Source organism: Mirounga angustirostris, unplaced genomic scaffold (genome assembly GCF_029215605.1).
Source record: "Mirounga angustirostris isolate CCGP_5_RB_7025 unplaced genomic scaffold, mMirAng1.0.hap1 SCAF_9, whole genome shotgun sequence".
NCBI classification, from domain to species: domain Eukaryota; kingdom Metazoa; phylum Chordata; class Mammalia; order Carnivora; family Phocidae; genus Mirounga; species Mirounga angustirostris.
This window is the reverse complement of record NW_026991717.1, coordinates 62,933,841-62,994,648: the sequence shown is the minus strand read 5'-3', so window position 1 is coordinate 62,994,648 and position 60,808 is coordinate 62,933,841. Positions and strand designations below refer to the sequence as shown.

The window sequence follows — 60,808 nt, the reverse complement described above, 5'->3', positions numbered from 1 at the left end:
GGGCTCTAGTCTGGACCCTCTCCGGGTCAGGCACAAGCCTTCTGCTCCCCCGCACTCACCTGTCCTTCCGGAAAGCCAGGCCCTGACCCAGCCTTAGACCAGGGACAACTGCGAGAGGCTCAGAAGAGAGGAAAGGACAGTGAAGGGTTTCCATTCAAGCAGCTTCCAGCTGTTAGTTCTGCCAGCAAAAATGCCAGCCAGAGAGCTAAACTACCAGCAACAGGCATTTGGATGGAACTTTGGAGCCCATTAAGAGCAAGGGATAGTGAGAAGATGTTAAGTGAATTCATCATGTCTCTAAAATGAGTGTCCTTGGCAGGTAGGTGGCCCTTTCTGTTTCCAGTCGTCCCCAGGGTAGCTCCTACCCCCATGAAACTGGGAAGGGCGCCAAAGCCGGCTCCATCCCTGCTTCGGCCCCTTGAGGCAGGTGGACAGTGACCCCTGAGTCTGAGAGCTTGGCCACATCACCAGGTCGGGCAAGCTCAGCCTCCAGGGTCAGTTTGCATTTGGGGAGGACAGGCCTCTGTATTCCCAGCAGCATCGAAAATCTAGTACAGATGCAGAACTTGAGAAAAAGGCAGGCAGAGAGAGGCTGGAGGCTTCTGGGTATGGTTCACCTCTGCTAAGGTTCAGGATGGCACAAGGACACATCTGTCCAGCAGCTGGGCAGGTGAGTCCCATAGGCTTTTCCCAAATACCTAACTGGGCCCAGGCAGGGCTGCCACCTGGGGCTAGGGTTCTCTCTCTGGGATCTGTAGTGGATAGAGCGATTGGGTTGACCTAGTAGCAAGTGTTCCTGGGCTCTATTGCTCCTTGTAGCAGCTGTGTGCATGCATGGCAAGGGGGAGGGGAGTTTCCGCCTGGCTTCAGCAGCTATAAGGGGTGAAGGTCAAGAACCTCTCACCCTGTCTGGGGGTGCAGGTCCTCGGGACTCCAGTACCTCAATGCTTTAGCCTTGTCATTCCATCCCCTTCCCAAGAGAAAGGGACGCTGTTTCCCCTGTTATACACATCAAGAAACTGAGACTGAGACATGTTGGAAGGCTAAAGAGACAGAGGGCTCCAATCCTGCAAGAACCATGGTCTCTGCAGCAAGACTCTCTACCTCTCTCCTGCCTAAGGGCCCCTCCATTCACACTCCCAGACCGTTAGAGGTTTGCACCTGCCTCTCGGCCCCATCAGCAGAAATAGACGGGCGGCCCCATCAGGTGAGGGACCCTGGCCCAGGCTGCCCCACGAGCAGGAAGGGACAGGTATTGGGCACCCCGGAGGAGAGGGAGAGGAAGCGGACTTTTCCCAAGTGTGCCTCTCTCTTGGGGCTGAGGGCTGCAGGGTGAGCGCGCAGCTACCCTTCCTCGGGCCCAGGCTCCAGGAGCTCCTCCAGCCAAGTAGCAAGCATGTACGCCAGTGCCCACTGGCCCAGCCAGGGCTGCATGCGGGCCCAGGAACACCAGGCCAAGTCTGGGTCTGTGAAGGACAGATGGCTTGATGCAGGGACTTCAAGCAGGGTGCTGGTTCATGACGGGAAATCTAGCACCTGGCTCCTAGCCAGTGACAGGGTAGAAGAAACTGAGGCCCCCTCTACCCCACATACCCACTGCCACGTGGAAGTCCTCATGCCCTTCTCAGAAATGGGGGGGGGGTAGCCCCCACATACACTCTGTGTCACGTGTCTCACCCATCCCGGGTGGTGGTCAGAGTTGGCAAGGAGGCCAATGTTCCCCCCAAAGTGTTCCCTGGGACTTGACCCCACATGGTCAAGTCATGTCCAACAGTCCTTGGAACCAGGGACCTCTGAGCAGCCTAAATAAGAGAACAAGCTGGGGGCAGATACACTTGGGTTGAAATTCTGGCTCCGCTGCTCAGTGACTACAAGACCTTGAGCTAGTTCCTTAACCACTCCGAGCCTGTTTCCTCGCCTGTGAAGTGAGAATATAATAGTATAGTGCTTCTGTGCTGGGGCTGTTGTGAAGACTTGAGTGAGACAGGTGTAAATCTTCACTACCTGGCAGGCATTGCTATTTCTATTACTAGAAGAGGGCAGAGTCACCCAGAGGAAGGAGCCTTGGAAGGAGTAAGTGAGCCTGTCAGTAGTTTTCTTGATCCCCAGGAAGCTTCTCGAGTCACGGAGCAGAAAGGTACAGGGAAAGGATAATGTGTTTTTGTTTCTAAACCACAAGCAGATCTGTATCTTTCTTCTTTGGCCCTAACCTGGGCTCTCAGCCCTGGCTGTAGGTGCTCAGATGTTCCAACAGGCCCCAAGAGCCAAAGGCTAAGAGAGAGCTTGCTGGGCAGCAGCCACCCTGCTCCCTGGGGCTGCCCCGCTGCCCTCTCACAGTTCTGCTGGCCAGTGCCCCGGAGCTGGAGAGGCTCCAACCGCATTGCCCATGGTGAAATGTCAGTTGTCAGTGTCCCTGTACAGAGCTCCTGTCTGCTCCGTAGAATGGCAGTGCACGGACAAGCAGGAAGCCTAGGCCAGCCACCAGGGCTCTTCAAATAAGGCTGTGCCTGGTCCATTTCCCCATGCTCAGCACTGCAACCTGGGAACAGGGCCAGAGGGAGGCACATGGCTGCTGGAGGAGACACTGTCCCCCAGACTATTCCTGCCACTGCCTGGGCAAGGCTGAGTCGGGCGTGGATCAGAGGAGGATGGGCATGCGGGGGGTGGGGGAGTTAATCACTCAGGACACATTCTGCACATCCCAGCTGTCCCATTTTGCAGAGGGTCATCCAACCCAGTGCAGCAGACCCACCTGTAGATGGGACTGGAAGTGCAGAAAGTTGAGGTTGGGATAGGCCCAAGAGGTCCCCTAGTCTTGTCTAGTATCCAGGATGGGAACTTTTTCTCTAGCATATCTACTGATAGTTATCTGGGTTCTTGAATACCTCCAGAGATGGGGGATTCATTACCTTTCAGGTCAGTTATATTGGGGAGTCTCTGCCTCTCTTGAGGCCCCAAACCCCATCTCTGCTCCCAAAGGACCCCAGGGTTTCCTAGACTCACTCCTACAGGGTGAGGATGGGACTTGACTAGTAGCCTTTCTGGGACACCCAAGCCTGGATTCAAACCAAATTAAATACCAGTTCAACTGTGATAATATTCTAATGATCAGTCATGCTTTATCAGAGTTCAACAGTTCAAAAGCACTGCTTGGAGCTCTGGTTTTGGTATATAAGTTATTTGTATTTTTTGTAAGTTATTTGTATTAAAAGAAAATAATTCATGTGTGCATTTGTTGAGTCAGTAAAAAATAATTTAGGGTGTTGATTCTAGGTTCAACAACGTCATGCCATTCATTCTAGCCTAGTTCCTGGTTCATCTCAAATCCTCAACAACCAGTTTCCCGAACCCTCCCACCCAACACAACCTGCTTCCAGTAGCTAGCATTCAGCCAGTGTTCCCACATGGCTAGGTACCTACTCTGTGGGGAAAGCTGCCCCCTCCCCAACACATGGCCCCCCTCAGCCTAGGCTCAGCAGGCAGCTTCCTGAGGGGCCACAGGAGGTCAGGGGTTGGGTCAAGGGGTCAGGCCTCAGTGTTGCCCTGTCAGAGGAAAGAGAAGGAATCTTCTTGGGAAAGACACAAAGAGGAGGAGGGGAGGAGAGGAGCAGAGACTAAATGTAAGTATGAGTGCATACTTCGTGGGCGGGCAGGGGTCCTGTAGTTAGCTGCCCAGCTTCCACACACTAACCCAGGGCTCACCAGGGACAGCATCTCCACCACATACCTTCCGTAGGTGGGGGGGGGGGGGGGGGGGGGTCTGTGGTGTAGCCAGACAGGCTGCAGGTGTTCTGGGCTGGCGAATTCCCGCTAGCCACCTTAGCTGGGTTTGGCAGGTCCCTATAGTAAATCATGCATAAGCAATAGAGTCCATATGCAAATGCTTTATCTAGAAATTGCATTGATAGATCTAAAGAATCAGTGAATAAAGATGAGACATGGCAATAGTGAACTCAATAAGGAAAGACTGAGGCACCCAACAATGACAAAAATCCCAGCATTGTCCTCAGTCCCCTCTGTGACATTGGCAGCCATCCAGCCACTGCTTGGGGCAGCCACTCGAGGTCTAGATATACTGAATTTCCAAGCCAGAATCCCCCTAGCACTCTGTAGGACACCGCCCTCTCTGGGGTCCCAAGCCCAGGACAGCAAGGGTCTGCTCACTTCCTTGTTTAGGGAAGAGACAGAGGGGTGGCCCTGCCTCTCCCCCACAACATAGCTACCCTCTAATTCAAAAGAAGCAGGGTAAAGGGCAGCCAGGAGGGAGCCACCACTCTGAATGGCCATCCTGCTCCTAGGCCAGGACACTGCTGGGGACAACCAGGAGATGCCAGCTCTGGAACCAGGCCCATTCCCTGGGAGTTCAGGGCGCCTGGAAGGTCTCCTTCCGGGGGGGGGGGGGGGGGGGGGAATCTTGAGGCCGGGTGTGACAAGGGAATTGGAATCTCTTTAAATCTGGGCTTTCCTGCCGGCGTATGGGAACTACCTCAAAACAGTCTTAGGGTCTTGTCCAGATGGGACAGACAGGCCAAGATGCCAGGTTTGGGGACTGCGGCTGAGACTCCGCAGTATGTGGGTGGGTGCACTCGCCCCGCTGCACCTCTGGTATCCGGGAGGAGTCGACCCGCGGCCTCCAGATGTGCATCTGCAATGCAAATTAGTTAATTACACCGCGAGGCGCTCAGCGGATAATCCAGGTCAGGCCCCTGCGCGGCCGTCCAGGGGCCACGGGGCCACCGGCAGGTCGCAGCGGGCCCGACCCGGATCAGGGCCCCAGAGCGAAGGGCCGACCGGAGCTGGAGCCGAGTGATTAGAAGGAAAGGGTTGAGCAGGAGGGGGGCGCCCCTCGGGCGAAGAGGCTCCTGGCCGCGGCGCCTGCTCTCCTCGGCGACTTTTCCCGGGCTTTGTGTTCGCCCTGTCCTACCTGAGGCCACACCCTGAAATCAAACTCGCGGCCAGGTGAAGCCTGCGCTGCACAAACAAGTATGCGCGCCCTCTCTTCGCCGTTCCCGGCGCCAAGGTCCCTCCCGCCGAGGGCGGGCCCGGCTCCCGCGGCCTCCCGAGCTCTCCAGGGACTTCCCGCTGGGCAGGTGGGTGCCCCGGCCACCCCGGGAGGCCGGCGACCCCTCCCCGGGCGGGGGCCAGGACGCGGGGCCATGTCTCCCGCCCGCGCGGCCCCCTTTCCCCGGGTTTTCCGTCCCCAGAGTTCGGGGCTGGCCGGCGCCCCGCGCACCCAGGAGCGGCCGTGGGGAGGGCGCGGGGCGGAGGGGCCCCCGAGCGCCGCCGGGACCGACAGCCGGCGCAGCCGGGAGCGGACCGACCTCCGCGTGTGCGCTGGGGCTGCTGAGGCGCGGGGCCTGCGCATTCGCGTCCCAGGGGGCGCCCCACTCGGGCCTGCGAGGCGGGGCCGGTGGCCGCGCTGAGTGGGACGGCCGGGGCTGCGCCCACCGCCCCTCCTCCCCGTGCGCCGTGCGGGGAGCCAGCCACCTCCCCATGTACCTGAGATGGTGGCTCTGTCGGGAGGCGGTTCCAAATGCTCTGGATTCCGGCCGGTCGCAAAATCCACAGAGACACATGCTCCATGTGTCACAACGACTTTCTGATCTGTTTCCACCCAGGCCTCCGAGGACGGGCCGGGGAAGGTCCCCAGTCTTCCCTCTCCTCGGTGCCTGAGAGCGCTGCCCACGGAAGGGTGAGGAGTCCGGAGGGAGAGGAGGCGAGAAAGGCGGCCAGGAAGTGAGTGAGGAACCTTCAGCCCGGTAAGGTATTCAGGAGCCTTCTCAAGACCTCCTTGAGGGACAAGCTGGAAGGGGCAGTGGGCAGGCAGGGGGCCCTCCTGGGATGTTCTTGGTACCGTTAGGCAGGGGCAGTGGTCCCTTCTAGGTGCCATTTCTCCAAACTTAGTGGGTGTGCCTTGTAACTTCCACCAGCCCAGCCCCAGGCAGATGCCCTGCCTGCCCCTGGCCCAGCCTCCGCTGTCCTGTGTGATGCCTGTGGGGGTCGAGACAGGGTCACCAAGGCTTGGGAAAGAAGCTCCCAAACAGGAAGGGCAGTAGCCGGCCCAGTGTCTGTGCTGAGCAGGCCAGGAGGCAGCCCCAGGCAGAGGTGCTGTTCGGCGCATCCCAGCCTGATAGCTCATTCCCCAGATCTCCAACCTGCTACAATGGATCCAGCTGTTCCCACACCCGTGGATGATGAGTGGCATCCCATCTGGAATATAGATGCTGCTAGGAACACCAAGGGCTAAGACATGAAGAGCTCCCGGGGTGTGGGCTGAGTTTTCTGTATCTTGTCCTATTCTGGTGTGTTTTAGGCTCCCCTGACTTGTTTTTCTAGGTTGGAAAAAGAGGAGGGTCAAGTCTATGTCTGTGCTCAGGTCTTTTGGAACTGTTGCAGCGTGTACTGTAATACTGCGAGTTCTCCTCGGGCCATGCATAGGACAGTAGCTGAGAACACATTTGGAATCAGAAAGAGCTGGGTTCAAATTCTGACTTTGCCTTCTATTCCTTAAGCAAGTTGTTTTACTTCTCTTCAAACTCGAATGTCTTCACCTATAAAACGGGGCAATCAAGCCTGCCTCAGAGGATAGTTGTGAGAAGTCCTGGTGATAAATAATAAATGTCGAACAGCCCCTGTCGTGAGCCTCCTCCCCAAGCCTCTAATTATTACTTAGGAAAGGTTAAACTACCCAAGCACTGAGTTCTCCTGGAGAATTTGAGAATGGTCTGGCTCTGTGGTAGGAGACTGTGGAGGGGTTAGAGCAAGCCATGGGAATAAAAGCAGAGGGTCTGTGGAGGGCAGGTAGTGAGGTGGCCCGGGGGAGGGGCTATTTCTAGAAGAGGGTCCAGCTTTGGAGACAGAGACAGCAGCATGTTCTGTATGTGTCACATGAACTCACGTGTCCATGGGAGACCCTGGACACACTGTGGCCACAGGGCTGCCTCGGGCAAAAGGAGCCTCTGGCTTGAGGCTTCTAGTCCTAGCTCGGCCCTCAGCAGCTGTGTGATCCGGGGCAGGTCGTTTGACTTCTCTGGGCGCCAGGCATTTTAGAAGCTTAGAGACACTGGGTTTGAATACCAACTCCACACTTACCATCTCAGACAGTCTTTCTCTTTGAGCCTCAGTTTCTTCACCTATAAAGCAGAGCTCATAATACCTAGCTTGTAGGGTTGTGGCTATTAAATGCACTCAAAAGAAGCACCTAGCACAGCGTCTGACACATGCTACACACTTTATACCCATATGTGTGTGTATTCCCTTTCTGGTCCCTTCTGTCCTCTCCCCAGCCACCTATCATCTTTAAGATGCACCCAGTAAAGCAGCTTTGACCCATCTCGCAGTATTGTAAGCATAAAGCGAAGAGGGGAACAACACAGAGACACAGAAAATTAAGAGCTGTTAAACATAATCTTTTTTTTTTAAGATTTATTTATTTATTTATTTATTTGATAGAGAGAGACACAGCAAGAGAGGGAACACAAGCAGGCGAGTGGGAGAGGGAGAAGCAGGCTCCCCGCTGAAAAAGGAGCCCCATGTGGGGCTCGATCCCACGACCCTGGGATCATGACCTGAGCCGAAGGCAGACGCTTAACGACTGAGCCACCCAGGTGCCCCTAAACATAATATTTTTGTGTGATTAGGGGCCTTAAGCCTGTGACTGGGGACTCTAGTGGTTCTTTCCGGCCAGCCTCTAAGTATTCTGTGACAGGGACTCAGACATCTGCTGCTGAAAATCGGGGAGAGTGAAGAGTGCTCGGCCTACAGCCCTTCCAGGAAGGCCATTCTTTACTCTTCCTTCGGAGATAACCCCGAGCCCGGGAAAGCCCAGTGCTGTGGCTTCTAAGCACAGTGCACAGAGGTCAGAGGGCTGCTCTGGCTCGCGCCGCTGCTGGACCATGGCACGGCATTAGTAGGCTGGAACGGGCCGCGAGGCGGGCCTGAGTCAATATTGACCTTCCTGGCTGGCCAGCCTGGCTCTTTGGCCTCTCATTCAGCTGGAGTGTTGACACAAGAGATTGAACGAGCTTTATTATCATATTCTTTTCAACAACAGCCCCATTATCTCTCCCCTGGGGATTTGCTGGGACCTGTAGTGTGGGAATGATGGCAAGTGCAGGGAACCCAGGCATTTTGGCTTATGTGCATAATACCCTCTGCCCTGCACACTCAGCTTCTCTCTGGGCCTCTCCAGTGCGACAGCAAAACCTCAAGGTCTTGCTCAGCATCCGGGGGACCCTGCACACTTCAGCATGGAGGCCCTGGGCAGGTCCTACGAGGCCCTCGAGCAATGGTGGGGAGGGGCACAGCCTGGCTCTAGGACCCAGCCACCCTGCAGGTGACCTTTGGGCAGAAAAGCCCATGAAATTCTCTTCAGGCCCTCCCCCCTGGTGAGACTTGGGGGCCAGGAAATGAGTCTCCTGACTCATGTCATGTGAAGAGAGGTAGGCGGCAGGCCCAGACCCCTGCTAGAGGCTGAGGGAGGACAGAGATCAGCTCCATACAAAGGATGAGCAGCAAGGGGATAGAAGGACAGAGGGCAGGGGCCTCAGGAAGGCGGGGGAGCTCCGCATCACTGAACGTATTCTAGCAGGCCACAGGAGCAGGCCACAGACACGTCCCTGTCAGGAATGCCACTGAATGACTGAAAGCTGGCCAGGGACAGAGGAGAGGCCAGACCCCATGAGCAAGTCCCCAAGCACGTGCACCACCATCTCTTCTGGCAGGTGGTGCAGATCAGGGTGGCGTCTAGCAGCATCTATTTGGAAAAGCAAGCCCAACTGCAAGAGACCAAGAATTTTGTTTTATTCACCACAGTCCCTAGAACGCAGAGCAGAGTTGATGTACAATAAATGAATTTATTGAATCAATGAATGAATAACATACTTTTATATTTAAACAAACTCCAGAACGTAACATTTGAGAAAAATATTCCTGGCCAGTAAGAATACTTCAGTGAAAAGCTAGCTTCTGTCCACGATGTTCTCAACCAGGGGCCAGTGAGGCCCATCCTTCTTCACAGCAGCCTGTGTTGGATGACAGTTCACAAAGTGGGTTACAAAGAGGTCGGGCAACCCAGCTACAGATCTCTGGATGGAAGGGCCCAGCCCTGGAGATGACATGGTCCTTTTTAGGCCACTCTGTGCCCGGATGGTGGCAGTCGTGGAGGTACCTTTCTAAGTGCTACAGAACTCTGGGGCTTGGCCGGGGTTGGGGGGGCACTGGGTGGCTCAGTCAGTTAAGTGTCCGACTCTTGTTCTCAGCTCAGGTCTTGATCTCAGGGTTGTAAGTTTAAGCCCCACATCGGGCTCCATACCATGGAGCCCACTTAAAAAAAAAGAAGGGGCGCTTACCTACCTCAGCATCATGAGTCTAGAATAGTTCCTTTCCCAAGGCATCATGAATGGGTCTGAGAATGAGACAAGGGGGCGGGGTGGCGGCGGGTGACATCTGCCGGCAGCCGCATTCACATCAGGTCAGATGGACGCAGGTCTTCCTCTTCTTTGCTGCTCTTCTTTGCTGCTTTACTTGGGCAAATGACTTGATTGCTGTGAGCTGGGGTTTCCTCGTCTGCATAATGGGTACAGTAGTAGCCCTGCCTTATAGGCTTGTGGGGAGGAGATCCTCTATGTGACATGATCAGCCCAGAGCACGGTGCTTACCCTAAGCACTCCCTGAGTGATGATTGACTGAGTGGGTATTTACTACAGATGCCTAAAATTGCCCCCTGTTCTAGCTCCTCGTGTATCTGGGGAAGCTGGCAGAAGTGAATGGGTCCATTCCCTCGTCGCCACTGGAAATGCTACAGCCTACAAAGGAGGAAAGTAGGCTGAGGTCACAAGCAGAAACTCAGGAACCCCATTCTCTGGGGCCACCCCAAGCCAGCGCTCAGTTGAGATAAGCGGGTGCCGAGCCTCCCTCAGAGGAAGCCCATGTGTCCCTCCACTCTCACTTACTAGCACTTGGAGTGGGGCCCATGGTGCCTCCTTCCCAGTCATCCAGACAGGAGGGGAATCCCACCGGGCTCATTCCTAAGAATTTAACAAGATCTCAGGACTGACACAACCAACCAAATCCTGCCCCCCTCAGATTAGCTGCAAACTCCTCTGGACTCACTTTCTGGAAGCCACCTCCCCAGCCTGCAGCCCCTTCTTGTGGATCCCTTCAGTGAGCTACACATCCTTCCTTTGAAAGGGATTTGGTGTGGGGCAATAGCCAAACCCCCCTCGAAGCTGGGCGTGGAAGGTAAGGTAGGTGACTCTGCTGGGGAAACAGCTTGGTGGCTCTGGCACTCCAGGCCCAGGCAGGTGGATGTCTCCTCCCCCCCAGGGGAGCAGTTTGAGGGTGATGCACCCACTGCGGTCTTCTGCTTATTCCCACTGTGGACCCTAGACCAGCCTCACCACAGAACCCTGCTCCGGGGGGCCCACCACCCAGACCCCTTGGAGTCGTGGAACAGTAGCGTCAGCCACGGAGCACTGCCCACCATTCCTTGAGCCAAGCCTGCAGGTTGCCTGGCTTCAGGCTGAGACCCCACCGAGGGGCCGTGGATCCGTGCTGGAGAGAATCTACTCCTGCTGTCCCGCAGCTTTTCTCATATATGCCAGGCCCTGATGCCACAGCAATTAACATGAGCACTTTGGAACATTTTACCCACCCCTTGCAGGGCAAAAACAAAACCTGATGCCAAACAAAGTAAGGGTCAGCCTACAAGTCAGGACAACCCCGATCTCCTCTGGCCTCTGACTCACAGGTGAGCCCAGGAAAAAAACCATGCAATCTTGATTGAGAGAGCTGGCCCTGGCCATCCCCTTCTCTTCACTCCCATGGGTCCACCCAGGCTGCTCAGCCCCACGGCTATTCATGGAGACCCCCCAGGAAAGAGATGAAGAACCGCCCAACTCCCTCAGAACAAGCATGGGGGACAGAGCAGGGGCTTAGAAACCACATGTAGGTTCAGACCCCCAACTCAGTCCTTTCCTGATTCTGTCCCTTTGGGCAAGTTTTTTAGGCTCTCTGAGCCTCATCTAGAATCGTGGGTAATGATAGTAATTCCTATTCTCCCGGGGTTGGTGAGAAAATGAAATGAATTGATCCTTGGAAAGAGCCGAGCACATTCCCTTTGTGGCTTCTGCTTCTCGGACATGACAGCCCTACCCATCAGTGACGCCAGGCCTGTGGCTCCCTGAACTCTCCCACCAGCTCCACCCTCGGGAGCTGGGCATGGCAGGATTTCCTCCAGAAAGCCTCTGCCAGGAACTGACAGGCTCCCCATCTGCCAGCCTCTGGCTCGAGGAAGCAGCCTCGGCAGGAGCTGTGCCTGGGGAGCTTCCTTCCCAAACTGGTTTGGGCAGGACTCTTCCCCTCCTGGTCCTCAGCATCCCCCTCTGGTCCAGTCTGGGGCCAGCCGGCCAGCCAGCAGGTGATGTCTACGGCCATTCAGAAGAGGGAAGTTCAAAGCATTCCTCAATCACAAGGATGGATCCCAGCCTAAGAAAGAACCGGCATCTCCCTCCCCTGTGTTGGGACAGGAGGGGCTAGGGCAGCGGAGGGCACCCTGAGCCTGAGCTGGTGCTCTGCTTCTGGCCGTTTCTACTTCAGAGTGTCAGGTCCAGGTGATTTCTGTCAGGCTAGGCAGGAGGAAAGGCATGGACTGGCTCTCGGAGGGAAGATCGTCTTCCTTCCTCCTTCCTCCTCCCTCCTCAGGGTATCTTCTTTGAGGAAATCTCTACTAGGTGAATTGAGTGTGCATGCAAAGAGATGGAGATACTGGGATGGCAACTTCAAGGGCTGGCACGGGCTGGTTTACCACTGCGGCCTCATGGCTGATGCAGCAACCACCTTCCCTCGGCCCCTGAGCCCTTGGGCTTGGGTCGGAAGGTAGAAAATCAGGCTGGAAGATGGAGACCTAGAGATGGCAAATGGAGGCCTCTGTCTGGGCGGGTGGTATGCTCCAAGGACACGGGCGCCATTGCTGGAGAGACGCAGGATGTCTGCATCTCAGGGGTTTCACGCCGAATGACTGGGCAACACTGGATACCGGAGCGGGTGAGTGTGTCTCTTAGAAACTCAGACCTCATGATCACTCTTTATTCTAAAATGTTTGGTATTCTTTATTAGTTTTTTTAATTTTTAAAAGGATTGATTGATTGATTGATTGATTGATTTGACACAGAGAGAGAGTGAGTGCAACCACAAGCCGGTAGAGTGGCAGGCAGAGGGAGAGGGAGAAGCAGGCTCCCGCTGAACAGAGAGTCTGACATGGGGCTCGATCCCAGGTCCCCAAGATCATGACCTGAGCTGAAGGCAGACACTTAGAAAGAAATTCTAGAGGGGCACCTGGGTGGCTTGGTCGGTTAAGCATCCAACTCTTGGTTTTAGCTCAGGTTATGATCTCAGGGTCCTGAGATCGAGCCCTGTGTTGAGCTCTACACTCAGTGCGGAGTCTGCTTGTCCCTCTCACTCTGCTCCCCATGCCCCCCACCTCTAAAATAAATAAAATCTTGGAAGAAAGGAAGGAAGGAATCCTAGAAAGAATCCCCTACTCCTAACCTTTGCCATCGAGCATTCTGCTTTGGACAAAGAAAACCTTAGTAGTTTAATTTATCCCTGGGACCCATGGGTGTGGTGGTTTGGGCCCCAGCATGTGAGGGGTTCCAGGAGAGCCCACCAAACTTGGGCCCCCACATAGTCACCCACACTGGACCTGGGGCAGGTGATGGCCAGACTGTGGGTTTCCCCCTCTCTCATCCCCCCATCACTGCCTCCAGCTTATTATTTTACCTTTCACATTTAGATCTGATTAATTAATTGGAGTATGACATGAATTCATTTTTCAGGATTCTTTTTTTTCCATATGGATATCTAATTGTTTCAGCTACATTTTTGGAAAAGATCATCTGTTCCCTACAGTATTGCAGTGTCACTTTGTCATAAATTAAGTGACCTTCTATGAATGGATCTATTTCTGGATTCTCTCTTCTGTTCCACTGGGCGATTTGTCAATCCTATGCCAGTTCCACCCTATATCAATTATTGTACTGTATTGTACTGTTCCCATAAATTTTGATATCTAGTAGTATAATCCTTCGACCTTGTTCTTCAAGATGGTCTCTACTATTCCTGATTCTTTATGCTTCTCTGTACATTTTGGAGTCAGTTTGTCAATTTCTACCAAAAGAAATATGCTGGGATTTTGACTGAGATTGAAACAAATCTGTAGGTTAATTTGGAAATAATTGATATCTTTGTATCATTGAGTCTTCCAATCTATGAACATTCTTTAATTTCTTTAATAATGTTTCCTACTTCTCAATGTAGGGACCTTGCACATCTTTGATTAGGTTTATTTCCAAGTATTTGACATTTTTATTTATTTTTTTAAGATATTTTATTTATTTATTTGAGAGAGAGAGTGAGAGGGGGGAGGGTCAGAGGGAGAAGCAGACTCTCTGCTGAGCAGGGAGCCCAATCCAGGGGCTCGATCCCAGGACCCTGGGATCATGACCTGAGCTGAAGGCAGGTGCTTGACCGACTGAGCAACCCAGGCATCCCTCCCTGGTAATACTTCTGACAGCAAATAAGAAGGGTTTCCTTCCTCCTGCCGCCCGTTCTCCAACTTTCAGACAGCAACTGGCTCTTCAACAATTCTGTTCAATTCTGGCACTACCTGGAGTCAGCACAGTCCCCCCAGGCTCAGTCCCACAAGCCACCCTCCACTGCAGATGCCAGTTGTGAGTCTTAGGCCACCCATACCTCTGACCAACTGGCTATAAGTTGGGGGTTCCCATGAGGGTTCCCATGAGCCCCTCCTCAGGTTCTATAATTTGCTAGAATGGCTCATGGCACTCATTCATTACAAAAGATGCAACCCAGGCACAGCCAGACGGGAGAGATGCATAGGGGAAGGGCTGGGGTAGGAGGCACAGAACTTCTTCCCCACCGTCCCCACCTGCTTCACCCTCCCAGCGCCTTGATGTGTGCACCAACCCAGAAGCTCCCTGAATCCTGTCGTTGAGGGGTTTCTATGGAGGCTTCATTGCATAGGCATGACTGATTAAGGCATTGGCCATTGAAGATCAACTCAATCTCCAGCCCCACTCCCTCCCCAGAGTGGGGGCAGGTCCAAAAGTTGGAACATTCTTTCCATCTGGGATCGCAAGGGTGTTAGGAGTTGTATGCCCAGGAACAGGAAACTAAGACCAGACATCTATTTCCCATTGTACCACAAAATCTTTAAAAAAAAATTTTTTTTCTATTTGTTTGTTGTTGGTATGAAGAAATACAACTGATTTTTTTCTTTATATTGACCTTGAATCAGGGACCTTCTAAATTCACTTACCTAATTCCAATAGTTTGTATGTAGATCTTTCTCGATTTCCTATGTACACAATCATGTTGTCCCAGGCAGTGTTAGTCTCACCACATTTTGGATGAGTCTTAGCAGCCTCTGTTTAGGTGGGGATTTCCCATTAGCTCTGATTTCTGGCCCTACTCCCCCCCTCCTCCAAAACCTGAGCTCAGTTCATTCCTTCCAGCAGCTCCCCACCCTCACTACCACAACCTTGGGTCCTAGGACTCTGTGGTGTCCTTCTTTTTCCTCAGACTTTTCCTACTGCCTCTGGGAAAAACTTGTTCTCAGGAGGGGACCGAGGAGGGGGAATCCCAGAGCCATTTACCATTTGCTAACGATGCTGTCCCCGCACATTCCTGCAGAAAAAGCTGGGCACTCAGTTAGGGCTGGGGGAGTCGGGGAGAGGGATGTTTGGGGATAAAAGTATTAGCCCACTCTTCTTCAGCTCTCAGATACGTCCCTACACCTGCAAAAAAGTTTGAGTTCACAGAACGAGGCAGGGAGGGTGAAACCATCAGTGAAGCTAATCTAGAGACAGAGGGGCTATCTGTGAGGCTATAAGCACAGGATTGCAGAATGAGGACTTTGGGAGCCAAAGGCTGAGAGGGAGGAGGGTGTTTTACCAAACCACAAAGCGTCTACATAATGGAGAGGTGGTGAGGTGCCCAGGTCCCCCAAATGAGGCATGGCCCCTTGAGCAGCAAATCTGCGAGGAACGGTATTGGGCATCTCTCCTGGATTTGTATTTGCTCACGTCCCAATGAGCTCGGGAACAGGTGCACAGAGAGGTAACATGAAAAGAGAATCAGCCCCCATTCACTGGGGCTCTACTCACTTAAACCTCCCTAAGCCTTGTGAGGCAGCCTTTACTAACGCTGTTTTATAAATGAAGAGCCCTGAGGCACAAAACATTTAGGTAGCTTGCACAGAGCCTCCCCAAAATAGTGGGAGACTGCCCACAATTTGCCTGCAACTCAGCAGGTGTATTTCATTCCAAAGGCCTTGGTCCCTGGGGCTCCTGCACATGTGGATTTGCCCACAGGGAGCATTTGGTAGACTGCCAGCGAAAAACCTCATAAGCGGCTGACATTCCAAGAGGTGTGATGTAGATTCAGATCGACTCACACGTGCTGAATTCCTCCTGGGAAAGCTGTGGCCGTTTGAGGACCCCTGCCTTTCTGAGTGGGCACCAGCTGCTGCCCACATCTGTGACCTACTCCAGAACCTGCTAAAGTGACCAGGAAAATGCTGTTTCCAGAACAGGAACCAAAGGAGAATGCCATGGCTCTGTCTGTATTCCAAATCTTTGTGGGGTTTTTTTTTGGTTTTTTTTTTTTTTGGTTGTTTGTTTTATGTATAAGAACTTGTATTTATTGCAAATGAGAACAAAACAACAAAAAAGAGAACAGTCAGAACCACACCACCAAATCTTTGGTTAGATGAATGATCCAAGCATTCAATTCAAGAAACAAAGATGTCTGTTTCTTGAAACCTAGAAGTGATCTTTCCAGGTGACATTAGAGCCCATTGAGTATATTTACCACGATAAAGAGAAAATTAAAAACAAAAAAACCATTGAGCTACTTTGAGCTGCTTCCAATACAAAAGCATTCAAGTGAGCACTCCCAACCAGTCTTCCTTCCACATGAGGTCCTGGCCCGGGACTCCCTGAAGGCAAGCTGGATTCCTCACTTTACCCTGGGTTTCCAGTCTCCCCATCTCAAATCTGCACACCCCTGCCACTAGTAGTTGTTGACGTTGCTCACAGGGCCTTAGGCAAAGCCCAGATTAGCAAGGGCTAGAGGTTTGGCTGCAAGTGATGTTTTGCACAGAGTTCTGAGACTCAAGGGAAAAGGGCCCAAAGTGGGGAGACTTAACCCTAGACAGCTGCCCTCCCCCACGCCAGATGTGCCCTTGACTCAGGACCCTTCTGGAACTAGCCAAGCACTTGGTGACCAAGAGGGCCCTTTTGGGGGTTCCTGGTCCTATGATATGTGGTCCCAGACCGGATAACATGTCGGCTTTTTATGAATGTGGCTTATCACATAAATAGGTTTTCTGTCGTTGAACCATCCTGGGACGAACCTGAGTTAAACAAAAAAACTGTAACATGCTGTTGGATTCAATTTATTAGTTTTGTTTAGGATCTTCACTTTTGTTCATAAGTGAGATTGGTTCAAATTTTCTTTTTCTTGTACTATTCTTACCTGGTTTAAGAATCAAAGTCATACTTGCTTCATAAAATGAATTTGCCTGCTTTCTTCCCTCTTTCCCCTTTTTCAATTATTTAACAGCAGAATGATATTTGTAATGGGCTTTGGATCTTATAAAAACACACCCCCAGAGTCTGCCTGCTCGGCAGGAGATTTGGCACAGACAAGAAGACAGACACCTCTTTTCCTTGTTTATAGTCTGTGTTGGCTTATTTCTGGCACTTTTATTGTTTCTGGGACTGCTTTGCTGGGAGCTAGCCATATCCCTGAGGAAGTAGGGATGAGAGGTGAGGGGAAGCCCTGGGCTGGGGGAAGGGAGCCCTGAATGGGGCAGGGGGGCAGCACCCACTGCAGCCGCCTATGCTTCCCGGGGCCAGGTGCCCATGAAGCCCCTCACTGGAGCTCAGCCCAACTCTCCCCATGCAGGCACCATGTTCCGAAAGAAAAAGAAGAAACGCCCTGAGATCTCGGCCCCACAGAACTTCCAGCACCGTGTCCACACCTCCTTCGACCCCAAAGAAGGCAAGTTTGTGGGCCTCCCACCACAATGGCAGAACATCCTGGACACACTGCGGCGACCCAAGCCCGTGGTGGACCCTTCTCGCATTACGAGGGTGCAGCTCCAGCCCATGAAGGTAAGGTGGGCGGCGAGGATGGTCGGGCTGAGTTTAGTCCTTCCCACTCCACAGATGACCGTGCCTGGCAAGACCACAAAGGCACCTCATTACCAGCTATCAATCAGCTGGCTGTTTTCATTGCCCACTCATGAGTCTCACCCAGGGTAAAGACTCCATTTCCAGGGAGGAGGAGCCTGGGGAGCCCCTCTCTGCAGGCTGGTAGGGTTGCCAGATTTAGCGAATAAAATTACAGGATGCCCAGTAAAATCTGAATTTCAGGTAACAACATGTAATCTTTTCGTATTAAGTGTGTCCCATGCAATATTTGGACCCGCAGCCCCCGTGGGGCTGGGGCTCCCAGACCAGGGGGATTTTGTTGTGTGGGTCAAGAAGGGCAAGAGGGGTTGGAGTCAGGGCCCTGTCAGAATATGCGGAGGAGAACCCTTCACTGGTTGCTACCTCCTCGGGGTGCTCTGTACATGTCCCATAAGGCCACAGATAGAGCTAGAGAATGACCCCACCCCCTGCCCCCAAGCTCAGCTGCCCATACCATTTGAGGGGCTTACCCCCTGTCTGCCCTGCCGGACTGCGAGCCCCATGACAATAGGCTTTCTCCTTGTATCTCTGCCCCCCGCGTGGGCCTGACCTGCTGTGGGCCCCAGTGAGTGGCTGAAAAATTAAGATGACACAGCAAGCGAGGTCCTTAGGGGTGCCTCCCCATGAGCCCCGTGGAGGCTCCCTGCGGTGAACAACAGGTTGCTCGCTCACACTCTTCTCCCTCCCCTACAGACCGTGGTGCGGGGCAGCTCGGTGCCCATGGATGGCTACATCTCAGGGCTGCTCAACGACATCCAGAAGTTGTCGGTCATCAGCTCCAACACCCTGCGTGGCCGCAGCCCCACCAGCCGGCGGCGGGCACAGTCCCTGGGGCTGCTGGGGGACGAGCACTGGGCCACGGACCCGGACATGTACCTGCAGAGCCCCCAGTCTGAGCGCACCGACCCCCATGGCCTCTACCTCACCTGCAACGGGGGCACACCAGCAGGCCGCAGGCAGATGCCGTGGCCAGAGCCACAGAGCCCAAGGGTCCTCCCCAATGGGCTGGCCACCAAGGCACAGTCGCTAGGCCCCACGGAGTTCCAGGGCGCCACGCAGCGCTGCCTGCAGCTGGGCACCTGCCTGCAGAGCTCCCTACCCGGCGCCTCGCCCCCCGCAGCCTCCAGTAGGCGCGGGACCAAGGCTGCCAGGCACGGTTCCGAGGAGGCCCGGCCACAGTCCTGCCTGGTGGGCTCGGCAACAGGCAGGCCGGGCGGGGAGGGCAGCCCCAGCCCTAAGACCCAGGAGAGCAGCCTCAAGCGCAGGCTGTTCCGAAGCATGTTCCTGTCTACTCCTGCCACGGCCCCTGCAAGTGGCAGCAAGCCGGGCCCTCCCTCCCAGAGCAAGGTAGGTGGGGCTGGGGCCACCCTTTGGGCCACTCTCAGCAGGGCAGGGAGCCTGGCCTTCCCCACTTACAGGGTCAGGCTAGGGAGAGCGTAAGGGAACAGAATGATCGAGAGCCTCTGCTGAGGATTCTACCCTGAACCAGATGAGCTCTGCTCTTCCAGAGGCTTAGCACGGGTGAGTCAGAGGTTGCCGGCCAGCTCATTTTCTGGGGGGCCTCAGAGGGGCTTTCGGTACACCCCAATTTACATTCCTGCCCTCTGCGGTGTGTCTAGGTGGACCACAACTGGGAGGCAATCACCTTTAGCCATAAGCCCAGACCTTCCCCTGCCCCCGGAGCCCAGCGGCCCCCAGCCGGGCCCCAGCAGAGATAGGTGTTCCAGCGCTGGGCAGGGTCAGGGGCTCGGCCTCCCTCTTCTAAGAGCTTCTTTCCACCTCCGCCCCTCGCTTGCCCCAGTGCTCTCCCGAAGTCGAGCAGAGGCTCCCTGGACTGCTTCTCCCTCAGGAGTCAGAGATGTTCATGTGAACCCCCTCCCCAGTGAGGAGGATTCTTCCCTTCCTACCCTGACCCCGCCTTTTTTTTTTTTTTTTAAGATTTATTTATTTATTTGAGAGAGAGAGTGCAAGTGCAGGGCGGGGCGGAGGGAGAGAGAAATTTTAGCAGACTCCTAGCTGAGCTTAGAGCCCGATGCAGGGCTCGATCCCACGACCCCGAGATCATGACCTGAGCCGAAACCAAGAGTCCGATGCTTAACCGATTGAGCCCCCCAGGCGCCCCCCATCCCCTTTTCTTGAGTGGTTGTTTGGTTTACCATTTCTGTAATGATTTGTTCTGCGGTTTGTGTGCCATGTGAAAAGCTGGAGGATTGAGTTAGCCTAGGCCTGGGAGCAGCAGGAAAGCCAACTTTTGGCATGCCTCGAATGCACAGATTTTTCTTGTGAAATAGGAAACAGCGAAGGGGCATTTCTTGGCAGGCAGAGGAGAATGTTCTTGCTTCTTCCATGCCCTATGATGTCCTGTCCATGGTGACAGCACCATCCTTTCTCATTTGGCAGATGAGAAGGTGGGCTCAGAGAGGGTCGGACGAGCCCCAGGTGGTGTCTCCCAGCCCCACACCGACGACCAGGTGTGGAGACTGAGTCAAGGAAGGCAGCAGTGAGGGGGCCCTCCGGGCTCGTGCCTCTTACTCCCCAAGGCTTTCTGATCATGGCATCTCTAGCTCCTTTGTGAGGGGCGGGCAGAAGTGAGCTTACCCGCTGCAGCGCAAGGGTGGGAAGTCAGACGTAAGAAACAACTGGTGACAGTGACCCGAGTGACAGAGCTCCCCTCCCCCGGAAGGCTTTCAGAGCAAGCCTGGCGTCTCCCTGGTGGTGGCAGTACATAAGCGTGCTCCAGCCAGCACTTGGGTGCAGAGTTTGGGGAGTGGCCTGGACCCTCAACCTTTCTAAGTCACTGCCAGCCCAAGGCACCCAGAGAAGGTCCTGGGCTTTGTACACTCGCTGGGATGAAGGATGCAGGCTGGGCTCCCCCGTGGAGTGGGGGGTAGAGGGCCGAACAAGTGAGATGTGGCATGGTGTGTCTGTGAGCTAGGAGGTCTCTGGAAGGCTGTGCTCCCAGAGAGACACTTCCTTGAAAAGGCAGGTGGGAGCAGGCCAGTGCACACTGCCCAGGAGGTGAGAACTGGAACTTGATTGCTTGCTGGCCTCCTGGGAGTCCTGTGGCGGGGCTTCAGGGGAGAAAGGGCGTGTCAACATGACCTGCATGTTTCTGAGCTCCTGACAGCTCCCCACAGTGGGGAACAGGCTGTCCAGCCAGCCTCGGTCGGCCTGCCCATCCTGCATGTTACCAAGGATCTACCATAGACCACTGCAGCAGGGTGTGTCGTGGAAGCAGGGGGTCGTCGTCTGGGGCTGGGAGACACCACAGTTCCAAACCCAGGGCAGTGGCTTTCTTCCCAGCACCTGGGGCATACGTTTCTAGAGAAATACTTCCAAGCCAGGCCTCTAAAAGGCAGGGCTGAGACTTCCTCCGAGCTGCTCTGGGCCAGGGCTCCTCAACCCCTGCCCTATTGACATTTGGATCTAATAATCCTTGGTCGTAGGGGCTGTCCTGTGCACTATAGGATATTTAAGAGCATCTCTGGCCTCTACCCACTAGATGCTGGTAGCCCCTCTCAGCTGGGACAACCAGAAGTCCCCCCAGACATTGCCAAATGTCCTTCGGGGGGATAAAATCAGCCCCAGCTGAGAACCACTGTGTCCAGCTTCCTACTCCTCACAGCCCCAGGAACCCACCAGACCAAAGCAGCAGTCCGCCTCTGCCCCTCGGCATGCCCCAGGGCCTGTCAGGACCCTCACAGCAGCAACTGCAGCAGCTGTCCATGCACTGGGGCCCTAGGAGGTCAAGCCACCAACCGCCACAGCGGGCCAGAAGAGGCTACAAAACAGTGTGCGACTCTGGGGCTTTGTACTCAGCCCCAGGAAGCTTGGCCTGTAGTCACTCACTTTGGCTAAACAGCAAAAGACTTCGAGCCCTGACTGGGGGCAGGGAGGCCAACGCACTGTAAGACCGGAACTGGGGGCGTTTAGAAGTGGTTCCACTTAGAGGCAGAAAGGCTAAATCAGAAGACCTCAACAATCAGCAAACCTTGGTTAAACACCTACTGTGTACCCGTACTCTGTTATATGCCAAGGACCTCCAATAGGACCACAGCTTAGGGGTGAGGGGTCAGGCTGACCAGGCCTGAAGTCAGCCTTCCTCCTTCTCTGGGCAAGTTACTTAACCTCTCTGAGCCCATTTCCTGATCGACAAATACAGATAATAATAGCACCCGTGGAATGATAAAACAACCCGAAGGTCATGAGAATTAGATGAGATTATGCATTTAAGGCCCTTGTTAGAGTGGTACACCCTCAATAAATGGCTTTATTATTTTTAAAATATTAGGACATGGCCTTTGCCTCTGAGGCACTTAGATTACAGCCCCCCAAGCCCACGGCTGGAGAGCCTGGCCCTGTCGCCATGGCCCAGGAAGGGGAGATGAGGCATCATTGTAACTGCATGCCCGGCTCTTCCGGTGGCTTCCCGCCCACGAAGACGTCTCAGTCACACAAGGAACTCCAGAGCCCGTAACAACTAATTCCATCTTTTGTCCCCCTTTCTCTTTCTTGGCATGGCTTAAGAGATTTCCTCTGGCCTTTTCTTGTGGTGACATTAAGTAAAAGCTCCCTTCTTGTGGAGACCGGCAACAAGGCCAACAAAGGGACGCTGGGGACCAGAACCTGCTGAGGTGAAGACGGGGCCCAGCCCGACTACCTCGCATCCCATGTCCTAGGCCACACTGGAGCTGGGCTCTCGGCTGGATCCCTGCCCTTTGCCGCTTCCATGCATCCACCCACCCACCCACCCATCGCACCCTTGGCCCCTGAGTTCAGCAACCACCTGTAGCAGTATCCCCACAGGGCCTCGACAGCGGAGGAGAAGTGAATCCCCTCCTTGGCCCCTCGGCGTGGCCTGTCCTCACCTGCCCCACCCCCGCCGCCCAAGCCAACTCAACCAGAGAGCAGAGACAGCCTGTGTAGGGGGCCGAGAGGCCAGCAGGTGAAGGGAATCATTTTACAGCCTGCCTTCGACATCCAGGTGGAGAGAGGTCAAGGGCTGATTAGAGCAACCTCAAGAGCAGCTCTAGATGCTTCTAGGTCCCCAAATTCTGTCCAGCCTGACCCAGATGCTCAGAGAGCATGTTTTCTGTGAGCTGCGCCTCGCAGGCCAGCAGGCAACCTTTTCTCAGGGCCTTGGGGGCTGCCTCGGTGACCGCGTGAGGAAGTGAGCTGTGTAGGGTGCTGTCCTGTGAAGCCTCTGCTCCCAGGACATGGCCTCCCAGCCTCAGGAGTGGCCATGCTCCCTGTACCCCCAGTCCCCAGTCCTCCCACAGCCTCCCTGAGGCCATGGAATCACAGAGCCCGTTTGTCCAAAGCTGCTCCCAGTGTGGTCCACGGTTCTCTGGCATCAGAGCCCAGGGGCCTCATTAAAATGCAGAGTCACTGCTCTAGGGACTTACTGAAGCAGGAATCTGCATGTTATCCAGCTCCCCAGATCACCGTGCACTGATAGATGAGACGGGCTCAGAGAGGGTGAGCGGCCTGAGCTTCATCACTGGTCAGAGCCTGAGCAGTACTGGAATCTAGGTCATGACCCCCACTCCAGAGGTCCCCCTGCTCCACTGCACAGAGTGGGGAAACGTGGGTGAGGGGCAGGTGCTGGTGAAGACGTGGGCGGGTCTCTTTACTGTCCAGATGTGCTCACCAGGCAGGATGGAGTCATCCCGGCAGTGCTAGGAGGCTCTCCTGGCTCCTTCACTGTGAAGGCTGAGCCCAAGCCAGGCATAGCCTGCCAGAAGCTGGTGCACACTTTGGGGTGTGCAGGCAGGGTGGGGGTGGCAGAGTCTGCCACAGCTCGGCTCTCTGCTGGCAGGCGCACTCACATACATGCTCCCCTCTAGGCAAGATCAGGCACTGCCTAAGGTGGGGTGGGCACCCTGAAGCCTGGGGAGAGGGTGCTGAAGAGGTTGACAAGGCTCTGGGGTGTCCCTGGGGTGTCCTCTGCTGAGCCTGGTAGGGTCCAAGGACCAGACTTGGGGTCCCTCAGCCCAAGCTGAGCACTTGAGGAGAGTTCTTGGAGGTCAATGCAGTTCTGGGGATCTGGACCAGGACCCACTGGGCAACTAGACAACTGCCATATGATGGGTTCCGAGATGTTCTGGAAAGTTCTCTGCAGCCCCTGAAGTGTCCCTCGTTAGGTTACTTATGGCCCTTTCCAGGTGCCCCTTTTAAAATCATATAATCCCTGGGAAGAGTCATGTTGCACATCGCCAGCTCTTGGAGAGAACCCAAGGAGGGGACCCTTTCCTGCCAGGCTGGCAGGAGGGCTTGGGCCCTGAAAGGCAAGGAGCCTCAGAGGCTTCAGGGCTGGGCCTTGGGCTCACTGAGGCCCAGTCTGCCACTCAGTTTCACCTTCCTTTCTTCTCCACCAGAGGCCATAAAGATAGCTCCCCTCCCCACCTTCCCTTCCGTGTGGGGGTCATCAGCCAGGAGTCATGCTCGGGAGCAAGTACAGAGGCTACTGAGGGGAGCCCCTAGGAAACCTCCCTACCCCTGGCCCCAGGGCTTCAGTTAGGCTGGACCTACCCTCCTAATTCCAGATCTCTCTGGCACCAGATCCCTAGCCCAGGAGACATACCTGCAAACCCCCCAGAGGGTAACACGGTCTCTGGTCCTCTGCTGGGAACATACTCTCACAGCATAGACACACAGACTCCCTGCTGTCAGGCACGAGTGGGGCTATCAGATAGGAGGATAGGTCCAGCCTAACCCAAGCCCTGTGCTGGGAAGCAGTCCCAGCTGCCCCGCTGTCCACCCCCGCCACCCCACTGCCCGGGGCCTCTTCTGCCCACGTGGGCCCTTGGGTGGGAGTGCCCCGGGAATGAAGAATGCCTCTGACCCAGATTCCCCGACCAAAGCCCGGCAGTACAGAGGGAAGACGGCCTCTCAGTGGCCTCCCGGGGGTCTGGCTGTCAATTACCCAGGAAGAAATACCCAGCAGAGGACACCCCAGGGACTCTGCTTTCTTCAGCTTTCCAGGAGCGGCAGAGCAGATGTAAAGAGCTGCTGTTCGGACTGCTCACCTGGGAAAACGCTGGGGGCTGGGTTCCCGAGCAGGAACTTTGGCTTCGGCTCCATTTGACAGTCCTTGCCCACAGCACCTCCCCTATCTGGTCCGATGCCCTGTCAGACCTGCCCCTGTCCAGAGGTCACCCCCTGCTGCTGGGAAGGTCGCTGTAAACGCTGCCACAGCCAAAGCCGCTTCTGTTTCTCTTTCCCTCCCTGCAGCCTAACTCCTCTTTCCGACCACCGCAGAAAGACCCCCCACCAAGCCTGGTGGCCAAGGCCCAGTCCTTGCCCTCGGACCAGCCCATGGGGACCTTCAGCCCTCTGACCACCTCGGATACCAGCAGCCCCCAGAGGTCCCTCCGCACAGCGCCCGCTGCCGGCCCACCCCCAGGCCGGTCCTCCCCCGCGGGCTCCCCACGCACCAGGCAAACCCAGATCAGCACCAGCAACCTGTACCTGCCCCAGGACTCCGCGGTGGCCAAGGGCGCCCTGGCTGGCGAGGACACAGGTGTTGTGACACATGAGCAATTCAAGGCTGCACTCAGGATGGTGGTGGACCAGGGTGACCCCCGGATGCTGCTGGACAGCTACGTGAAGATCGGCGAGGGCTCCACGGGCATCGTCTGTCTGGCCCGGGAGAAGCACTCAGGCCGCCAGGTGGCCGTCAAGATGATGGACCTCAGGAAGCAGCAGCGCAGGGAGCTGCTCTTTAATGAGGTGGGAAGAGAGGGTGGGACGTGGTGGGGCGCTTAGGATGAACATCTGGGAGCAGGGCCGTGGGGACTGGGCCTGGCACTCAGGCACCCCCGTCTGCCCCCCAGGTGGTGATCATGCGAGACTACCAGCACCTCAACGTGGTGGAGATGTACAAGAGCTACCTGGTGGGCGAGGAGCTGTGGGTGCTTATGGAGTTCCTGCAGGGCGGGGCCCTCACGGACATCGTCTCCCAAGTCAGGTGGGCAACTGGGGGCCTGGGCTCTGAGAGCTGGCTGCCCCCACCATTGTCCCGGCAGGGGGACTGGGCAGTCTCAGGCCAGGAAAACTTGGGGTGCCTGTCACATCACTGTGAGCCACCCCCTGTCCATTTGGGTTAACAGACCCAGGAGGGTTCAGGGCAGTGGGGTGGGGTCTCCAGCCTAGGTCCAGGCCCATTTCCACCAAGGCTCTGGCGTGACTGGACCCCCACACGTATTGCCCAGGAGCTGTGGGGCCCAGTCCCAGGGGCACCTAATCTGCCTAGCCCGGCTGCCCTGCAGTCCTGCCAAAGCTCACGTTTTCTTCTGTCTGCGGCCTGGCCTTCCCTGTCCAGGCTGAACGAGGAGCAGATCGCCACTGTGTGCGAGGCCGTGCTGCAGGCCCTGGCTTACCTGCATGCCCAGGGTGTCATCCACCGGGACATCAAGAGTGACTCCATCCTCCTGACCCTCGATGGCAGGGTAGGGCCCTCCCCAGCCTGGCGCACCTGTGCCCCTCCCCCTGTGTCTGTGCTCCCAGCTCAGCTCCTGCCCTAGTTCACCACTCCCTGTCCCCCCCACCCCCATCTCAACCACAGGTGAAACTCTCGGACTTCGGATTCTGTGCTCAGATCAGCAAAGATGTCCCTAAGAGGAAGTCCCTGGTAGGAACCCCCTACTGGATGGCTCCCGAAGTGATCTCTAGGTCTCTGTATGCGACTGAGGTAACCGGTCCTTCCATGCCCCCGTCCTCCCAGAAGTTCCTGTTGGGAACAAACAGCTCATGTGGCCCCTGTAGAGACACCCCTTCCCCAAATAGACCTGGTTTTCGGATTCCCACATAGTCAATACCCTACCCCACTTCCCATTGCGCCCCCCCACCGCCTGCTCCTACCCGCTCTTGGATGGGTCTGCCCTTGCTTGTGGCTTTGCTGCCACAAACTCTTCCCCGAAATGCTCCTCATGCAGCTTGTGGGCAGGGTGGGGTATGGCCAGGCTTCCCCACATCTGATGGCTATTCTCCGAGAATGGCTGACAGCTCTGTCCCTACAGTCAGTGGGCACTCCTGCAGGAAGTAACTGGCCACAGGGCAGGTGGCCAGGAAGGAGGCCAACTCACCAATGACAGCTGGGACTAGCTGCTCCTGTCCCCCTGCAACACCCTGCTACCAAGGGGCCCTACTCTGGCCAGTGGCGTCAAGGACATTCTCTTCCTACAGGTGGATATCTGGTCCCTGGGCATCATGGTGATTGAGATGGTGGACGGGGAGCCACCCTACTTCAGTGACTCCCCAGTGCAGGCCATGAAGAGGCTCCGGGACAGCCCCCCACCCAGGCTGAAAAACTCTCACAAGGTCAGTCAGTGCTCAGGGTGGACCCTGATGACCACATTCTTCCTGAGGCTGAGGGGACCAGAGCCTGGGCTTCCAGACCCACAATCTCCCTTCCACAGAAGCCAGAGGCTCCCAGAAAAGGCTCCGCCTTCTCCACACAAAACCTGCCGCAAACCCCTGTGGGCACTCAGACAAGTTTCCACCGGCAGGCAATTGACAGGAGCCTGAGAGAAGGGAAAGTAAGGCTGCCAGGAAACCCTGATGTCCTGGGGAGGAATCTAGAGAAACTAACTGAGCAGGAGCCCCTCCACTCCCTCTGTCAGGGGAGCCGTACCATGGCACGGTGTTCCAGTCTAGCTCAGCAAATTGGCTTGTCCTCCATCAGTGCACATCCTGACCACATCTGAGCCACAGGTTTTCCCTTAAAACCAGTGTGTGTGTGTGTGTGTGTGTGCGCGCGCGCGCGCGTGCACATTTAACCCTTTTCTGCCAAATCCACCCAAACCCACAGGTCTTACCAGTGGACAGCCCCTGCTGGTGGCCAGCTCAGCACAGGGTGGCAAATGGCACTGCCATCTGGTGGCCAGAGCGAGAAATGTCCCAGAGGGTTGAAACGCAGTCCCTAAATGATAAAATACTTCTGGGGCCCCAACACAGCTGGATAGGACAGTCAGGAAGCACCTTCCCAGACAACTGGTCCTTGGAGCCTGCACTGCCAGCCCCAGGACTAACACACAGGGGAGATTTCCAATTGGCTAATTCCCCAGAGGAGGTAGCCTTCTGCAACAGCCCAAGACTTAGCCTTATCCCAAGATACTGGCTCAAAATGAACCAAGACAAGCCCTTGACTTAAACTCCAAGGCTTAGAGCATTAAAGAAATATTCCTTGTCAGGTTTCACTTTGCTCTTTTCTATTTTTCAAGACACTTCATCCCTGGCCTCTTTTTTGATCTTCACTGAAGACAGGGCAAGCACATTTTATCATTAGCCCACTGGGCAGATAAGAAAACTGAGGTCTAGAGAAAATTGCAACTTGTCGAAGATCAGGGATAGACCTAGGACTGGATCACTAATACCAATCCCATGCCCCTTCCACAGAGCCACAGAGCCTGAAGGCTGAGAGCCTCCAGCAGCAGGGTGGGGAATGGGCTGTGTATTTGCAGCCGGGCTCCCCAGCAGCAGCCCCTAGAGGTGAGCTAGCCACTTCTCCTGGACTGATGCCAAGTTTCTTTACTTACCTGATAATCTGAAGAGTCCTGAGCCTGGGAGCTGCCAGGAAGTAAGAAACAAGAGAATTCAAGACCTTCAAAAGATGGTGGGGCCAGGCAGACGAGTCACCCCAAAGTGACTGCTTGCAGTGGCTTCCACTCAGTGCTGCCCTGTCTCCACAGGTCTCCCCAGTGCTTCAAGATTTCCTGGAACGGATGCTGGTGCGGGACCCCCAGGAGAGAGCCACGGCTCAGGAGCTCCTGGACCACCCTTTCCTGCTGCAGACGGGGCTGCCCGAGTGCCTGGTGCCCCTGATCCAGCTCTACCGCAAGCAGACCTCCACCTGCTGAGCCCACCCCAGAGCGCACCTGCCACCTCTGCCCACAGGCGGGGGACACTGGGCAGCCAGCCTGCCGGCAGGGCCTGCCTGCCTCGTTCTCTCAGTATTCTCTCCAAAGATTGAATGTGAAACCCCACCCACACCCTCCTGCCCTTCAGCCCACTGGGCCAGGCCGGACCTGCCCCTTGGTCTCTCTCCCTCCCAAGAGAGTCCCCAGTTGCCTTTGGGATGATGGAGACCCCTTCTACAGGATGACCCTTCGTTATTTGCACAGGGATATTTCTAAGAAACGTGGAGACCAGCACTCCTGGCCACTGTGGCCAACCCAGCAGAAAAAGCTGGTGTTTTTTAAAGGTAGTTGTGCAGTAGCATCCCAGGCCACCCAAGAGGGCAGACTGCCTGTCTTCACCAGGATACTTGCTGTTCTCAGCTCCAGCTCTAAACCCTGGGGTCTCAAGAGGGCCACAGGGAAGGTTTCTACTGCCTGAAGCTGTCTTCCTCCCTCGTGTCTGACTTCCCGAAGGTACAGTCCGACCTGCACCTGCTTCCCAACCCACCTGCACTGACATCACTCTCCCTGCACAGCCTCCCCTGAAGTGTGAACAGCCTGCTCGCAGGCCAGGGAAGGAGGAGGAGCGTTTTTTCTGGGAGAAAGAGAAAGAATGGAGTTAGTGGTAAACGTGGTCTCACTTTACAGGATGGAGAGAACATCGTGTGTGCGTGTGTGTGTGTGTGCGTGCGCGCGTGTGTGTGTGTAAGTGGCAGACGGTCACTCCGACAGCCTGGCTCCCTTCAGGTCACCCACAGCCAGCAATAAGGCTTCTCCATCCTTTCTGCCACTAAGTTCTACTCTGAAGGGACCTGCTTTCTTGGCCTGGCTTCCCACCTCCCAAGGCTCTTGTCTCTACCTGACCAGCAAAGAGATCTGCGTTGAGTCTAGTGCATCCTAGGGGTTTGGCAGATTTCTGAGTTTCGCCTATATTGTGGAGTCTCAGAGCCAGAGACAGGAATGGTGAGGGAACAGACTTTGTTTTACCTGTGAGCTTCATCTCAATAACCAGGTCATCAAGGACCCGTTCTTTCAAAATTTTGGTCTTGGGGGAAGGTGAACCATCTCCTGGGGTCCCATCCTGTCAAGAAAATGGGCACCCCCTTTGTGCAAACCTGTCGGCCCTAGCTGCCTCTCCAGACACCTGTCTCCTTGTCCCCCTTTTCTCCTCACCTTCAGGGATGTTGTGAGTCAGGGAATCCAGGGAAGAACTCCAGGTGTCAGGACCCTATCTAGATAATATTTTTAGATTCCTCTGCTCCCTAGTGGCCTGCTTTGGGGCCAAAAATAAATTGCAAGGACTTTTTTAAGGGTCAGAGTTTTAAAAACAAAAGCATCTTCCCTAGAAACTTTTGTGAATTGTTTGCACTTGTGCCTGTTTTAAATTAAACTAAGTGTTCAAAACCTCTGGGCTCTTGTCTCTGAGAATGGAGCCAGGCTGTCTTCAAGCCCGACACCCTGCAGTGGGTGTCTGGTGTGCCCTCCCCCTGAACATGAGCTCCCCAGCAGTCACTCAAGTCCACCGAAAACCCAGCTCCCTGGTGGCATGTGGGCCCGTGAGGGCAGATAAGGAGAGAAACAGGAAGTGAAAGGCCCTCGGGGCTGAAAGAGCTGAGAAAGAGACAGAGCTCTCCTTCCCAGGGGAGCAGAACCCAGCCAGGAAAGCCCGGGCCATGTGCTGTGCTTGCTGGCACACAGGGGCTCTGGTGGCAGCCACCGGGGCTGATGACCACTTTCTGCATCAGTGTCTCTCGTATCCCTTTTGCTTCTCACTCCAAGGCAAGTCAGAGGCGCCCTCCCCATGCTGTCCATAGGAAGTGGCCGGAGGCTGCTTCCAGGGAGAAAGCAGTCTCTGTTTCGGTTCTCAGAACTGAGGGGTTATGAAGGAGCAGTGCAGTGGCTGGAAAGCAAGAGACCTTGGTCCTAGTCCTGTGGGGAGGGGAGGTGGATGGAATTCTCTTTCAACTTCTAGCTCTGACTCTGATTCCAGCACTGCCTTCCCGAGAGCTCATCCTGCCCCCCAGCCCAGGGCTCACGGAAACCTCTCAACCAGCATCCAGGAGTCGTGCAGACCTTCTCCTGCTCCCCGCAGCAGTCCCACCCAGACAGCTGCCCTAGGCGGAGGGTCCTAGTCCCACCAACTCAGTCCGAAGCAGTCCCCGAGTCCTGCCTTCAGGACGCAGCCACAGTGCCCAGTGGGACAGGCAGGGATGGAGGCTGATGGAAGGTGGACGCTTTGCGGGAAGCAAGCACACCCTTCTGCAGCTCCAAAGGGAGCCCAGAATCAGGAGCCGCTGGTAAGGCAAAGAGAGGCCAGGTCTTGCAACTGAATAATACTGGATTTATTAACTATTCTTCTGAGTTCTAATAGTCCTTCCACCACACAGTGTCATTCCAAAAGCGTGTGTGTACATCATTTAGCCTCCCACACAGACTAGTTCTGAGCTTGATGTTAGGGTACCGAGATCCAGTGGCCTGGGTGATTCTTCACAACGATGAAAGCAACAAGAGTTGGAAAAGAAAACTGTTTAGAAAAGTCTCTTCTAAAGTGGAGTGAGCTCGAGAGGACCCCAGCCTCAAAGCCCTGGGGCTGACAATGACAAGGAAGTGCAGGAGGGCGAAATATGGTGACATACAGAGAAATTCTGCACAAAGCTGGGCCCGGTAAGAAATCTGCAAGAATGGCAAGTCAGTCAAACACAATTCAGTGCAGACAGGAAAGATCTGTTGTGGTTTAAGAAACATTGCTTTCAACCACCAAGCCCTTGGCAACTCGGTGGAGAGGAGCCCTCACAGCTGTTTACTCAATAAGGAGGGCCCCGGGGTGAAAATGAACCAGAAAGCCACAGGTCAGCGACATTTGAAAGATGACAGCACCTTCTGCCTACTGTTCAACCCAGACCTTATGGTGTTCTGAAGAAGCCAAATACTTGTATCCTTACGCCATTAAAAAATTCTGTGAAAATTAAACACAGAAAGGGAATAAGTGAGCAAGCAGGGGTCAGAAAAAAAGTTTGTACGTGGGATGTCCAATTATCCCCCATCCCACCCCAGATCCTCTCCCTCTGGCTTTTCAGGTGCTTCTGTATTGTTCCACCACCCAGACAGTGGGACTGAGGAGAGGCAGGTGTGTGGGGAGAAAGGAGTACGGGGAGGGCAAACCCCCCCCAAAGAAAACAAATCTCATCAGAAGAAAACAGTGCAGCTTCAGAAATTATAAACAAGGAGTTGGAGACTCCTGTTTTTCAGAACAGAGCAGGAGCTCTCTGGACATGGGAGCCTTAACTTGGAAGATCTTGGGGTCCTTAGTGAAGAAGGGTCTCGTCTCCTGCTACTCCAAATCCGACTTTTGTTTTGTTTTGTTTTGTTTTTTGCTTATTATTCCTCACTTCACTGCTGGGAAATGACTTCAAGTATCCGGATTTAACATACGACAAGAGGAAGAGGATTCCATGGGTAAATGCACACGGAGAAGTACATTGCGGTGATCCCAAGTAAAACCAAAAAGTCTAAAACTCCGAGCCAGGGCACCGCGAGGAAAGCTCAGCGCTGCCACCAGGGGGCACCAGAGATCACGTCCAGTGCCGGGGGGGCGGGGGGGGGGGAGAGGGCGCGGCCTTGCCGACCGTAGAGGGGTGGAAGGATTGGGGAGGTGTCTGACACCTACACCAGGCCCGCTCACCTCCAGAACCAGTTTCTCAGCACAGATCATTCTCGCTCTGGGAAGTTCCCTTAGAGTTACTGGTGAGAAACCTTACGTTCTGCAAAGGCATATAGATCGACGTCTTGAAAAGACCCCACCTCAGACGGGTGAGGCGCCGCACGCTCAACCTTGGGGGTTCATAAAGAGCCCCCCAAGCGCCAACGATCCCGCGGGTTGGACGCAGATACCTGTGCTAGCGCTTCCGCAGGGTCCTGGGGCACGCGATCGCCAGACCCGCTAGAACTCGCTCCCCCCCCACCCACCCCCGACACACACGCACGCACACTTCTTAGGTCCGCACAAAGAGGAGGGCAGGGAGGGAGGGGAAGAGGAAGGACCAGGCCGGGAAAGGGCATTTAACCACCTCCCCGCGGTTGCCTCTGATTCACTAATCTGCCCAGTAATGAAGCTGGGCCGGACCTGTGTCCCACGCGCCAGGGCAGAGGCAGGGGTCCTTGGTCTCGACCTCCAGCATCCATCATCTGCCCTGCCCTCCATTAACGGCCCGCGAGAAGCAGGAGCCCTTTAACAGCCCCCTTCCAGCTCTCGCAGGAGTTTGATGTAATTTAAACCCGGACCTGCGGCTCGTGTGGGCTTCCCGACTCCCGCGCGCCGCCGTTTAACGTGGCAAACACTTCAGTCAATTATCCCCCTCGCAGAGCTTCTATTTAAAGAGACATTGTCAGGTTCTTAAGCCTCGGATCAGACCCGCTGCTTTCTGCTTCATATACAAAGACTCAAAACACGAATTCTTTGAGGATTGGAAGAAATACAATTAAACCAAGCCTTCGCAACCATTCCACCCTGCCGGAGCACCCACGTGGGGGACGGGGGAGCTGGGAGGTGGTGGGGGCGGGGAAGTGCCAGTCCTTTCCATTTCAGGCTCTAAGAGTGAGAGGAAATAAGGCTGGGCCCTGAGGGGCGAGACCTCAAAGATAAAACAAATGCAGCTGAGCTGAAGCTGGGCTCAGGTGCTGGGAGCTGGGCTCAGTAGGCGTTGCTGTAGAGCAATGACCCCACATCATCAGTGAAGTTGAAAACTGGGTCTGCGGAGCTGAAATTACCCAGAAGCTATTTCAGGGGACAAGTAGCCTTCAGTACCAGGGCCTCTGCCCCCCCCCCTAAATATGCTCTCATCTTCTTGAGGCAGGAGTTTCTCCCCAGAAAAACTTAACCTCCAGATTCCTTCCTAATCAGCCCTCCTGTCCGGAAGGGCTCAAAGGCTGGTCTCCTTGCTCTCCTTCTCCAACACTTAACAAGAAGGGAGACTTCGGTGGCGTGGAACATTGCTGGCCACATCACTAGGCAGAGGGGGGAGCCTAGGTCTTTTTTCTACAAGTCAACTCTTCTGCTGTCTGGCTGCCAAGGTATGGGAAACTGGTAAGGAGGAGGTGACCCAGCAGGAGTCGGCAAGACTCAGAACTGAGCCTTAGGGCTCAGAGTAGGGGGTCCATCTTCCTGGCTGAAAGGCTATAGCCTATAGAACCATTCTTCTACTCCTCCCCTCCAGGACAGGAAAGGTAGGCTATAGGGACAGTGGGAGACCTAGGCAGGAAATACCAACAAGCACAAAAAAAGAAGAAATAAAATAGGGGTTCTTTTCAGAAGAGGATTGGTAGGGGTCTGGCCTGGGCAGTGGGGACAGGTTCTGGGATCACAGGCCAGGAAACTGCCGGGAAAGTGAGGGACCTGGAAAAAAGAAATCCCAGTGGAGGAGAGACATAAGAGGAGGGGACGCAGGGCTCAACCTCGACGCTATTTACCGCTGAGCGTGCAGCACCACGGCCTCCGTGCCCTCCTGCCAAGGTTGAGGCCCAGGCACCGAGGGGTGCAGAGCGTTGGCCTCTAACTCCGCGCCGCTCTCGGGCCCTGATGCCTCCCCGACCAGGCTGGGGATGTCTGGAGCGGTGGAGCGTCGACGCAAACCCAAACGGCCAGAGCCGGGGCCGCCCTCCGGGTGGGGGCTAAGGCCAATGGGGGCTTGCACTAAGGTCGGAGGCGCTCCCTCCAGCACCTCCTGCGAACGCCACCGCCCGGTCCCTGAAGACTGGGGCGAGTGTGGTAGAGCCATCAGGGCTCCCGCCCGCAGCCGAGCCGCTTCCTCCTCGGTTACAGCACCCAGCGCCAGGCTCATGCTTCGGCCCAGCTCGGGCCTCTCGCTGCCCTGTGCTCGGTGCCGGCCCGAGGCCTTGCCCCCTGACCCAGCTTCGCCGCCGTGACCGTGGCCGCCGGCCGCTCGCGCAAAGCGCGCCAGGAGAGGCCGAGGTAAGCGGCGGGGGCTGGGTCGTCGGCGCTCCGGGCTGGGCGCGGGAGCCGGACGGCCAGGGGGGCTGTCGGAGTTGGAGCCCCGGGCCGCGGCGGCGGCGGCCGCGCGGCCCCAGGGCCCGGTGAGGGCTTGCACGCAGGTCCCGTGGCCGCGGGCGGCTGCCAGCTGCAGCGCCGTGAGACCCGCTCGGTTGGTGCGGTCGAGGCGCAGGCCGAGGCGGCGGAAAGAGCGCACCAGGAACTCGAGCACCGCCCCATGGCCGCACGCCGCCGCCCACATCACTGGGCTGTTGCCCGCCGAGTCGGCCGCCTCGGGGTCGCCGCTGAACTGCACCAACAGCTGCACCGCGTCCAGGTGGCCGCGCTCGCACGCCAGGCTGAGTGCCGTGCGGCCGCGCTCGTCCCGCAGGTTCACGGCCGCACCCTGCTCCAGCAGGAGCCGCACGAAGCGCGCGCGCAGCGCGGGGTCCGGCAGCCCCACCGCCACCATGAGCGGCGTGCGGCCCTGCTCCGCGCGGCAGTCGATGATGCTGCGGTCCAGCGCATCCAGTACAAAGCGGGCCAGGTGCACTTTACCCGCCTGCATGGCCTCCAGAAAGGTGCGCGTACCCGCTCGGGGGCACAGGTCCTTGGGCTTGAGCATGGCCCTGGCCGCCGCTCCCAGGCGGCCCAGCAGCTCCGCACGGGGGCGCCCCTGTTCCCGCGCCCCGCCGGGCTCTGGGCCCCGCTGGTGCTCTGGTGTGGCTCCCTCCGCGCGTGGGCGGCTGCAGCCGAGGGTCCTGACGTTCCCACTCTTGTGCCCCAGCGGCTCCCGTTTCCCCGCGGCTCCTGGGCCGCACGCCTGGTGTCTCGCAGCTCCTTCCCTGGGCTTCCCGCCTGGAGGTGTAGATTGCTCGCTACTCTGGGCTCCGCGCCTGGCCCGCCACGAGACTACGGGAGCAAAAGCTCGGCCCCCTCCTGTCTGTCCCGCTGTTTCCCCGCGTGTCCGGTGCCCCTCCGTCCCTTGTGGCTTGGTGCCGCGCCACTCACCCGCACCCGGGGCAGCCCCCGCTCCCCTGATGAGACGGTGGCGCCCGCCGAGCGCGCCTGCCTCCAGCCCTGGCGGGGCGCGCCGCTCCTCAAGCTGCTGGCGCCGCTCCTCCGCCTCCTCCCCGCTCGCGGGGGCCGGGCCACACCGGGGCGCCTGCTCCTTACTTGGGGGGCTCAGCGGCGCGGGAGCCGCCGCCCGCCTGCGTATCTGGCTTTATAGCCTCGGGGGTCTCCATGGCAATGGCTGCCCTGGAAGCGGGCTGAGCCGTCAGGGCAGGAATGCGCCCGGCGGGAGAGGCCGCCCCTGACCCCCACCCCTTCGTGGGCCACGAAGTCGGGGAGCGGCTCCTCCTCCGCGCTCCCCTGGGGCTGCCGCGGCGGTGGGGGGGCGGGGGCGGCGGCTGCTCGCTGGGGGGCCACATGCACCAGGCCAGGCCAATCCCAAAGTCACAGTCGTCTCTTCTCGTCTCCCCGCCCTCCGCCCCTACCGGAGTCGGTGCCCTCGGCTCCTTAGAAACTTAGGACCCCGGGCCCGTCGGAGAAGACGGAGGCCTGCCCCCAGCGGTCCAGCTGGAAGGAAACGGGACCCCACGAGGGCAGAACTGGACCATAAGCGAGCTGGGAGGCGGCGGCGAAAGGCGAACGGGGAGTAATTGGCGGGGGCTGGGGGGGGGTACCTGCTCTGTGCGCGGGGTGGGGGGCGCTTATTCTGGCTGAGAACTGCCACTCGAAGTGTAGCGAATCACGCACTCACATACAATTGTTCCTCCCGCACACGCTCACTCGGAGCGGGGGTGGGGGGGGAGACTGCGCCCTCCAATCTCCGACGTCTCCAACCCCGACCACGCGCCCGAGCTCCAGCTCCCGGCGGCTGACAGGCAGGCGGAGCGGAGACGCGGCGGCCAGGGCGGGCGCCTGGGGATTCGAGAACGCGGCAGCCGCGTTAACAACTCCCCCGCGCCGCCTCCCCGCCTCCTCGGGGCCGGCCGCCACCCCGGAAAATGTGAGAGAGCTCCGCAAGGCTCCCCTACGGTCCTCGTCTCCCTCCGAAGCACAAGCCCACCCCCGGACCACCGGGCTCTGATTTTGACTGCTAGCTGACCCCTTTGGAAGGAAAGGAGAAAAGAGCGGGAGTCACTAGGGTGTGGAAAACCTGCGGCATCCCCTGTCCCTCCTGAGGTGGGGGACGGTGGTGCTCAGGCCTCGGTTGAGGAGAGTCAGGGCTCCTCAGAGCCGCCGGGGTGGGGGGGGGAGGGGAAGGGTAAGTGTCTCGGGGTGGAATGAAGATTTGTGAAGTGTAAAGAAGTGAATCAGTTATCAACTACAGAATTTACTGAGACTTTTCATGAGCCAGGCATTGTGTTCCCAGCTGTAGGAAATACCGCAGCAGAAGCTCAGTTCTGGATAGAAGAGACCTTCCCCCTCAAGCAGGAAGACAAGACCAGGACAAAAAAGTAGAGGCTATCAGCTGAGCGCTGAATACATCTGTGAAATACAAACAAAACCAAGACAGTGCTTAGAGGAAAAGGTAGAGTTGGGTGTGGAGGGGCTCCCAGGTAGTCTGAAGGTAGGACTCCGCAGGTGGTCTTCAAGGATGTGGGGGATCTGGCTGCGTGGAAATAAGGAAGACATTCCAGACAGGGTTACTGAGGCAAGGACATGGAAGCAAGAAAAACATCTCTAGGGGACAGTACTGAGGGCTGCTTTACCAAGTACCTTCCTATGGAAGATAGGAAATGAGGGGAATAATAAAGCTGCCCTGAGCCTGGGCAGAGCCATGATTAGATGCAGCAGGAGCCCGTCTGGGGAAAGGTTCTGGGCAAGAAGAGGATTTGCCTCTGGGAAGGAGACAGTGGGCCCAGATGGGTGAGTGGCAAAGTGCACACAGAGCCCTGCACTCCAGGCTTCTTGCCTTTCTCCAGCTCCTAGACTTCAGGGATGGCCACCTGGCATCCTGGGCCCAGCCACAGAGCAGGGGCTCCCACTTCCTCCATTCAGAGGGGGGGTGCAGGTGATGTATGCCTGTATATACTGTCAAGCCCCCATTCCCTTTATCTTTTTGCATTCTCTAATCCCCCTGCTCTGCCAACTTTCTCTCATGGTACCACACAAAGGGCACAGCATTTGACCCCAGAGTTAAGTCCCAGCTTGAAGGCCTTTACCAGAGTGCGGCTCCAGGCCTGCGTGGTCTCGTGTGCAAAGCGAAGCCCACAATGCTAGCTCTGCCTGCTTCAGGCAACGTCAAGCTAGGCAGTGTCAGGGAAAGAGCCGCAGTTATTCAGAGTGCAGAAAGTCCCATCACACCCTCAATGTGGGGGCCCCACCTGGGGTGTCACCTGGGGGTGGAGCACAGACTCTCCAACCCCAGCAAGGAGGCAGGGAAGCGCTCCCTCTACTCAGCAGAAGAAAGGCTTTCCTTCCCTTCGTGACTCAATCTCCCTTTTCCGCAGCATGAGGGAAATTGCTTTCTTCCCTTCTTTCTGTTTCCAGAGTCAGGGAAGGAGGTAACCCTGGAATCTGTGTGCGGCAGGCAGGCCAGCCTGACAAGCGGGTGGGGACACAGAGCAGGTAGAAGAGAGAAGCAGTGTGAGCATGCAATGGGCGCCTGCTTGGTCCTAAAGAACCACGGCCCCTCCTCCGTGAGCTTCCCCGAGCCAACTCTGCCTCGAGGTGGCTGGAGACCATTCCAGGGAAGCGGGGGAGCGGGAGCAGGTCCCTGTCAGGGCCTCACCCTGGCTTGGCCCAGAGCGCCGAGCTGGCCACTCTTTAGAAGCAGCAGCCAGTGCATTTGCTCCACCTGCCACCACCAACCCGGCCAGGCCTGTGGCAGGGTGGGGGGATGGTGCCAGGTCTCAGGCCCTGGAGCCTTTGCTCTGACTTTTCCGTAGGCTCAGTACGTTCTGAACAGAAAAGAAATAGCAAAACTGAAAAAAAGCTGCGTGTGTGCTGAAGAGCACGGAGGCCCCTACAGCCGGAATTAGAAGCTGTCGCTTAGGGAGCCGAAGGCTGACAGGAGATGGAGCTGAGGCAGGGAGCAGGCAGGCGCTCGGCACTCCCCTCCCCCTCCTCCCCTCCACCTGCTGAGCCTCTCCCCTTGCAGGCCCCAGGCTGGCAAAAGGGCTTCCTCCTCCCAGAGGCGCTAGCTAGGCTCGGGTCTGCAGTCTGTCATTCTGTCTGTGGCTGGCCCCCCTCCCGGACCCCCTTCTTTCCTCCTCAAGTGTCACCAGCCCCCTCAGCCTGTCACGTTGCACCGGCTCAGCAGGGTTGGGCCTGGTGGCACATGGCTGGGAGATCCAGAGAGCTAGGGGGGGTGGGGGGTGCAGGGGGTGGGGTGAGTCAGCAGGGGACTCTGGTATCTGAGTCAGCAATGGGACTGAGAAGGGGGTAGGGACCCTTCCCTTAATGTAAAAGGGAGGCACAATGACTGGACAGGGAACTTTGTCCCAGCCCCACAGATACACAGCAGGAATTCACCTACCCTGGGCCCAGAGGGAGGGCATTAACTCCTCCCCTGCACATCCCCTGCAGCCAGAAGTGAACTCACCTCCAGGGCCCAAAGACTAGGGCATTTTCCCAGGAGGCACCTCGCCCTTTTTCCAGAGGACAGAAAGCAGGGAGGTGGGTATCTGGGCCTGGCCCCCTGGGAAGCCCCCAACCTGCTACGCAGAGGCCTCTCTAAGAGGCAGGACTGCATCTCCTAGCCCATTCCTGGGCTTCCCAGTTCCACGCTGGGGGCCCAGAGACTCTGCCTGGCTTGGCTGAGAGGCTAGGGGAAGGCAGTTTCTCCTTCCCCCTCAGCAGTCGCTAGCAAAAACTAGGGACTCCCCAGTGGGCTCTCTTTGATACTGGCTCTGGCTTATGCCCACGTGCCTGGGTCAGTGAATTCCTCTGGCCTGGGCCCTCATCCCTGCATGGCTCTTCCCCTGGGTTGGCAGGGAGATGGGACAGTTGAGTGCCCAGCAGGAGAGCTAAAGACAGGGCACGGCTCCAGGGTGCAAGTGTCCACCGTCGGCTGTATCCAGTGTGTATGCAAGCTGGACGTGTCAGTGACAGGCCTTACTGAAGGCACAGGTGCTCAGAGCTAATGGCATTTGTTATAACTCTCTGATAAGAAAACAACCTCTTCCCAGAATCAGTCCCCCGCTTGGCCTCTCCCAAGCCAGTGCCTGTTCCCATCTGGGATTTGGGACCATGCCATAGGTGCAGTGAACAGCTGCCCCACAAACCCCTTTCGAGCAAGTATTGGGTTCAACCATAACTACCTGGTAGAATCTGACCACTCTAAGTCTGCCTAAAGGGGCCCAGGTGGCCTGGAGGTTCACAGCTCCCCAAGAGGGAGGGGGCACCTTTGCACTAGGCTCTTCTGCTGCAGCCCTGAGGATGGAGACAAGGAAGGGCCACATCTGGATGGGGGGGTGGAGAAGAGGGGTGACCTCATTTTCCAGTGGTTGTGGCATCAGGGCCGGCAGAAGGGGAAGTGAATCCCCTTCAGGCCCAGAAGTGGGGCCATTCCACTGGGCTCTTGAAGGGACCTCACCCTGGGGTTCAGCTCCCAAGAGTTTTTCCCCCAGGCCATTTCATTTCAGCAGCATGGTCCCCCTGCCCCCCCATTTCTTGGCTGTAGAACAAAGGCCAGGTTTAGACAGGAAATATTGGGACAGGGTTCTCTTTAGTAGGAGTAAGGAGAAAAATAAATAAACTTCATAAAGTCAGGAGAGAAAATGATCCTGACCTCATCAGGCAGGCTGAGTGGGGGTACCTACTAGGAAGTACCCCCCTCAGGCCTAGGAGAGTGCCCCAAAGGCGTTCCTTAGCCCTCCCTACTAACCAGAGGCCCAGTTGTCTCAGCAGACTGCTGAGGCAGCTTTTCCATGCCAGCCTCCCATCCCCCACAGGCAGGAGGCCAGGGAAGGGACCTCAGCCTGGGATCCTGGAAGCAGCCATCCCCAGGGAGCTTGGAGGTAATGCCAGGCTCTGTATCAGGGAACTGACAAGGAGGCCAACTCAGGACAGGTCTGAGAAGGGGCCTCACAGCAAGAGGGTTTGGAGTTCGGTCCCGTTTGACCTAGAGGCGCTAGAGTGGAGGTTCCAGGGAGCTAGGCCTAGCCCTCCAGGTAAGGACAAGGAGTCGAGAGTGGGGCACCACGAGCTGCACACTAGGGAAGGTGGAGTGGGGCCAGGACCCCATTTCCTGCCTCCTAGTCCATATCCTTTTGCCCTCAACAATTTTATATTTGACACTTAGAGGCAGAGAAGAAGGATGGAGTAGGAAGTCAGATTGGAGAGGACCTCTAAACCTCAGATGGGCCCCTGCCCTGAGGGTACCTGGTTCCTGCCTCCTCTTCTAGCCTGGCTGTTGAGGAGGGAGCTCCAGAGTCCAAAAGAGCCCCCACTTCCCACAGCCTTAGAATGCTAGGGTCTTTCCTCCTGCGGGGATGGAGCCTCATCCCAGAGAAGAGTGAATGTCCTTACAGAATGTCCCAGTAGGATGAGGGCATCAGAGGTGGCTCTCCTGGACACCCGCCTTTGCTGTGAGTGGGTCCTGCTCACACAGCTCCCCGAAGTCCTCACAGGGCCTCTCAGGTTGGTCCTTGGTCTCAGAGGGTAAGCAGTCCCTGAGGCAGGCCTTCACTGACTCCTTCACCTCAGCCTCCAGGCCCTTCATCCTGGCCTCGTACTCGGCCAGCGCATCCTGCTGGAACTGTGGGGACAATAAAGACCACCACCTGGCTCAGGAGGGGGCCAACTGCCCACTCTCCCTCCCCTGGATAGTCAGACAAGGAGATGCCCTGTCCGTTCAGCTCTCCCAGGAGACTGGGGTAGGAGGTGAGGGGTAGTGGAGACCATCAGGGAGCCTCTCAAAGAAGGGGGTGCCAACCAAGCAAAGAGATCTGTAGAGCTGTCTCATCTTAAAGGGCCGCAGGACCCCGTGGGAACCAGGGCCTGTAGCCCACCAGTGAGGGGTGAGTCCCCTTCCTGCCCCCACCCATCTCCCGACTGGCGGCTCCCTGGGGCAGGCCAACTCTGCTGGCGGCCAGGGTGGTAATCCCTATCACCTGCTTTTCCATCTCCCGGATCTGTTCGAGGCAGGCCGCCTGCTTCTCCTCCAGCTTCTCCTGGTGCTTCTCCAGGTTCTCTGTCATCTGGGTGAGAGTGAGAGGCAGGCAGTCAGGACAGCACAGATAGGCAGCCTGGCTTGGAATCCAGCTACAGTCCCAGTTAACCAGCTGTAAGACTTGGGACACATTTGTTAACCTTCAAACAGTTCTTTTAAATGTGTAAAATGAAGATAATAGTCTGTCTTGCTGGGTTGTGCAGGAGACAGTTCATGTAAAGCACCTGGCTTAGAGCCTGCCACAAGGTCGGGATTCAATAAATGGACCCCGCAGCCCCCCTCGCCTGGTGGCCCCAGCTCAGCCAGCTGTTATTGTTGCTAATAGTCCCAGGGAATCCCCCCTCACTCCCTCATACCCACCCACCCACCCCAATCCCATCTTCTCCTGGCCAGTTAGCCCCTATCATTTCCATCCAGGTCAGCTGGCCAGAGACAGATCCCTTTAGGCTGGTACCCTAACCTCCACACAAAGGCCAGAACCCTGGGATAGCCTGGGGGCTCCTCCTCCCCTTCATTGCCTCCTCCCATCCCCAGCTGCATGGGCCGCTCTGGACTGTGCATCTCCTAAAGACAACATAAAGGCCTGGGGCCTCCCCATCCCTCCTATGTAGAGGGTGAGTGTGAGTGTGTGTGTGTGTGTGTGTGTGTGTGTGTGTGTGTGTGAAGGACACAGCTCTTACACACCTGCTTAATGACCTGCACCACCTCCTGGATGTGAGAGTTGTTAATCTCTCTCTTCAGCCTGTTGGGGTGATCAGAGTTTCAGAGAGGGCAGGAGGCCCCTTGGAAGAGTTGGGTAAGACCAAGTTTCTTCAGGGTGTAGACAAAATGAGGACTCCACCATAGGAGCATAACCAGCCAGTGGGGGTAATCGTGGGGAACTAAGGAGGACGTGAGGGGCTGTTGGGAGCTCCAGGGGCCGTCTGAGGAGAGGGCTTCCTCACAAAATTGCACTGTCCTTCACGGCGTGCAGAGAGGGAAAGCTGCTGTCCCAAGGTTTCACCCCCCTGTGTGTATGATTAGTTTTCCCTGAAATTCTCCTCTGTGCTCAGAGTGATGGCTTCTGTGTTTGGCCTAAGGAGGACCAGAGGTGACAGAAATAGGATTAACCTTCCAGCACCAGGGGACAGGTACATCTCTGGGAAGCGAGTCAGGATCCACTTGCAGGGAGGCCCCTTCCCACCTAGAGCGGTCCCTGCTCAGACTGGCCCTGGAGTTTGAGTCAAGGGCTCACCTTTCCTGAGCCATCTTGTCTGAGGTGACTTTGACCATGGCCTGAATCCGCTCCAGCCTCTTGGCCTCCAGCTTCTTCTTCATCTCTTTGGTGTCACTGCAGAGAGACAGGCATCAGGGAGATGTTCCGTGGGGCCTGAGCCCTCCCGGGAGGCGAGACTCAGGTACGGGTGGGAGGCAATCATACATCTCCAAGGTCTCCTTGAGGGTCTTCAGCTCCGCAGCCTGCTTCTCTCTGGCCAGCTCCATCATCTTGGCAATTTGCTGCGGGGTAGTGCAGGGAGAGGCTTAGCTCAGAAGCCCTTTGCTGTGCGGAGGTGGGGGGTGGGGGTGTTGGTTGGGTTGTGCCTCCCCCCTCCCTCCTCCCCCCTCCCCCAGGCACCTCAGCCACGTGCTGCTCCTTGCGCCTCAGGATGCACTCGTTCTGCTCCTCACCCTGCTGCAGCAGCTCCAGCTCCAGCCGGTCCTTCAGCTCGCGCGCACGCGCGGCCGCGCCCTCGGGGCCCTCGCGGCCCTCGCTCGGCGCGGCGCCGGCGGCCTCCTCGCAGGGCAGGGTCCTGCGGAGGCCCCGTGGGGACAGGCCTTGAGCCCTCGGCCGCCCCCGCCCGCCAGCGCCACCGCGGGCAGAGCCCGCCGCCGCCGCCCTTACCTCTTCTTGCGAGAGCCCTTCCCCGGGCCGAGCCTGCGGCCCCCGCAGCCCCCCGCGCCCGGCGGCCCCAGCTCGGCCAGCTGCGCCGCGCCCCTCTGCAGCAGCTCCTCCCAGCGCCGCGCGCCGCGCCGCTCCAGGTCCCGCAGCTCCTTCTCGTGCCGCCGCTGCAGCTTCACGACGCCCTTCAGCTCCCGCAGCTCCTCCGGGCTGGCGGTCCGCGGCTCTGCGGGGGCCGGGGTGAGGTGCGCCGCCGCCCGGGAGCCCCTCCCCACGCCCCTCCAGGAGTCCCGGACCCTCCCCAGGCTCGTGCCCGAGATCACTCGGACTCAGCAGGCCTTACCCGCAGCTTTTTTCGTGGTCTCCTCCTTGGCCCTGTACCCGGCAGCTGCAAGAGCCACAGGGTGGGCTGACAGGTGCCCCGGGGGGGTGGGCCCCCTGGTTCTGGCCGGCTCCTCCCTGCCCCCTGGGGGTGGCTGTTTGGGCCCCCTGCAGCGCACTTTCCCAGCGCTAAGGCGTCCGACACAGTCGTTCCCATCCCAGGTGAAAGTCTGTTTTGGGGGGATGTTCCTGTGGGTACCGCTGGAGAGGTCGAGGTCCTTGCAGACTGTGGGAGGACCCTGCAGTGCATACCTGCAGACCCGTTGCTCGTCGGGGCCAGCGCCCCATTGACCGGGCCGACAACTGGACTCCCAAGTGGAAAGGGTTTCTGTGTAGGGAGAGCAGATTAGGAACAAGGCGCCAACAGCTCTCTCTGTCTCTCAGTCTAGGACCCTGCCCCCCTCCCTCATCTTCCCTCCGAGAGGGCAAAGCTCCTGGACCAGGCAACACAGACCTCAGGCAGACCTCCCATGGCTTCCTTGAGCTTCAAAGACTTCTTATCATGGGCACTGAAGAACTTGATGGGATTGGCAAGAGCCACGGTGAGATCTGGGTGCATAGGGGCATCATGGGCCTGGTATGGAGATGAGCCTGGAAGCCTCCCCCATCCTCATCTACCCCAGGCTACCTGTCCTGCCCCACTCTGGAGGCTGACTTGAGGAGGGGGAGGGGGAATGGGTCACCTACCTGCCCAGGTGTCAGGTACATAGTCCTTCATCTCCAGGAAGACAAAAAGTGCGGGCATGGTAAGGGGCATGTTGCTCTCGCTGTGTAGGCACAGATGGTGGTAGCCTGTCGGGCATGACGGGGTGGGCAGTAAGCCATGCCCATTGCCACCCAGCACAGCTCGGGAGCAGCCCAGTACTCAAGACCTCTGGCTTTAGAGGCAGAGAGGCCAGAGTCTGAGTCTGGTTCTGCACCTTCCTGGTTGTGTGACGTTGGGCAGTTTACTTTAAATCTCTTGAGATTTTCCTTAGCTGTGAAAGGGGGTGAATAGGATCTACTTCATGTGGTTATTGTTTTGTGTGTGTGTGTGTTTTAAGATTTTATTTATTTATTCGACAGAGAGAGACAAGTGAGAGAGGGAACACAAGCAGGGGAAGTGGGAGAGGGAGAAGCAGGCTTCCCGCCGAGCAGGGAGCCCGATGTGGGGCTTGATCCCAGGACTCTGGGATCATGACCTGAGCCGAAGGCAGACGCTTAACGACTGAGCCACCCAGGCACCCCTCATGTGGTTATTGTTAAGATTAAGTGAGAATGTGTTATAAGCCCATAACTCATTTTAAGTGCCCGATAAGTATCAGCTACTTGGGAAATTGCCCCAGCAGTTCGAGAAAATTACAGACATTCTGTTAGGTGGGCAGAGGCCCCACCTCTCTCGGTTTCCTGTTCTTGCCACAGTCCTCAGGGCTGATACATGAGAGGGTTAGGTAAGGTCGCAGGGCCACCTCCCTGAAGCTGCTGCACCCTCTGGACAGGCTCCTAACGCTGGCCTTGGTCTCAGACCGGGCTAGCAACAGCAAAGAAGGACTCCATCCTTACCAGAATTCAGGGCATTAATGGGGATGATGCGGTGTCCAAGGAATCTGTTGCCTTCCTCCATTACAGCCACCCTGAGGGAGGCCAGCTCAGGCATCAAGATCTAGGGAGAGTTCGGGACAGGACAAGCTGGGGAAGGGAGAGAGTGGCCAAGCTACCCACCTCCCTGGCTTCAGAAGTCTTAGCGTCAGTGTGAGAACATGGCAAGTGTTACCAGATTTGGTGAGGACAGAGGACACACTCTAGGCCACACACATAGGCATCCTCTTAGCTCATGCCCGGGCTGGTCCACACAGGGGAGAAGGGCTGGCTCCGTAGCCCAGGGCTCGGGGGTCCTAGTGTAGAAAGTCCTGGACAGCCTTGCCAATGAGAATCCAATCAGGGCAAAAGACCCCCCCGGACTGGGACTCTATACCCTGAGACTCTGTATCCTGGACTGGCCGTTCACATTTCTGCCTCTCATCCTAACATGAACACACATGCACGTGCGCACACACACACACACACGGATGCCCACATAAAACTTTCTCACCAAGTAAACTTCTGTAAATGTGGATTTGGGACTCTTAAAATTAGGAGGGCACAGGGTGACGGGTAGGGAGAGGAGGACGATCAAGGAAGTCCCTTTATTTAGTTCCTTTTTTCTATGCGTAGAAGCCAAGAAGTAGGGGCAGACCCCAGCCCCTGCCCTGCCCTAGCTCCCCACCTTCTCAAAGACAAAAGGCTCCTCCTTCCAGACAGGATTGATGGAGTTGGCGCTGGGTGACAGTTTGGTGCGATAGCGCCTCTTGGGGTCCCCAGGAAGGCCAAACAGCTCCACTTCCACATACGTGCGCACGCTGCGATCTGACAGGAACTGCCCAGAGATCACCTGGGGGCAGGGACCGACGGGAGGCCAGCCTCAGCTCGCCTACCCGAGCTCTTGCCTCACATCTGGGGCCTCTAGCTCCTGTAGCTGAAGCATCCGTTCTTGGCTACTGTGAAGAGCCCCATCCAGCTGCAGCCGTGTGGCTCAAAGGTTACAACTAAGCTCTCAGCAACCAGGTGCTTCCAGCATTCAGGGAAGAAGTGTGGCCCTCCTCACCTCCCTCCCCAGGCCAGGAAGGAAAAGAGCACACTCCCCTAGGGCCTGGGGCTCCTGCAGCCCCACTCTGCCTACTCTTCTCCCCTCCCCCACCCCAGCCTCAGCCCTTCCCCTTGGTTTCCATGGGGACCAAGAGGCAGCCTCCAGTGCTGAGGAGGAGGCAGTTTCCAAGGCAACTTGCTACTGCACGAACTGGCTTGGGCTAAAGTTTTCAGGATATCAGGGGAGGGGGTTGGGAGTGGAGGGGGAGAGCTCCTGTATCTCTCCTCAAGACCCCAGCCCTCCTGACCACTCGTCCACCCCAGGGCCTTGCCGTAATGGAAAGGGTGGTGGCTACAACCACATCTATGCGGTCCACCGAGAAGGGGTTGAACTGCTTGTCAGGCCGCCGCATGAACTCATGCTTGAGGAGGTAGCCACTCTGCCCGTTGAACTCGAACAGCGCCATGTTCTGCTGCATGGGCAGGTCTGGGGGGACAAGGGCACTCAGTGAGGAAGGCCCAGCCCCAGGTCTGCACCCAGTCTCTATTTCCTACATCCCCCAGCCTCTCCTGTCTTGTGGAATGGGGAGCTTGGGTGGACTGGGAGGATGAGGGTCTCTCATGACCCAGCCTGCTTCCTTAGGGTTTCTCATCTCTCAGGAAGGCCCCACAAGCTGGAGTTAGCGGGAGCAAGGCCACGGCTGGGCTGTGCCTCACAGTGGGAGTGGAGGCCGGTGAAGCTGGTGTTCCTATGGGCTCATTCAGGCAGAGCAGCCAGAGCTCGTGCCAGCACGCTGGCATCTTCACGTGCGTCCTCGTACATGTGCCATCATCTAGGCACGAGCCGATGCATTTATATCCCTAACCGCTCACATGCCTGCATGTGCAACCAACATCAGGACCCCTGGTCGCTTCTAAAGCCACCCCCCCAGGAATGGGGTGAAGGTAGGAGAGGCAGGCGGCAGGGGAAGATTCTTAGGGGCCTAGGAGTACCCTCACCCATCGTCTGGAAGTTGAGGGCAACCATCTGGCAACCGGCATTCCAGAACATCTGGGGCATGTAGTTGGAGGAGTCCATGCGGGTGCCCTTAGGGTAAATGCGGCTCATCTGGCGCTTGTTGTAGCTGTCCCAGAGTTTAGGAGCTGGCCCAAGGCCGTCCACACCAGGAGGACCCAACAGCTCCCTCTGCGCGCCCTGTCCCCAGGCCTTCCCCATCCCGCCACCCCAACCAGGGACCCTGGCTATGGAGGCCTCAAGGATACTCCACAAACTGCACTGAGGCCTTGGAAAGCAGGTCATAGGCCTTGAGCTCTGTGAAGGACGAGATGACGTAACTTCGGTTCTTCTCTGTGTGAGAGAGAAAGGGCAAGGGGACCATGTCAGGCTGGCCCCCCTTCCCTCCTCCCTGCTCTCCCTCTGGGGTAGCTCCCTCCAGCACAGAGATCCCTCCAACCTAGCATTCCCACTGAGGCCCAAGGATCGAAGGGGCCAAGCTGATGTGCAGATCTGTGTGGGTAACGGCGCACTGCGGGGTAAAGGGTGTGCTTGGGAGACCTGCACGCGGATGGGGTGTGTCCTGGAGAGTGAGGGGCACATGCCCTGGATGGCACAGAGAAGGGGAGCCCAGGGGGTCAGGAACATGCGATGATGTGCAGAGAGTGAACACACAAGTATGGCTGAGGGGTGGGGGCGGGGTGGGAGGTGTACACCGGGGGTAGACATGGCACGGGTGGGCACGGGGGGTGGGTGGCTGCGGACTGCGGGTCCAGGGATGAGCAATCGGTGTGGGAGACGCATATACGGCACGAGTGTGTGCAGAAAGAGGTATTCACGTTGGGGGCACGCACAGCTGAGAAGAGCGGAGAAGCTAAGTAGCATGGCTGTGCACAGGGAGGGAAGGGTGTGAGGGCCAGACGTGCCCTGGCCAGTTTCTCTGAGGCACCAGTCAGCCCCGGGAGCCACAGAACCTGTAGGAGGCTGTAGGAGCCCGGGGTCACTAGAGCTAAGATGGCCTGTCATAAGTGGCCGGCCGGTCACCGACACACTCCAGAGCTTTCGGGTTGGTGCCAAGTTCCTCAGTACAGCAGTGGTAAACTGGGAGCCACTGCCACTTAAAGAAGCCCTTTGCCTGGCTCTTTCTATAAATAGGGCCCCCGCGTCCAAGGAAGGGAGGATGCCCCATCCCCTTCCTCCCACCCACCAAGCAGCTCTGCTGTCAGGACATACTTCTTAAGGGTCTTCTCCTGAATCTAGCCTAGTCTCCAACTTACCATCTTCCTCCCACCGCATGCTTACTTACGGGCAGAGAACTCAAAGGATATGAACTTGGTGGGCTGGATGTAATTCACTAGGCTGGACATCTCCTCATAAGCTGTCACCTCCAGGCCCGCTGTGCCCTAGGGAGGAGAGGGGAGGGTGGAGAGGGGGAGGGCAGTACCCAACCCAGGGAGGTGGCCCCACGCCCGCGCCTGGAGGGCTCTGCCGTGGAGATAGCAGAAGGGGCTCCGGGCTGCCCCCTACACACCTCATCCGACTGCATCTTCTTGATCTCCTCCTCGTCCAGGTTTCCCGACTCCTCCTCCTCCTCCTCTTCCACCTCTTCCACCTCTTCCACCTCTTCCACCTCTTCCACCTCTTCCACCTCTTCCACCTCCTCCTCCTCCGGCTCGGCCCCTTCTTCACCAGCCCACACTGCCACACACCGCACCTCCGTCAGCACTGGGACCAGGGTCCTTACACATCCCCTCCAGGCCCAGCCCCTCTCTCCCCCTCTAGATGCTCCCCCACCCAGGCTGACTCACCTGTGTCCTCACCCACAGAGGCGGTGGGGGAGCAGCTGCCCTCAGTGCTGGGGGCTGCTGGGCCAGAAAACTGGTTCTTTTTGTTCTTGATGAGGATCTTGCCTCGGAGATCCTCAGGGCTGGGCAGGGGGATGCCTGGTTTCAACTGTGGGAACGGGGAGACGGTCAGCACCATCTCCACACCTTCAAGGGGCAGCCTCAGCTCCTTCATATCAAGCTGTGTTCCATCTGCCTTGCCTGCTTCTCCAGCCTTGCCTCCCACCGTTGCCCCCATCGTGTGCCGCACTCCTGCCGATCCAACTTATCCAATTCCTCAGACAACACTCTTCTCCCTCACCCGCCTCAAATACCCTTTCCCCAACTCTCACCAAGATAAATCCAGTTTCCCTTTGGATTCCAGCTTGCCTTCTCTTCCTCCAGGAAGCCTTCCCTGATGCCCAAGTACTCCCATAGCAGCCACTGGTTGCAATGGCCTGGTTACTTGTCTGTCTCCCCACTAAATGTAAACAACCTGAGGGCTGGAACTGGGTCTTTGTCACTAACATAGCCCTCAAAGCCCAGCACGGAGCCTGACACATGGTAAATGATAGGATCCTGGCCCCACAATCTTCCCAGATAAATCCCAACATCTTCTGGGGACATCTGCCTCCTTAACCTGACCCCCACACTGCCCCAGGCCCCCAGCCCCCAGGCCCAGATGCCCCATAGCGAAGTCCACTCACCGGGAACTTTTCCAGGGGCTCTGTGAGCAGCATATCCCCAAACATCATCCGGCAGTACTCGGCCATCTTGGCCTGTTGGCGGGGTCTGCAGGGAGCAGAAGTAGGATAGGGTTCAGCAGGTCCACCCTCCTCTTGTCCATTCTTCTGGGCCCCTGACCCAGGTCATCAGGGGCACAGGGGGTCAGGGAGGCGGGGACATAAGCAGGAGAGCCTGGGGTCCCAAGGAGCTTGTGTGGAGGCCCAGAAGAGAGCTGGAGGGCATGACTAGAGGTAGGGGGGAGTTGGGGGAGGGCAGCTCTCCAGAAGAGATGGGGATGAGGAGAGAAGGAGGCTGAAAAGGTCTGATACGCACGAGTCCACATGGTTTTCAAATGACAGGATGACAGGATAGGGGGAGGTCTTAAAGGCACTTTCTGCAATGGCTTCAATTGCTTCCTGGAGGAGAAGGGGGTCAGGTGAAGAGGAGGTCAGTGGCCCAGCCCCCCAGCAGCACCCTTCCCCACTTCCCAGTTTCAATACACACAGAACTGGAGAGCCACTGTGGTCCCCGTCTCCTAGGGTCCCCTCTGGTCCCCTCACTGGTCTGAGGCCTCGCAGCCATCCCTCCCCTCTGTTTCACCCGCTCCCCCATCCCCGCCCCCTGGGCCCTTCCTAATGCCACTGCCACCAGCTACCACATAGGAGTCTCACCTTGAAGTAGATGTCTGTGGTCATGGTGAAGCCATGGGTGATAATGGGCTCCTCGTCAGGGGGCTTGCCCTTCCAGCAGTCCAGCTCCACACAGCGGCAGCCAGCCAGCAGGACCTGGCGGTACATCTCGGCCGACGAAAGGCCAGAGAACTGGCCGGCTGAGCCAGAGCAGGGAGGGGGGAGGCAGGGGCTCGCTCAAGGCCGGTCCCGCTCGCCCCAGCCCGCTCCCACACAGTCCGTCCTTTTGCAGCCTGAGGGCCAGCCCCACAGAGGGATGGATTTGGGGAACAGGAGCCACCCCCCACCCCCAGAAGAGGAGACGTCACGATGAGGTCACCCCAGGTCACCTGTCAGGTAGGTGTTGTGTGAGGAGTTGATGAAGTAATGGCTGAGTGGCTGCGTCATGTCCTGGTGGAGCAGCAGCTTGTCCTGGGCCAGCACGCTGTTCTCGGGCCCGCAGAGAAACCACACCATGCCCTCCGGGGAGAGCTGGCCTGGGGCGGGGAGCAGGGCAGAGCTGTCAGGCCTGCAGACCCTGGGCAGAGCGGGTCAGGCCCCAGAGGGGAGGGGCTCCCTGAGTCCTCACCCCTCTGCACGTTGATGCCACTGGGCTCATACTTGTCGATGAGGCCCCGCACCTGGTCAGGCCGTGCCGGTGGAAACAGCAAAGAGTTCAGACGGGGGTCCCTCTGCTTCTGATTGATGAACTTAGTCAGGTGCTCCTTGGTCATGTAGGGTTTGGCCTTGGCGTGGCTGCAGGCCAGAGAGGGTTCAGGTCTGTGGCCCCCGGGCTGGGGAGCACGGACAACCGCCTTCTCCAGAGAAGCCACCTAATTCCCGGCATGGCAAGCGGGATTTTAGCCAGCAGTCCTTCCCCATGCCCAGCCCAGCCGAGGAAGCTCACTAGGAAGTGAAGATCTCGTCTATTTCTGGCCGAGGACAGAGGCTCATGAGGAAACTCTTGTAGACGGATTCTGGGAAGTCCTCAGGATTGATGGCATCGTTCTGGGGGAATAGTCATCCGATCATTCCTGTACCCACCTTCTCCACGCTAAACACCACAAATGAGGCCCAGGCCTGTGTAAGGGAGCCTGTCAGAGGGCGGGCTCAGGGTGGGCAGAGCAGCATCAGTCAGGCTCCTGAGCACCCACTTTTCAAGGGGCTGGTTGCTGAGTAGAGAGCATGCTTAGCTGGTCTGCCTTGCCCCTGAACTTGGACACTGGCTAGTCCCTTGGCTGGGGCAGGATTGGAACTAGGAATGACCACAGGGGGAAGAAGAAGAGGTTAGAAGTAAGAATGTCTGCTGCCAGAGCGATGGGCTGTCTTCTTCCTTCTTTTTTTAAAGCAGAGGACAGATTTTCTAAAAGAGGCAACTGGAATGGAAACGATGCACCTAACAGCAGAGCCCCCAGATGCACGAGCCAAAACGGACAGAACTGAAGGGAGAAATGGACAATTCAACAATAATAGCTAGAGACGCCAAGAAGCACCAGGAACAACAACAAAAAAAGACAAACTGGACTTCATCTAAATGAAAAACTTTTTTTTTTTAAAGATTTTATTTATTTATTTGAGAGAGAGCACATGAGAGGGGGGAGGGTCAGAGGCAGAAGCAGGCTCCCTGCCGAGCAGGGAGCCCGATGCGGGACTCAATCCTGGGACTCCAGGATCATGACCTGAGCCGAAGGCAGTCGCTTAACCAGCTGAGCCACCCAGGCGCCCAAAATGAAAAACTTTTATGCTTCGAAGGATAGCATCAAGAAAGCGAAAAGACAGTCCACGGAACAGGGGGAAATCCTTGCGAATCAAATATCCAGGAAGGGACAACTCAACAATAAAGAGACAAATAACCCATTGGAAAGGCAGTAGATTTGAATAGACATTTCTTCATAGAAGATATGCAAATGACCGATAAACACATGAAAAGATGCTCCATCTCATTAGTCATTTGGGAAATGCAAACCAAAACCACAAGGAGATACCACAGGACGAGACCAATTCTTTTTTTTTTTTTTTTTTTTAAAGATTTTATTTATTTATTTGACAGAGAGAGACACAGCGAGAGAGGGAACACAAGCAGGGGGAGTGGGAGAGGGAGAAGCAGGCTCCCCGCAGAGCAGGGAGCCCGATGCGGGACTCGATCCCAGGACCCTGGGATCATGACCTGAGCCGAAGGCAGTCGCTTAACCAACTGAGCCACCCAGGCGCCCCAGGACGAGACCAATTCTAAAAAGACAGTAACAAGTGCCGTTGAGGAAACAGGACCTTCATACGTCGCCGGTATGATTGTACAGAGGTCAGTCACTTTGGAAAACGGTATGGCAGTTCCTCAAAATGTTAAATATAAAGTTGCCATGTGACCCAACTATTCTGCCTCTAGGTATAGAGAGTGAAAACACATGTCCTGACAAAGTCAAGCACACGAAGGTTCGTAGCGGCATTATTCAAAATGGCCAAAGAGCAACCACAACCCAAAGGTCATCAGCTGATGAACACAGAAGCAAAGGTGGAACCTCCAAACACTGGGATATCACTCAGTGGTGAAAAGGCATGACGTGCCGCTCCAGGCTACAACATGGAAGAACCCTGAAACTCTTATGCTAACAGACTGAAGCCTGATATCAAAGGTCACATAGTGTATGATGTCCAGGTTGGGCAATGTTACAGAAATAGAAACTGCAAGGAGATTGATGGTCTCCGGGGATTCTGTGCCTTTGCATTTCATCCCAGAAAAACCCATTAAATGTCTTCCAGGATCCTACTGGAAGGCCAACATCAGGCTTAGATTGGAGCTGGAGCAGAGGGTCTGAACAAGAGAGCCAGACCATATCTCCCTAAGACTGGAACTTGGACCCATCAGCTCCAAGCAAAGAGGGGTCAGTGACTCCTACTGGGACACAAGGAGAGCTGACAAATAAGGAGGACAGCCAAGGTGGGAGCTCAGGAGGCAGGAGAGAAGGAGGGTAGATGTGTAGCAGTCGTCCTGGTTGGGGGCCCTCCGCAGGAGCCCGTTCCCACGCTCTCTCCAACCCCATGCTTTCATTCCTGTGACCGATGGCATCAAGGGGCACCAGCTCCGTTGAGCTGTGACTTGAGGGGGAATAGTCTTCCCGGGCCCCATGTGGACAGGTGACTGATGAGGTCTTAGTTTTATTTACTTATCGCATTGCAAATTCTTATCAGGAGACAAAACCCCATGGGGTGCAGGTGGTGCCCTACACAAAGGCTCTGGCCAAGGGGGCACAGGAGTCTGAAATCCACTGCCCTAGCCAGACACAAACCCTGGGCTCAGGGCTGTATCTGCCCAGAGGGCTCCTTTTTGTAATCCATATAAGGCCCCTCATGGGGTGACCCTGCCTACAACTTGTAATTAAAAATTACTTAATCAGAAGGGAAAAAAATAATGTTTCCCTGTGTTGAGCTAAAGGCTGTGTCCTGGCAGCTTCGACTCTTGGTCTGTTCCCCTCCCCCACACTCTGCAGAACTAACCCCTTCCCCACATTTCAGACCCCTGCAGGTTGCCTCCATCCCTGCTGACCTTATCTCGCTCCTCTAGGCGAGAACATTCACTCTCAACGTTCATTCCAAGGCTAGAATGGGAATGTACCCATCCCGGCTGCTTGCCTTAGAGGCAGTCCACCAACCACTGCCCCCCACAACCCCCCAGGAGTAGGCAGTATAGACCAAGCTGCTCTGGACCCAGGCATCTCCTCCACACTCCCTTGGATCTGTCTCTGTGCCTAGTATCAGAAGCCAGTGCTCTAGGGTTAACTGGCTTTTCGGGCTGTTGGCTAGGCTGCGCTATCGTTCCCACCCCCGCCCCACCCTAACCAGGCTTGGCCAAGTTGGCCTCTTGTCAGAGCCAGCTCAGGTGAGGGCTTCGGCTGGGCCGGGAGAACCACTCACCTTGCCTTTTGGGAGGTGGCAGGCGCTGAGGGCAGCTTCCACCCGCTTGCGGTCAGCAGGAAACATCTGGAAAAAACTAAAGGAGCAGAGAAAGGCACCAGGCAAAGAGAGGGGTCAGACCTGGAGAGGGAAGGCTTTGAGGAGCTGGGTGGAAGTGTGGGGAGAGAGTCGAGGAAACTCACTTTTTCACAGGAATCTTTCCTTCGGGGTTGAGCTGCATCTTGAGCTTTACCAGGCTAGTGGGGCAGAAAGCAGCTCATCAAGGCCCCAGGGGCTGGGGCACGTAGCCCCGCACACCAAGGCCGGGCAGGCAGGCACTTACATTTTGTCCAAGAAGGTGTTGCGGGAGGCATTGGCTGTCAGGGGGTGCTTGACCAGGGCCAGCACATCTTCGGCCCAGTTCTGCAGGACCCCAAGAGCACAGCCATCAGACCCTGGCCACACACGGGTGCCCCCACCCCCTGCAGCCCAGACCTATCCCGCAGGAAGCACAGGCTACCCCAGGTGCCCAGGCCCAGGCCTGAGCCTCCCCCTTCTATTACCCCCTCCCCCACCCCTCCCTGGCGCACCTTGCCCACGTTCTCCTTGTAGGAGACGAAGTTGTGGAAGGTGAGGTCCACCATGTCAGGGCCAGACACCACAGTGAGTGTCTTGAGCAGGAAGTTGTTGTCGGGGAAGTCCATGTTGAAGACATCCCGGAGCTTCTGGCTCTACAGCAATCCGTGACACGGTTAGGATCAGCAGTGTGCTCCCAGCCCCAGCCCACTGTGCCTCTCCCGGTCCCTCCCCACTGCACTAGAACTGCGGCCGCCTAGGGTGGAATCCCATCCCCCTGGGAGGAGGCACAGGCCTCAGCATCTTGGCCTCCCTGACCCCAGGGGCTGGAGGGGGGCGGGGGTGGGAGAGCCCACCGAAAGAGATGAACCCAGCAGTGTGGCTGGGTGTGCTGAGTATTTTGTTTGCCATTTTTCGTTTGAAGATGGATTCTTAGCTCCCAGTCTCATGGAATCCTCTTTCCCACCAAACCCTTCCTCCAATGTTCCTACCGGCATTAGACAAATATAGGCAAACGAGATGGGGAGGGCGGTGTGCATAAGCAATACTCCCAGACAGTCTGGGGTGCTCTGGGGGGCAGGACCTGGCCACACGACATCTCTGTCCAGGGTCCCCTGGTACCAAAGCTCTGGTAAGCTCAGGAGCTTCCTCAACTCAGGGAGGAGGCCCTGCTGCCCAGCCTGGGGACTCTTCCCTCATTCCAGAGACCAGGCTTCCCACCCCCACAAGAACCCCAGCCCTCGCCCCACGGAGCTTGTGGCCATGCTGAGCCTGGGCTGCCACTGGGCCCACCTACCTTGGGTATCTTGGCAAACTTCCCAAAGCGGGTATCCCTGATGCTGGTGATATCCAGAAAGTCCATCTCCTGGAGGGTGCCCCAGCAGGAGCAAAGAAGGGATGTGGAGAAAAAGGTCAGTGAAGACTGAAGAACAGAGAGGAGAGAACTTCCAACACCCCTTCACATCTTGGCCAACTGCCTTCTGTAGATGCCAAGACTTTCTGGGGTGGCCTGGACCCCAACCTTCTCTTCCCACCAATCAGGTTCTCCCTATTCATGGTGAGCCTCCTCCCTTCCTCTGTCCATTCCTTCCCTGGCCACTCAACTGACTCAGGAGCTGAGGTCTGCAGTCTTGCCCACACTCTCCTGGACTCTCCCCAAGTGCCCCCGTCCCCTCCCCACCTCCCGGTGCCGAGACCCTTCTTGATCTCTCTGAGCCCTCATGTTTCCCAGAACCACAGGCAGAGAAGCAGCCTTTTCCCCTTCCCTCTCCCCAAGGGATGCTAAGGCTGGAGCATCTTGGCCCGAGGCAGCCAGGGCTGGAGTGCCTGCGCCCTCCCTCCCAGAGCACATAGCCCCTGCCCACAGGACCAGAGGCTGCCAAGGAGCCACCCTGCCACGTCAGTCTGTCCTCCCTGGGCATTCACACCTCTACCCCTGCACTATCGAAAGGCTGCTTGGACTTGATGGATCATCAGGAGCTCAGGTAGGGACTGCCTCACCTTACTCTGATATGTCCAATATAAGTAGTAGCCCTTGGGATCCACACGGAGGATAACCGGGGAGGCTATTGTAGTTTCCTATAGACAGAAGTGGTCAAAAGAAAAAGAAGCCAAAAAAGACAAATAAACAGAAAAAAGACGGAAGGGGTCAGCTCTCTGCTCTGAGACGTCAGGCCAAGCTTCCCTGGCCCAGGCCGGGGGTTTCGGAGCTCACCGTCTCCCCGGGAGGTGGCTGCGCAGGGAATCTGCAGGCATATTCTTGGTTCTCCAGACCTATGGGCTAAGCACAAGCCTTAAAACCTCTGAATCAGGGGTGAGGAGGGGTAGAGAATTAGAGATAGCATTTCTGAAAGAGAGGAGGTTTCCCCTCTAAACCCCAAATAGAGGTTCTTCCTCTAGACCCCAAACAGGGTCTTGGCCCCCACCTCACCCTGTTTTCAAGGGCCACAGCTCAGCCAAAGGGGTAGAATGTCTCTTCGCAAGACTCAGCGCCGCCACCCAGGAGAACTCAGCACAGTGAGAGCTCAGAGCCCAACTCCTGCGCCTGCATCCGAGACCCTATACAATCCACCTGTTACCTGGCTTCCCACATGCCGCATCCTCCCCTCCACAAACCACTACCCAGCCAATCCATCCAACTGTCCCATAGGCACCAAGCGCATTCGAACCTCCAAGCCTAAGAACCCAATCCTCCCCTGCCTGAAATATCTTCAGCGAGTACCCCCAAGTCTCCCCTCTTCTGAAAAGCCTTCCCTGAAACATGCTATAACAGTGTGTATGTGGTTTGCTCAGCTAGAAGCCCATCCGGAAAATCCCCAAGGGCTTGTGGACTCCAGGGAAACCAGCCTGTGCTGTAGCATAAGCTAGACCATAAGCTCATGTGCTAGACCATGAGCTCAGTGCTCCAAGTTTGTGGAAGAAGCCAGTGAATGATCAATGAAGTAGCTTCTAAATTCTTGTTCCACTCACAGAGCACACAGGCTAGCCTTCATTTTGATGGTCTTTGTATGCATATAAAACAAGATGTAAAATTGAAATTTCCAACGAGGCATGGTAGTTGCTGCACACCAAACCCGACCAAGTGCAGAATTTGCAAAGGAGGGGCCCCTGGGTGGCTCAGTCGTTAAGCATCTGCCTTCGGCTCAGGTCAGGATCCCAGGGTCCTGGGATCGAGTCCCTCATCGGGCTCCCTGCTCGGCGGGGAAACCTGTTTCTCCCTCTCCTGCTCCCCCTGCTTATGTTCTCTCTCTTTCTGTGTCTCTCTCTGTCAAATAAATAAATAAAATCTTAGAAAAAAAAAAAAGAATTTGCAAAGGAAATGGTTAAAAAAAAAGGGTTCTCAGATCAGGGATGGTTAGAGTCTGGGGTAAAGAACACTTTGTGAGGGGACTAATTTTGGAGAAAGCTGTGTTGTGAGCTCCACTCCCTTCCCTCCCCAAGGGAGGGTTGGCAGTGCCTGAGCCCTCACTTTATTTTTTTTTTTAAGGATTTATTTATTTATTTGAGAGAGAGAGAGTGTGAGACTCCCCACTGAGCGAAGAGCCCTATGCAGGGCTTGATCTCACGACCCTGAGATCATGACCTGAGCCGAAATCAAGGGTCGGACGCTTAACCGACTGAGCCACCCAGGTGCCCCCTGATGCCTCACTTTAAGCCTAGTGAGGGGTTTCAACTATACTTAGAAAGCTTTGGTCACCCCTGCAGTTGTGGGGCAAAGCAGACTGGGGTCTGACTCCTGCCCAGGAAACCGAGTGTTGGAGGCATTGAGACCCTGGTTGTGCTAGATGAGCCCAAACCCCAGAGTCTGTTGGGGCAGTGAACACAAGAGTATGTGCTGGGGTCCAGAGTGGGCCCATGGGAAAGAGGGGCAGAGTCCAAAGCTACAGGAAACTAAAGGTAGAAACTGGATCCCAAGGGGCTGAAGAAGTAATTTTGAGTGACCTCCCGCAATAGAGATGGCAGAAGGATCTTTTCGTAAGGGACCACCAGCTCAGCGGGGGTCTCCTCACTTTAAGGAGAATCCTCAAAAATGTCCACCAGAGAAAGAATAAGCCTAACATTCTGCCAGGCTCAGAAAGCATGAGCCTGTTGATGATAGCACCCATTCAATTAAGAACTTCAGTACCCATCTCCCACCTCCCTGCCTGCACCCCATGGTGGGGAGGGGGCTTGGAGGAAGATCAGGGAATCCTGCCGCAGGCCTTTTCAGAGCACCTACAGCCCACCTAAAACCACTCCTAGAAGGAGGAGGGCGGAAGATGTCATCCAAATTAAGATTGAGTTTTAAATTATAACTCGTTTCTGAAATAAGACTGGGTTTTCTGAGGAAAAGTGACCATAAGATTGTCTATTACCCAAAAGCAAATGGAATGTCTTGTGACTGGCTGAGTGCCCTTCCATGGGCAGGAGAAGAGCTTCTCCCACCAAACACATTGTAAAGGGACCATGGGAGGCAAAATTAAGTTGGGAGTTGGTTACATCTTTTGCATTGTGCTTATTCAACATGACATGACATATTCAAGTCCTCTGACAACTGGACTAAAGGCATTCTGAGCAGAGTCCTGTCTCACAGGTGCATATGTCCTGTGACTAGGCTTAGAAGATTCCTGCTCCTAGAGGTCAGGATCCTGGGGCCATGGCGCGACCTGCCTCAGGGAGGGGAGTGGGGCAACAACCAGCTTCACAGGTAGTGGCCTGCAGACAAGGCCATATAGCATGCCCCCACCCCTACTGACCCTCTTGCCCAGTCAGGTTACACACACTTCCCAGAGGAACTGAGAGAGGCCACTTCATTTTTCATTCTGAGCCACTTCCCTCATTCCACAGTCTCTTGAGACCTGTCACCACCATGCCACATCGCCCACACCACTCGTAGGGAAGCAGAAATCGTCTAACCAGGGGCCTCCTACCCATAGTCATGGCAACCAGATTACTCAGCCTAGTGCAGCCTGGAATGGCCAACAGCCCCAGGCTGCCTTAACTCACAGACCCAGACTCCCCTTGTAGCCCACCTGTAAGGAGAATGAGCCAGCCCTGTAGGCCTCCTCTCCCCGCAGAGCCTTCCTGTTTCCTTCCTGGGACCAGCCCGCTGTGATTCTGTTAATGGGCCTGCCTAGCAGCCTCACGAAGGACCCCAAAATTGTTCTCTTGCCTGCCCAAGAGAATCCCTGGCCTGTCACAACACAACATTTTCAGGGACTAGGAGGACCAGAGTCTGGGAGGCAGGCCCCAGTCTGAGAAGGAAGAGACAGCAGAGACGGAGGTACAGGGCAAAGCAGTGGCTCCCCCCCTTTCCTTGCAGACAGGCGGGTGGTGGGGAGCTCGGCTGAAAGCAGCCAGCAGAAGCAGAAGTCGATTAGTTCCTTCCTAGTCCCCTGGGAGCAGAAGCCTCGGGTTCTCCGTTAGGGTCCCCCAGCCTTTTATGGCTGCCCCACGGCAGCTCAGGGGAGAAAGGGGCCTCCCTGGACCAGGGCAGGGCCAGATGAGGAAGAGCAAGAGTGGGGCATCTCTGCTAGGAGTAGGGGCCTGGCTCACCTCTGCTTCTGGCCCTGCCACAGCTTTGGGGCACTTTCCTCCCACTCACGCTGAGATCAGGATCCCCCCGGCTTGTCTTGGGACTTTGGGGGAGGACAGACCCAGGCACAAAGAAAGTCCCTCCGGTGAGCACCCAGGCGGCCCACCCCCCTGTCAGTCCAGACGCAGAGCCCTAGCCCCGGCAGTCCAGGGATGCATGCTTGGGGCACATACCCTCACCCCCAGGTTTGTTTATCCAGGCAGTTGTACCCACTGCCTGGCCAAGCCACACCGGGCCGGTCCCAGCAGACATAGACCAACCCCCTCCCAACAAAGCCCCTAACAGCAGGGCCCCCCCCCCAAGTGCCACACTCACATCGTCCCATTTGATGAAGCGCTCCCCTTGGCTCAGATAAGCCTTCACCTTGGGGGGCAGCAGGACAGGGTTGAGCAGAGACATGGTGCTGAGCGTCCCTCTCTAGAGAAGCTGGCCAGGCCCACGCGGGCAGGAGGAGGGAAGGAAGGAAGGCCGGCTGGAGGTGAGCCAAGCTGGGCTCACATGGCACCCGCCCTGAGAGGGTCCGGAAGTCTGGATACTCTTAGAGCCCACGGGTGGCCGTGGCTGGCGGCAGAGCTGAACGCTCTGGCCAGAGGCCCATCTGCCTTTTAAATCGGCCTCCTCCCACCTGCCTTCAGGCGGGGTAGGGGGTGCTGTGGTCACTGTTCCTGCCCAGGGAGGTTAGGCTCCCCTCTGCAAAGCCGCCCCCCCTCACCCGTGCCTCAGCACTTCCTGCTCAGGGCTTCCTTCTCTGTGCTCTTCAGGACTGAGAGGCAGCTTCTGAGGCCAGTCTCCCTGGAGCCAGGGCTGGGGGGCGGGGGGGTGGGGGGCTCAGTCCCAGGGGTAGTCTCCGGTCAGATGAAGCTGAGGGGCTAGAGAAGGAACAATATGGGGACCACGTGGGGATACTGT

At 56.6% G+C, this 60,808-nt stretch overlaps 3 protein-coding genes across 4 annotated transcripts; 1 reads left to right on the top strand and 2 right to left on the bottom strand.

Moving 5' to 3' along the window:
• Positions 1-16,856: 16,856 nt before the first annotated feature.
• PAK6 (p21 (RAC1) activated kinase 6) lies at positions 16,857-29,470 on the top strand. The gene is made up of 8 exons (XM_045901917.2): positions 16,857-17,198; positions 17,970-18,623; positions 24,510-25,007; positions 25,112-25,245; positions 25,600-25,726; positions 25,843-25,968; positions 26,463-26,597; positions 27,968-29,470. The coding sequence occupies exons 1-8, from the start codon at positions 16,947-16,949 to the stop codon at positions 28,133-28,135; spliced, it is 2,094 nt and encodes a 697-aa protein (XP_045757873.1). The 5' UTR covers positions 16,857-16,946; the 3' UTR covers positions 28,136-29,470.
• A 2,902-nt stretch (positions 29,471-32,372) lies between these two features.
• Positions 32,373-35,051, bottom strand: ANKRD63 (ankyrin repeat domain 63). Its single transcript, XM_045901916.2, has one exon. It carries the CDS (start codon positions 34,783-34,785, stop codon positions 33,637-33,639), a length of 1,149 nt encoding a protein of 382 aa, XP_045757872.1. The 5' UTR covers positions 34,786-35,051; the 3' UTR covers positions 32,373-33,636.
• Positions 35,052-39,821: 4,770 nt separating this feature from the next.
• PLCB2 (phospholipase C beta 2) lies at positions 39,822-60,576 on the bottom strand. 2 transcript variants are annotated; one of them, XM_054513613.2, is made up of 33 exons: positions 60,215-60,576; positions 56,540-56,605; positions 56,326-56,403; positions 55,622-55,690; positions 54,840-54,980; positions 54,593-54,672; positions 54,453-54,506; positions 54,271-54,346; positions 51,269-51,369; positions 50,951-51,117; positions 50,712-50,858; positions 50,365-50,522; positions 50,027-50,109; positions 49,675-49,759; positions 48,953-49,097; positions 48,676-48,842; positions 48,451-48,547; positions 47,414-47,498; positions 47,150-47,274; positions 46,483-46,637; positions 45,792-45,956; positions 45,089-45,188; positions 44,234-44,338; positions 44,001-44,095; positions 43,799-43,874; positions 43,509-43,553; positions 43,169-43,391; positions 42,902-43,076; positions 42,707-42,783; positions 42,521-42,616; positions 41,971-42,028; positions 41,228-41,314; positions 39,822-40,872 (listed from the first exon to the last, which is right to left on the bottom strand). In XM_054513613.2, the coding sequence occupies exons 1-33, from the start codon at positions 60,296-60,298 to the stop codon at positions 40,669-40,671; spliced, it is 3,669 nt and encodes a 1,222-aa protein (XP_054369588.1). In that variant the 5' UTR covers positions 60,299-60,576; the 3' UTR covers positions 39,822-40,668. The 2 variants fall into 2 exon arrangements, with proteins under 2 accessions (XP_054369588.1, XP_045756316.1); XM_045900360.3 differs by lacking the exon at positions 56,540-56,605 and having other exon boundaries at positions 60,215-60,575.
• Between the last annotated feature and the right edge of the window lie 232 nt (positions 60,577-60,808).

What these genes read in the sequence shown, in the direction of transcription:
- PAK6 (XM_045901917.2), top strand. Translation starts at nt 16,947, where the DNA reads ATGAAGCCCCTCACTGGAGCTCAGCCCAACTCTCCCCATGCAGGCACC. An exon ending in TGCAGCTCCAGCCCATGAAG is followed by an intron (nt 17,199 to 17,969) that starts GTAAGGTGGGCG and finishes CCTCCCCTACAG; the next exon opens with ACCGTGGTGCGGGGCAGCTC. An exon ending in GGTCTCTGTATGCGACTGAG is followed by an intron (nt 25,969 to 26,462) that starts GTAACCGGTCCT and finishes CTCTTCCTACAG; the next exon opens with GTGGATATCTGGTCCCTGGG.
- ANKRD63 (XM_045901916.2), bottom strand. Translation starts at nt 34,785, where the DNA reads ATGCTCAAGCCCAAGGACCTGTGCCCCCGAGCGGGTACGCGCACCTTT.
- PLCB2 (XM_054513613.2), bottom strand. Translation starts at nt 60,298, where the DNA reads ATGTCTCTGCTCAACCCTGTCCTGCTGCCCCCCAAGGTGAAGGCTTAT. An exon ending in TTTGAAAACCATGTGGACTC is followed by an intron (nt 49,760 to 50,026) that starts GTGCGTATCAGA and finishes TGCTCCCTGCAG; the next exon opens with ACCCCGCCAACAGGCCAAGA. An exon ending in GACCACGAAAAAAGCTGCGG is followed by an intron (nt 43,392 to 43,508) that starts GTAAGGCCTGCT and finishes CGGCCCCCGCAG; the next exon opens with AGCCGCGGACCGCCAGCCCG.